The sequence below is a fragment of the Panthera tigris genome, chromosome A3 (assembly GCF_018350195.1).
Source record: "Panthera tigris isolate Pti1 chromosome A3, P.tigris_Pti1_mat1.1, whole genome shotgun sequence".
In the NCBI taxonomy this organism is placed as follows: Eukaryota; Metazoa; Chordata; class Mammalia; order Carnivora; family Felidae; genus Panthera; species Panthera tigris.
The window spans coordinates 51,360,968-51,432,741 of record NC_056662.1 but is presented as its reverse complement, the minus strand read 5'-3'; the positions used below and the strand labels follow the sequence as shown (position 1 = coordinate 51,432,741).

The 71,774-nt window shown below is 46.2% G+C and overlaps 1 protein-coding gene across 2 annotated transcripts; it reads right to left on the bottom strand.

The window, feature by feature from the left end:
- Positions 1-21,275: 21,275 nt before the first annotated feature.
- Positions 21,276-55,264, bottom strand: EDAR (ectodysplasin A receptor). 2 transcript variants are annotated; one of them, XM_042981042.1, is made up of 13 exons: positions 54,877-55,264; positions 51,901-52,068; positions 51,509-51,577; positions 50,661-50,783; positions 49,703-49,884; positions 42,600-42,685; positions 35,064-35,150; positions 33,347-33,475; positions 33,156-33,230; positions 32,799-32,871; positions 30,076-30,232; positions 28,924-28,984; positions 21,276-23,958 (listed from the first exon to the last, which is right to left on the bottom strand). In XM_042981042.1, the coding sequence occupies exons 1-13, from the start codon at positions 54,883-54,885 to the stop codon at positions 23,636-23,638; spliced, it is 1,542 nt and encodes a 513-aa protein (XP_042836976.1). In that variant the 5' UTR covers positions 54,886-55,264; the 3' UTR covers positions 21,276-23,635. The 2 variants fall into 2 exon arrangements, with proteins under 2 accessions (XP_042836976.1, XP_015400063.2); XM_015544577.2 differs by having other exon boundaries at positions 33,347-33,472.
- Positions 55,265-71,774: the final 16,510 nt, after the last annotated feature.

Below are 71,774 nucleotides of genomic sequence, written 5' to 3'. Positions count from 1 at the left end.
CTAACTTTCTTTACCTGTCAGTCAGGGATCGTGATCCCTGGCCTCACTTGCTGTGAATGTTGAAGAAAATAACAGATGGAAAGGCACTTTGGAAAACATAAAAAGGGTGTGCTATCAATGTAATTCTGTGAGGCACAGAATGGGCATTTAATGCATAACCTGATTTGAATTAGAACATCTTTCATGAGAAAAATGGGACTCTGAGATGGTGAGTATGATTCTATTCTGAAGAGCCTAATAAAAGCAAAATAGCAGAAAGAATATTACAGAAGAGAATGAGAGGAAACAAGATCTTTGTTTTATTTTTTGGTTTTTGGTGGTAGTGGTGTTGTATTTAAAAAGCCCCTTTACTTAGGATCCTGTGATAAAACTACACATAATAAAAACATCAGAAAGTCAAGGCTGATTTCATCCAAGGTGATGGTCTTGGCCAAGAAGCAAGGTAAACACACCGCAGCTGTCCTAGCGGGTTCCTCTCAGTGAGTGTGTGCCAGAGGCCATCTCCCTCCCCTGCCCAGCTAGAACTCTCCAGCAGCTGTGGTTGCAATCTTCAAGCTGGGAAGGGCCACTTGGCCTTTTTCTTTCCCTTTCAAATGCCAGGCCGCTGTGAGTCCAGGCATGCCACCTCTGGGTGCAGGCACAGGAATGGAAGGTGTGCCTGCCAAGCCAAACTCCCTCATTTGAAAAAACCTTTCCTCTGTGGCCAGGTGTTTCAGCACCTCCCCACTCTCTGTCAGCAGAGGCTTCTGGAATTTCCCTGTCTGCAGAATGAGAACAGCCACACCAACATTCCTTCCCAGGGAGCTAATCCGAATACTGCCAACAAAAATCTTTGCAGAAGACTGAGGCCGAGAGACGCTGAATTATGATTCAGCGGATATAGTTTACTCATCAGTGTCTCCTTCCCGGGAAATCTGATGGGATAGACCTCTGAGCTTTCTTTCTGTTCACTCTACCAGCGCTTGACTCCTGATGATGAAGTTGTGCTTGGACATTTATTGTTTGGGAACCAAATACATTTTTAAAAATTATCTTTAAAAAATGGCTGTTAGAAAGTGTTACATATGTTTTAAACAAATAGGCTTTGAGTCTCCTAAATATTGTTTAAAAATTAAAGAACAAAACATTATAGCTCCTCAAGCAGTTTTTCTTTATTTAGATGTGTCTTGTCTACCAACTTAATAATGAAAGTGACTTGTATACACATCAACAACTTTGAGAAATTGTCCAACTGCATTTTGTATGGACAACTGTCCTGTTTACTTGAAGAAAATGCTCTGAGTGAGGATGATGACTTTGTGTTTGATGTAGGTTATTTCCCCATCGTGTTTTATAAATTGAAAGGGTAAGTGGAGGAAGATTTCTGATGAATAACCAGCTTGGGGTAGGGGAATTCCAGTGCACATAGCAGATGCTACTGTTAGTCTGCACCCACTCTCCCCTTCTGCCTTCCTAATAAATTTCTGAGTTGACTGAGGGTAATGACTTAGTTAAAAGACTCGGCTTGCCAGATTGCCTTGCAGTACGATGGCTGTGAGACTCACTCTGATGATGAAATGAAGTTACTAACAGGGCTTCCAGAAGAGCTACTGGGACTGTACCCACCCCCAACATCCTGCCTGGGCTGTGGCCCCTACTCTTTGTTCAATGCATAAACACAGTGGGAGCCTAAGTCCCTGCTGGCCGTGCTGTGGGCTGCCCCTCTAGACTTCCTGTTACAGGCAAGAATAAACCCTAGAGTTCTGCCACTGTGCTTGCCTTACTGTTATACAAGTAGCTGGGAATAATCCTAGCACAGAAGGTCATGCCAAGGATGCCAGGCCTTTTTAACCTGGGCCTTAGAGGTAGGTTCAAGTGATCTACCTCTAGCCCTGGAGGAGATGAATAGTTAATGTTTATCAGCATCATGAGTATAACAAGGGGAGAAATTTGCACAAGAAGTCCAATTACCCCCTACCTGCCCTTTGGCAAGCTGTTCAATTTTGGTCACCCTCTCTTTGAACCTTGAGCCTTGCTCCCAACCCACTCTCAGACCTGAAAAGTCTGCCAGGGCAGGGCCCCTGGAGAGCCCTGATAGGAGGTCAGAGAGAGGGGAGAGCAGGGTGGGTTATGGGATTCCCCACATCCTCCCCATGGGACTACATTGTTGGTGGAGTCCTGGCCTCTCAAGATGGCCTTCTATTCACAACTTTCTGCTTTAAGGTTCTGGAAACTGCTCCCTACGCTCTCCAACTCCCTGCCCACCCCCCTTGGGCCCAGGGCTGGGAACAGCTGGTCTGGAACTGCATTTATGGCTGTACCCTGGGCATATGTTGGTAACCAACCTTTCATGAAACCTCCCTTATCTTGTCCTGATTTGGGTGCCGTCTGTGCCTGGGGGCTCTGGCAGGTACACAGACTAAAGCATAGGGAGGTCAGCATGGCATCATCACTGGACAGCCCATTCCCCAGCAGTGCTCTGTCCTGTCACACTTCCCCCTTCACGCAGGATCGTAGAGGGAAGGGACCTTTTTATCAGTGATACTTAATGTATCCAGTTATTCATTCATCAGCAGTTTGCATCTATTTTGTTATGAGACAGATATCACAGTTTGCTCTAAGCTCACTTGGCTTTTTTCTTTCCTACCTTTCCTCTCCCTGATGCGGCCTCCTGCTCCATCCCCTCTAGCCTCCCCTTTTTGGGCCATGTGCCTTTTCTTCCAGGAAACTGCTTTGTGCTGGCAGCTTGCTGGATGCCCTCCCCAAGACATACACACATCCACTTTGCCTGCTCTCTCCCTGATGTGGGACTCAGGTCTCTAGACTCATTTGGATAGGTAACAAAGGCTTCTATTAATATATTTTGCTTATTTAGATTTCAGAATACAGGAGGCCATTTTTATCTCTAGTTTTAGATTCCCTTATGGTATATTTAAAATTTGTCTTATATGACATCTCTCCAAGAATTTGTTACTCCTTTTTCTTTGGTGTTCCCCATATTTGATTTTTAAACTTAATTTTATTTATTTCATTTTGTTGAGATTGCCTTTCTTATTGAGATATAATTGACATAGTATACTGGTTTCAGGTGTACAAAATTATGATTTAATATTTATATCTATTATGGTATGATCACAATATGCCTAGTTAACATCTACTACCACACATAATTAGCTTTTTTTTCTTGTGATGAAAACTTTTGAGAGATCTACTCTCTTAGCAACTTTCAAATATACAATACAGTATTATTAACTATAGTCACCTTGCTATACGTTGCAATCTATGAACTTAATTATTTTATAACTGGAAGTTTGTACCTTTTGACCACTTTCACCCTTTTCACCTACCCCCACAATCCATCTCTGACAACCACCAATCTGTTCTCTGTATATATGAGTTCTTTTTCTTTTCTTTTTTTAAAGATTCCTCGTATATGTACAGTATTTATATTATTTGTCTTTGACTTATTTCACTTAGCGTAAAGCTCTCAAAGTACATATATATTGCTATAAATGACAAGGTCTCATTCTTTTTGTGGTGGAATAATATTCCATTTGTATATATTATAGATATATGAATCTCTTCATTCATCTATCAGTAGACACTTAGACATTTCCGTCTATTGTAAATAATGCTGCTCTGAACATGAGGGTCCAGATATTTTTTGAGTTTGTGTTTTCACATCCTTTGGATAGGTACCCAGAAATGGAATTACTGGATCATATGGTAGATCTATTTTAATTTTTAACGTTTATTTATTTTTGAGACAGAGAGAGACAGAGCATGAACAGGGGAGGGTCAGAGAGAGGGAGACACAGAATCTGAAACAGGCTCCAGGCTCTGAGCTGTCAGCACAGAGCCCAACGCGGGGCTCGAACTCACGGACCGCGAGATCATGACCTGAGCTGAAGTTGGCCGCTCAACCGACTGAGCCACCCAGGCGCCCCTCTATTTTAATTTTTAAAGGAACGTCCATACTGTTTTCCACAGCGGCTACACCAATTTGCATTCCCGCTAACAGTGCACCAGGGTTCCCTTTTTTCCATATCCTCACCAACACTTGTTTTGTCTTGTCTTTTTGACAATAGACATTCTAACAAGTGTGAGGTGATATCTTACTGATGAATAGTGATATTGAGCATCTTTTCATATACCTGTTGGCTTTTGGAAAAATATCTGTTAAGATCCTCTGCCTATTTTTTAAAATTTTTATTTTTTCCTGAAGATGTTGTGCTTTGGGGTTTTATATATTTTTAAAAGTAATCTCTACACCCAGTGTGGGGTTGGAATTTGAATTCATGACCCCATGATCAAGAGTCGCATGCTCTACCAACTGAACTAGCCAGGTGCCTCCACCTCCTATTTTTTTATTGAATTATTTTTTGTGCTATTGAGTTGTAGGATTATCTTTTTAACATATCTAGATTTTGTAAAAATATATCTCACTTGACTTTCTAACTTGGAATTTTGGAACTAGTGATCCTAATACTTTCTAGGTACAATTTTTACCCTATCAATCTAGTAATTTAAATATATTTATAATCATCTACTTTATATAACATCCCATCAGCTCCATTTTATCCTTGAAATATAGTAATGAAATATATTAGACGGAGCCAGTCCTCTAGACTTGGAAATTTAGCCTAAATACAAACTTCAAAGAAGGAATATGTGTTAAAAATGTTTCTGGCAACATATTTTTTAATAGAAAAAAAAATCCCTAGAAACCTGTTACATGTCTAAGTATAATAGAGCATAAAGCTTGATGGTTTACTTGAGGAAGTATTATGCAAACATTCACAGAATAAACTCAACAGCTGTCTACATGCATGGGGAAATTCAAACGAAATAGTATTAAGCAGAAAAACTTAAACTAATATATATATTTACTGTGGATCCAGCTACATATAAATTGTTACTTTAAGAGAGAAGGACATGGGTCTACATTTGTTGGCATAAGTGCCTTCCAATGAAAGCAGCCAGCACCTTGGATAGTATGGGTACTGAGTGGTGTTTCTTGGAGCCTGATCCTTAGAAGATGAGATATCTAGAAGACCCTCCCCAGTGGAGAAGGCTAAGAGCTGAACCACAAACCTAATTATGTACCTGGGAGCTTGGATTTATGAGGAAAGGCCTAGTGAGAAGTAAGTTTAGTTTGGCTCAGTTGCACATCCTCATGTCTCTAAAAACCATTAACTTGAAAGAGAGGGTCAGAGCCTGATTATAGGAAATAATCAGAACAAATATGGAAGGCTTAAATGATCTGATTTAAAAATGACTATTAAGTCACAGTAATCAAGGCAGTATGGCATGAAACATATAGATCAGTGGAATAGAACAGGACTCCAGAAATACACCCACACTTCTATAGCCCTTTGATTTTTGACAAATGTGATAAAGCAATTCAATGGGGAAAGAAGTAAGTGGTGCTAGAACAACGAAAAAAGTGAATCTCAACGCTTACTTTGCTCCATACACAAGTATTAGTTTGAAACAGACTCTAAACATAAAAGTTAAGCATATAAAGCATTTATAAGAAATAATAGAAGAATCTTTATAACTAGTGTAGGCAAAGTCTCCTCAAAACAGTAACCAAAAGGAGGAGGTGGACGGAAGCAGTATGAGAAGGGAAGGAAGAAAGAGGAGGAAGAGAAAACTGAACTAATAAAAATTATACATTTTCTGCTCATCAAGAGACACTTTTAAGAAAATTAAAAGCAAGCTACTCACTCAGAGATAATATTTGCCGTACATGTACTTGACAAAGAACTTGTATCCAAAATCTACAAGAATGCCTTTACATTATTTTAAAAAGTAAACAAGAAAGCTTGCTCCTAGAATGGCCATGTGAGAAGCTACATGGATCTGCTTTCCAGGGAAACAACTGTAACTAGTAAAAGTTATCATTTAAAATCTCTGGAGGTTGGCCTGTGGGTGGGCATACATACAGCAGTTGAAGAAAAAAAAGATAAAAAGCTTCTTCACAGCAAAGGAAACAATCAGAAATGCTAAAAGGCAACCTATGGAATGGGAGAAGATATTTGAAAACCACATACAGATAAAGGGTTAGTATCCAAAGTCTATAAAAAACTTATCAAACTGAACACCCCCAAAACAAATAATCCTGTGAAGAAATGGGCAAAAGACATGAATAGACACTTCTCCAAGGAAGACATCCAGATGGCCAATCAACACATGAAAAAATGCTCAACATCACTCATCATCAGGGAAATACAAATCAAAACCACAATGAGATACTACTTCATGCCAGTCAGAATGGCTTAAATGAACAACTCAGGCAATGACAGGTGTTGGTGAAGATGCAGAGAAAGAGGAACCCTTTTTGCACTGTTGGTATGAATGCAAACTGGTGCAGCCACTCTGGAAAACAGTAGGGAGGTTCCTCAAAAAATTATAAATAGAACTATCCTATGACTCAGCAATTGCACTAGATATTTATCCAAAGTATACGGGAGTGCTGTTTCAAAGGGGTTCCATGCACCCCAGTGTTTATAGCAGCACTATTGACAATAGCTAAAGTATGGAAAGAGCCCAAATGTCCATCAATGGATGAATGGATAAAGAAGAGGTAGTATATACATACAATGGAGTATTACTCAACAATAAAAAAAATAAAGAAATATTTCCATTTGCAACAATGTGGATGGAACTAGAGTATTAATGCTAAGCAAAATAAGTCATTCAGAGAAAGATAAATATCATATGATTTCACTCATAAGTGGAATTTAAGATACAAAACAGATGAATATAAAGGAAGAGAAGCAAAAATGATATAAAAACAAAGAGGGAGACAAATCATAAGAGACTCTTAAATACAGAAAACAAACTGAGGGCTGCTGGCAGAGTGTTGGATGGAGGGATGGGCTAAATGGGCAAGGGGCATTGAGGAGGACACTTGCTGGGATGAGTACTGGTGTTGTAAGTGATGAATTACTAAATTCTATTTCTGAAATCGTTATTGTACCATGTTAACTAAGTTGGATTTAACTTTTTTTTAAGTTTAAAAAAAGACTTTGAAAGAAGTAGTGTGATAGGCCACTGATCATGATGTGCATCTGTTATTATGTAGTGATTTGTGCACTGAAGAGCCAGTAAAAAATTTGTACTTTATGCAGTTACTCACAGTTCATATTTCATGGTAACTGAAATCTGAACTGTGTTGTTGGAGGAGTAGTGTTTTTAACTAAACTATAGCGACTGATAAGCATGCATATTGAATCCATGGAAAGCAAGATCTGCCTGTATATTGGGATTTTTTTTAAGTATTACTATTTACCAGTATGATGATTTGAAATCACAAGGGAATGAATTTAAAATTTTCAAAAACTATTAGAAAGTTTAGCAAGGTGCCAGTTCACAAGATAATTTTTTTTATCTTTTTAAAATTTAATTTAATTTTTTATTTTTTAAAATTTACATCCAAATTAGCATATAGTGCAACAATGATTTCAGGAGTAGATTCCTTAGTGCCCCTTACCCATTTAGCTCATCCCCCTTCCCACAAGACTTCCAGTAACCCTCAGTTTGTTCTCCATATTTATGAATCTCTTCTGTTTTGTCCCCCTCCCTGTTTTTATATTATGTATATATATATATGCGTGTGTGTGTATATATATATATATATATATATATATATATATATATATATATACCACATCTTCTTTATCCATTCATCAGTTATGGGCTCTTTCCACAACTTGGCTGTTGTTGATACTGCTGCTATAAACATTGGGGTACCTGTGCCCATTTGAATCAGCCTTTTTTATTCCTCAGATAAATACCTAGTAGTGTAATTCCTGGGTCATAGGATAGTTCTATTTTTAATTTTTTGAGGAACGTCCATACTGTTTTCCAGAGTGGCTGCACCAGTTTGCATTCCCGCAAGCAGTGCAAAAGGGTTTCCTTTTCTCTGCATCCTCACCAACATCTGTTGATGCCTGAGTTGTACATTTTAGCCATTCTGACTGGTGTGAGGTGGTGACTCATTGTGGTTTTTATTTGTATTTCTCTGATGATGAGTGATGTTGAGCATCTTTTCAGGTATCTGTTAGCCATCTGGATGTCTTCCTTGGAAAAGTGTCTATTCATGTCTTTTGCCCATTTCTTCACTGGATTATTTGTTTTTGGGGTGTTGAGTTTGATAAGTTCTTTATAGATTTTGGGTACTAACCCTTTATATGATCTGTCATTTACAAATATCTTCTCCCATTCCATCAGTTGCCTTTTAATTTTGCTGATTATTTCCTATACTGTGCAGAAGTTTTTATCTTGATAAGGTATCAATAGTTCATTTTTGCTTTTATTTCCCTTGCCTCCAGAGACATGTCAAGTAAGGAGTTGCTGTGGCTAAGGTAAAGAGGCTGTTGCCTGTTTTCTCCAAGATTTTGATGGTTTCTTGTCTTACGTTTAGGTCTTTCATCCATTTTGAATTTATTTTTGTGTATGGTGTAAGAAAGTGGTCCAGTTTCATTCTTCTGCATGTCACTGTCCAGTTTTTCTAACACCATTTGCTGAAGAGAATGTCTTTTTCCATTGGAGATTCTTTCCTGCTTTGTCAAAAATGAGGGTCTATTTCTGGTTCTCTATTCAGTTGTATGGATCTATGTGTGTGTTGTTGTGCCTTTACCGTCTTTGTTTTAATGTCTATGTTGTCTGATAGAAGTATAACTACCTTAGCTTTCTTTTGATTCCATTTGCATGGAATAGCTTTGTTCAACTCTTCACTTTCAATGTGTGTGTGTCCATACATATAAAGCATGTCTCTTATACGCGACATATAGATGGGTTTGTTTTTTAATCAACTCAGATACTCTATGTCTTTTGATTGGAGAATTGGTCTGCTTACATTTAAAGTAGTTATTGATAGGTATGTGCTTATTGCCATTTTGTTTATTGTTTTTCTAGCTTTTTTTGTAATTCCTCTCTGTTCCTTTCTTCTCTTTAAATTTTTTTTAACATTTATTTATTTTTGAGAGGGAGAGAGGAAGAGCGAGCATGACAGGGGGAGGGGCAGAGAGAAAGGGAGACACAGAATCCCAAGCAGGCTCCAGGCTCTGAGCTGTCAGCACAGAGCCCAATGTGGGCTCAAACTCATGAACTATGAGATCACGACCTGAGCTGAAGTCAGACACTTAACCAGCTGAGCCACCCAGGTGCCTCAGTTCCTTTCTTCTCTTGCTCTCTTCCTTTGTGATTTCATGACTTTTTTAGTAGTAAGCTTAGATTCTTTTCTGTGTATCTTTTGTGTTTTTTATTGTTGTTGTTTGTTTGTTTATTTTGTTTATTTTTGTTTTTTATTGCTTTGTGATTACCATTAGGCTTACATGTAACATCTTATATTTATAACAGTCTATTTTAAGTTGGTAACAACTTAAGTTTCATTCCATTTAATGCTCAACATTTTTTGTTTCTCCTCCCTCATATTATGTATTTTATGTGACATCTTATCTTGTGTATCTTTTTTTTTTTTTGAGAGAGAGAGAGAGAGTGTGAGTGAGCATGTTGGAGAGGCAGAAGGAGAGGGAGAGAGCAGATATTAAACAGGCTTCTTCATGCCCAGTGTGGAGCCTAACATGGGAATTAGTTTTACAACCCTAAGCCAAAATCAAGATTCAGACACCCCACCAACTGAGCCATCCAGGCACCCCATCTTGTGTATCTCTTAACTAATTATTCTAATCATAGTTATTTTTACTACTTTTTTCTTTCAATTTTAATCCTAGCTTTATAAGTAATTAAGCCACTACCTCTACTATATATTTACTTTTCAAGTGAGATTTGTTCTTGCTAATAATTAGGACCCTTGCTAATAATGTGTTCCTTGCTAATAATTAGCACCCTTTCTTCTTTCAGCTTGAAGAAGCTCCTGTAACATTTCTTGTAAGGTCAACTTAGTGTTGATAAACTCCTTTAACTTTTGCTTATCTGGAAAACTCTATCTTTCCTTCAATTCTGAATGATAACTTGGCTGGGTAGAGTATTCTGGGTTGGAAGTTTTCTCTTTCAGCACTTTATTTTTATTTATTTATTTATTTATTTATTTATTTATTTATTATTTATTTTTGGGACAGAGAGAGACAGAGCATGAACGGGGGAGGGGCAGAGAGAGAGGGAGACACAGAATCGGAAACAGGCTCCAGGCTCCGAGCCATCAGCCCAGAGCCTGACGCGGGGCTCAAACTCACGGACCACGAGATCGTGACCTGGCTGAAGTTGGACGCTTAACCGACTGCGCCACCCAGGCGCCCCTCTTTCAGCACTTTAAATAAATACATCATGCCACCCCCTCTGGCCTGCACAGTTTCTGCTGAAAAATGTACCTAGTTTTATGGGGTTCTCCTGTATGTTATGAGTTGTTTTATTCTTGCTGCTTTGATATTCTCTCCTTGTCTTTAACTTTGACATTTTAATTATAATGTGTATTGTTGTAGGTCTCTTTGAGTTCTTCTTATTTGTTTTTTTTTTTTTTTTTTTAATATATGAAATTTACTGTCAAATTGGTTTCCATACAACACCCAGTGCTCATCCCAAAAGGTGCCCTCCTCAATACCCATCACCCACCCTGCCCTCCCTCCCACCCTGCCTTCCCTCCCACCCCCCATCAACCCTCAGTTTGTTCTCAGTTTTTAACAGTCTCTAATGCTTTGGCTCTCTCCCACTCTAACCTCTTTTTTTTTTTTTTTTCCTTCCCCTCCCCCATGGGTTTCTGTTATGTTTCTCAGGATCCACATAAGAGTGAAACCATATGGTATCTGTCTTTCTCTGTATGGCTTATTTCACTTAGCATCACACTCTCCAGTTCCATCCATGTTGCTACAAAAGGCCATATTTCATTTTTTCTCATTGCCACGTAGTATTCCATTGTGTATATAAACCACAATTTCTTTATCCATTCATCAGTTGATGGACATTTAGGCTCTTTCCATAATTTGGCTATTGTTGAGAGTGCTGCTATAAACATTGGGGTACAGGTGCCCCTATGCATCAGTACTCCTGTATCCCTTGGATAAATTCCTAGCAGTGCTATTGCTGGGTCATAGGGTAGGTCTATTTTTAATTTTCTGAGGAACCTCCATACTGTTTTCCAGAGCGGCTGCACCAATTTGCATTCCCACCAACAGTGCAAGAGGGTTCCTGTTTCTCCACATCCTCTCCAGCATCTATAGTCTCCTGATTTCTTCATTTTGGCCACTCTGACTGGCGTGAGGTGGTATCTGAGTGTGGTTTTGATTTGTATTTCCCTGATAAGGAGCGACGTTGAACATCTTTTCATGTGCCTGTTGGCCATCCGGATGTCTTCTTTAGAGAAGTGTCTATTCATGTTTTCTGCCCATTTCTTCACTGGGTTATTTGTTTTTCTGGTGTGGAGTTTGATGAGCTCTTTATAGATTTTGGATACTAGCCCTTTGTCCGATGTGTCATTTGCAAATATCTTTTCCCATTCCGTTGGTTGCCTTTTAGTTTTGTTGGTTGTTTCCTTTGCTGTGCAGAAGCTTTTTATCTTCATAAGGTCCCAGTAATTCACTTTTGCTTTTAATTCCCTTGCCTTTGGGGATGTGCCGAGTAAGAGATTGCTACGGCTGAGGTCAGAGAGGTCTTTTCCTGCTTTCTCCTCTAAGGTTTTGATGGTTTCCTGTCTCACATTCAGGTCCTTTATCCATTTTGAGTTTATTTTTGTGAATGGTGTGAGAAAGTGGTCTAGTTTCAACCTTCTGCATGTTGCTGTCCAGTTCTCCCAGCACCATTTGTTAAAGAGACTGTCTTTTTTCCATTGGATGTTCTTTCCTGCTTTGTCAAAGATGAGTTGGCCATACGTTTGTGGGTCTAGTTCTGGGGTTTCTATTCTATTCCATTGGTCTATGTGTCTGTTTTTATGCCAATACCATGCTGTCTTGATGATTACAGCTTTGTAGTAGAGGCTAAAGTCTGGGATTGTGATGCCTCCTGCTTTGGTCTTCTTCTTCAAGATTACTTTGGCTATTCGGGGCCTTTTGTGGTTCCATATGAATTTTAGGATTGCTTGTTCTAGTTTTGAGAAGAATGCTGGTGCAATTTTGATTGGGATTGCATTGAATGTGTAGATAGCTTTGGGTAGTATTGACATTTTGACAATATTTATTCTTCCAATCCATGAGCAGGGAATGTCTTTCCATTTCTTTATATCTTCTTCAATTACCTGCATAAGTTTCTATAGTTTTCAGCATACAGATCTTTTACATCTTTGAGTTAGATTTATTCCTAGGTATTTTATGCTTCTTGGTGCAATTGTGAATGGGATCAGTTTCTTTATTTGTCTTTCTGTTGCTTCATTGTTAGTGTATAAGAATGCAACTGATTTCTGTACATTGATTTTGTATCCTGCAACTTTGCTGAATTCATGTATCAGTTCTAGCAGACTTTTGGTGGAGTCTATCGGATTTTCCATGTACAATATCATGTCATCTGCAAAAAGCGAAAGCTTGACTTCATCTTTGCCAATTTTGATGCCTTTGATTTCCTTTTGTTGTCTGATTGCTGATGCTAGAACTTCCAGCACTATGTTAAACAACAGCGGTGAGTGTGGGCATCCCTGTCGTGTTCCTGATCTCAGGGGGAAAGCTCTCAGTTTTTCCCCGTTGAGGATGATGTTAGCTGTGGGCTTTTCATAAATGGCTTTTATGATGTTTAAGTATGTTCCTTCTATCCCGACTTTCTCAAGGGTTTTTATTAAGAAAGGGTGCTGGATTTTGTCAAAGGCCTTTTCTGCATCGATTGACAGGATCATATGGTTCTTCTCTTTTTTTTTGTTAATGTGATGTATCACGTTGATCGATTTGTGAATGTTGAACCAGCCCTGCATCCCAGGAATGAATCCCACTTGATCATGGTGAATAATTCTTTTTATATGCTGTTGAATTCGATTTGCTAGTATCTTATTGAGAATTTCTGCATCCATATTCATCAGGGATATTGGCCTGTAGTTCTCTTTTTTTTACTGGGTCTCTGTCTGGTTTAGGAATCAAAGTAATACTGGCTTCATAGAATGAGTCTGGAAGTTTTCCTTCCCTTTCTATTTCTTGGAATAGCTTGAGAAGGATAGGTATTATCTCTGCTTTAAACGTCTGGTAGAACTCCCCTGGGAAGCCATCTGGTCCTGGACTCTTATCTGTTGGGAGATTTTTGATAACCGATTCAATTTCTTCGCTGGTTATGGGTCTGTTCAAGCTTTCTATTTCCTCCTGATTGAGTTTTGGAAGAGTGTGGGTGTTTAGGAATTTGTCCATTTCTTCCAGGTTGTCCAATTTGTTGGCATATAATTTTTCATAGTATTCCCTGATAATTGTTTGTATCTCTGAGGGATTGGTTGTAATAATTCCATTTTCATTCATGATTTTATCTATTTGGGTCATCTCCCTTTTCTTTTTGAGAAGCCTGGCTAGAGGTTTGTCAATTTTGTTTATTTTTTCAAAAAACCAACTCTTGGTTTTGTTGATCTGCTCTACAGTTTTTTTAGATTCTATATTGTTTATTTCTGCTCTGATCTTTATGATTTCTCTTCTTCTGCTGGGTTTAGGCTGCCTTTGCTGTTCTGCTTCTATTTCCTTTAGGTGTGCTGTTAAATTTGTATTTGGGATTTTTCTTGTTTCTTGAGATAAGCCTGGATTGCAATGTATTTTCCTCTCAGGACTGCCTTCGCTGCGTCCCAAAGCGTTTGGATTGTTGTATTTTCATTTTCGTTTGTTTCCATGTATTTTTTAATTTCTGCTCTAATTGCCTGGTTGACCCACTCATTCGTTAGTAGGGTGTTGTTTAACCTCCATGCTTTTGGAGGTTTTCCAGACTTTTTCCTGTGGTTGATTTCAAGCTTCATAGCATTGTGGTCTGAAAGCATGCATGGTATAATTTCAATTCTTGTAAACTTATGAAGGGCTGTTTTGTGACCCAGTATATGATCTATCTTGGAGAATGTTCCATGTGCACTCGAGAAGAAAGTATATTCTGTTGCTTTGGGATGCAGAGTTCTAAATATATCTGTCAAGTCCATCTGATCCAATGTATCATTCAGGGCCCTTGTTTCTTTATTGACTGTGTGTCTAGATGATCTATCCATTTCTGTAAGTGGGGTGTTAAAGTCCCCTGCAATGACCACATTCTTATCAATAAGGTTGCTTATGTTTATGAGTAATTGTTTTATATATCTGGGGGCTCCGGTATTTGGCGCATAGACATTTATAACTGTTAGCTCTTCCTGATGGATAGACCCTGTAATTATTATATAATGCCCTTCTTCATCTCTTGTTACAGCCTTTAATTTAAAGTCTAGTTTGTCTGATATAAGTATGGCTACTCCAGCTTTCTTTTGGCTTCCAGTAGCATGATAAATAGTTCTCCATCCCCTCACTCTCAATCTAAAGGTGTCCTCAGATCTAAAATGAGTCTCTTGTAGACAGCAAATAGATGGGTCTTGTTTTTTTATCCATTCTGATACCCTATGTCTTTTGGTTGGCGCATTTAATCCATTTACATTCAGTGTTATTATAGAAAGGTACGGATTTAGAGTCATTGTGATGTCTGTATGTTTTATGCTTGTAGGGATGTCTCTGGTACTTTGTCTCACAGGATCCCCCTTAGGATCTCTTGTAGGGCTGGTTTAGTGGTGACGAATTCCTTCAGTTTTTGTTTGTTTGGGAAGACCTTTATCTCTCCTTCTATTCTAAATGACAGACTTGCTGGATAAAGGATTCTCGGCTGCATATTTTTTCTGTTTAGGAAACTGAAGATATCGTGCCAAGCCTTTCTGGCCTGCCAAGTTTCAAAGGAGAGATCAGTCACGAGTCTTATAGGTCTCCCTTTATATGATAGGGCACGTTTATCCCTTGCTGCTTTCAGAATTTTCTCTTTATCCTTGTATTTTGCCAGTTTCACTACGATATGTCATGCAGAAGATCGATTCAAGTTACGTCTGAAGGGAGTTCTCTGTGCCTCTTGGATTTCAATGCCTTTTTCCTTCCCCAGTTCAGGGAAGTTCTCAGCTATAATTTCTTCAAGTACCCCTTCAGCACCTTTCCCTCTCTCTTCCTCCTCTGGGATACCAATTATGCATATATTATTTCTTTTTAGTGTATCACTTAGTTCTCTAATTTTTCCCTCATACTCCTGGATTTTTTTATCTCTCTTTCTCTCAGCTTCCTCTTTTTCCATAACTTTATCTTCTAGTTCACCTATTCTCTCCTCTGCCTCTTCAATCCGAGCCGTCGTTGTTTCCATTTTGTTTTGCATTTCGTTTAAAGCGCTTTTCAGCTCCTCGTGACTGTTCCTTAGTCCCTTGATCTCTGTGGCAAGAGATTCTCTGCTGTCCTGTATACTGTTTTCAAGCCCAGCGATTAATTTTATGACTATTATTCTAAATTCACTTTCTGTTATATTATTTAAATCCTTTTTGATCAGTTCATTAGCTGTTGTTATTTCCTGGAGATTCTTCTGGGGGGAATTCTTCCGTTTGGTCATTTTGGATAGTCCCTGGAGTGGTGAGGACCTGCAGGGCACTTCCCCTGTTCTGTGGTGTATAACTGGAGTTGGTGGGCGGGGCCGCAGTCAGTCCTGATGTCTGCCCCCAGCCCACCGCTGGGGCCACAGTCAGACTGGTGTGTGCCTTCTCTTCCCCTCTCCTAGGGGTGGGATTCACTGTGGGGTGGCGTGGCCCGTCTGGGCTACTTGCACACTGCCAGGCTTGTGGTGCTGGGGATCTGGCGTATTAGCTGGGGTGGGTAGGCAAGGTGCACGGGGGCAGGAGGGGCAGGCTTAGCTCGCTTCTCCTTAGGTGATCCACTTCAGGAGGGGCCCTGTGGCAGCGGGAGGGAGTCAGATCCGCTGCCGGAGGTTTGGCTCCGCAGAAGCACAGAGTTGGGTGTTTGCGCGGAGCGAGCAAGTTCCCTGGCAGGAACTGGTTCTCTTTGGGATTTTGGCTGGGGGATGGGCGAGGGAGATGGTGCTGGCGAGCGCCTTTGTTCCCCGCCAAGCTGAGCTCTGCCGTCTGGGGGCTCAGCAGCTCTCCCTCCCTTTGTCCTCCAGCCTTCCCGCTTTCTGAGCAGAGCTGTTAACTTATGACCTCCCAGACGCTAAGTCGCGCTTGCTGTCGGAACACAGTCCATCCGGCCACTCCGCTTTTGCCAGCCAGACTCGGGGGCTCCACTTGGCCGGCGAGCCGCCCCTCCACCCCAGCTACCTCCCGCCAGTCCGTGGAGCGCACACCGCCTCGCCGCCCTTCCTACCCTCTTCCGTGGGCTTCTCGTCTGCGCTTGGCTCTGGAGACTCCATTCTGCTAATCCTCTGGCGGTTTTCTGGGTTCTTTAGGCAGGTGTAGGTGGAATCTAAGTGATCAGCAGGACGCGCGGTGAGCCCAGCGTCCTCCTACGCCGCCATCTTCCCTCCAACCCCAGAGATCAGCTTTTAAAAGTATGCAAATATATACAGCCTTGAGGGGCCATGAGCATAAGCGCCCCCTGGCCTCCAGAGTCAGGCATCAAGAGGCATCTTCTAGGTAGCAGCTGCAAAAATCAGGGCAGCAGACACATATAAAGGCTCCTTTCTGGAAGATACTGGTGCTTTGGAGTATGGCAAAGGGAGAACGTGAATATGATGCCTGCCAGTTCTGTGCCCAGAGAGTGTTCCAGCAGCAGTGTGTGTGTTGAATTAGATGTCTGTCCCTCAGGCCAAGGTGATCCTCCACTTTGCTCTGAACACAATTGGGTGCCTCAGCTAGGCCCTGGGGTGGGTGAGTCCAAGTGCATGAGCCCTTTAATAGCTTTTTCTCAGATCACTACCATTTTTTTTAAGTTTATTCATTTATTTTTAGAGAGACAAAGATAGCATGAATGGGGGAGGGGCAGAGAGGGCGGGAGAGAGAGAATTCCAAGCAGGCTCTGTGCTACCAGCTTCAGAGCCCGACGTGGGGTTCTAACACATGAACTGTGAGATCATGACCTGAGCTATAATCAAGAGTCAGACGCTTAACTTACTGAGCCACCCAGGCACCCCACAGATTATTACCTTCTTCTGGGTCTCAGGATGCATGCCCTGTTGGCTTTCATAATAAGATGTTTTGGGAGCTCTCAAGTGCATGTCTTAAAATTTGGGATGACTGATTTGCAGCAATGTGGATGGAACTAGAGTGTATTATGCTAAGTGAAATAAGTCAGTTAGAGAAAGACAAATATCATATGATTTCACTCATATGGAATTTAAGAAACAAAGCAGATGAACATAGGGTAAGGGAAGAACAAATAAGATAAAAACAGAGAGTGGGACATCCGGGTGACTCAGTCGGTTAAGCATCAGACTTTGACTCAGGTCACGATCTCTTGGTTAGTGAGTTCGAGCCTCCTGTCAGGCTCTGTGCTGACAGCTCAGAGCCTGGAGTCTGCTTCTGCTTCTTATTCTCCCTCTCTCTCTCTCTGCCCTTCCCCCACTCATGCTCAGTCTCTGTCTCTGTCTCTGTCTCTCTCAGAATAAATAAACATTAAAAAAAAAAAACAGGAAGGCACACCATAAGAGACTCATAAATACAGAGAACAGGAGCACCTGGTTGGCTCAGTTTGTTAAGTGTCCAACTTCGGCTCTGGTCACGATCTCACAGTTCATGAGATCTAGCCCCATGTGGGACTCTGTGCTGATAGTTCAGAGCCTGGAGCCTGCTTTGGATTCTGTGTCTTCCTCTCTCTCTCTCTGCCCCTCCCCTGCTCACATTCTCTCTCTCTTAAAAACAAATAAGCATTAAAAAATACTTAAATTTTTTTAAATGTTTATTTATTTTTGAGACAGATGGAGACAGAGTGTGAGTGGGGGAAGGGCAGAGAGAGAGAGACACAGAATCCAAAACAGGCTCCAGGCTCTGAGCTGTCAGCACAGAGCCGAACGCGGGGCTCAAACCCATGAACCGTGAGATCATGATCTGAGCCAAAGTCAGACACTTAATCAACTGAGCCACCCAGGTGCCCCTAAGAATATATATTAAATACAGGGAACAAACTGAGAGTTGCTGGAGGAGAGGTGAGGGGGGATGAGCTAAATGGAGGATGGGCATTTAAGGAGGGCACTTGTTGGGATGAGCACTGGCTGTGATGAATCACTGGGTTCTACTACTTCTGAAACCAATACTACATGGTATGTTACGAATTTAAATAAATTTTTTAAAAAGTTGGGGTGACCGATGTGGGGTTTGAACCCTTCATCCTTCAGGGAGAAGCTCTAGGTTTTAGTACACTTCAAGTTATGGGTTGTTCTGCCAGGGTGTGTTTTATGGTGAGATTGTGTCCCAGTCTCTCCTACCTGCTTTGATGTGGTTTTCTTCTCATTTGCCCAATGCATAGTCACCACTCAGCCACATTTGATATTTTGAGAGGAAATTGTTCCATATGTAGCTTTAGATTCAATATGCTGGTGGGAGGAAGTGAGTTCAGGATCTTCTAGTCACCATCTTGAATCTTTCAGATGAACCTAAGAAGTAGTTCTTTGAAAAGATAAAGTGACAAACCTTTAGCTACACTCACCAAGAAAAAAAGAGCACTCAAATAAATATAATCAGAAATGAAAGAGGAGATGTTACAGCTGATACCATAGAAATGCAAAGGCTCATTAGAGACTACTATGAATAATTATAAGCCAGCAAGTTGGACAACCTAGAAGCGGATAAATTCCTAGAAACATATATAGCTTATCAAGACTGAATCATAATAAAATAGAAAATCTGAACCAGAAAGGAGATTGAATCAGTAGTTAAAAACCTCTCATCAAGCAAAAATTTAGGACCAGATCGCTTCACTGGTGAATTTTACAAAGCATTAAAAAATGAATTAATACCAATCCTTCTCAAACTCTTCAACAACAACAACAACAACAACAACAACAACAAATAGAAGACAGGAAACTTCCAAACACATTTTATGAGGCCAGCATTAGGCCAACCCTAATACCAAAACCAGACAAGGATACTACAAACAAAATTATAGGCCACTATGAACATAGATGCAAAAGTCCTCAACAAAATATTAGCAAACTGAATTTCAACAATACATTAAAAGGATCTTACACCATGAGCAAGTGGGATTTATTCCAGTGATGCAAGGATGGTTCAACATCTGCATATCAGTCAGTGTAATACACCACATTGACATAAGGATAAAAATCATGTGATCTTTAAAAGAGTCCCACACTAGTGACTATGAGTGAACAAGAACATTTTCCCTCAGTGGAGGAGTTATCCTGTATAAGTGATGCTGACCAGCATTTTGAAAACAAGAATAGACAGAACATGAATAACCTGTTTCATTGGAATCACTACATAACTTTTAGTCTGAGTGACAAACCAGGCTTAGGGTGACTCTCAGCAAAATGGTTTTAAACCTTGTCTCCATTTTCACCCTCTGGTTATCTCTCCCCTGGGTTTAAAAAAGTGAAATATTTATATTACTTGAACTCCTCACAAGGTCTCTTGACACCAGAATGTTTAGCTAAGCAGGATTCCTCTGACACTCGAAAATGCTTTTTTTAATACAATGTTTGTGCTATTTCCAGATTTTCCTCATTCATAAAGCATTCCAACATAGAGGAAATAGTACCAGGACTATTGCATTTTATTACAAAATGCAAGCTGTCTTTGAAGGGCCCCAAATGCATAGAGTGAAGCCACAAAATACAGGTCTATGTTGGTTTTTACATAAAGCCAACAATTCATTTAAGCCTCCAAAAGCCATCGTTGTTGCCAAAGTAATTCACTAGAAATGTTTGGGGAAGAATAGTGTAAACAAAGCCCTGAATAAAGAGATGTTGTCCAATCCAAACTGGGTGTTCATGAGACTCTGCCACATCCCCCTGGACCACTGAGGCTGAAGGTGGAGGAGAGTGGGGCTCATAGAAGCAGGTGGTTCACTGAAGTCTTTGCTGCTGAGCACCTGCAGCCCAGCTCGTCCATCCCTTCTTCATAGTTCCCAGTGGGAAGGCCACCACTGCTTAGTTTACATTTATTCATATAATAAAATAGCCCCAGCTGGAAAGTATGCTTTGACAGCACACTTCCTCTGATGGTGTTATGTTGTTATATTCCACAGCCACTTACATAGTTATTGTGGTTGGTAGAACAATGAGCTCTCAAAAGCATATACCCTCTAAGCCCTAGAACTTGTGATACATGATGTTACAAAAGGACTTTGCAGAGATGATTAAGGATCTTGAGATGGAGAGATGATCCTGGATTACCCAGGTGGGTCCTGTGTGATCACAAGGGAGAAGAGAGGGAAGCAGGGAAGGAAATGTGACAATGGGAACAGAGGTTGGAGAGATGGGATTGCTGGCCTGGAAGGTGGAAGGGAGGCATGAGCCAAGGAATATGGACAGACTCTAGAAGTTAGAAAAGGCAGGAAAACAGATTTTCTTCTATAGTCTCCACAAGTAATACAACTGTGTTAAAACTTTGGAGTCCTCTAGAACTGTAAGATAATAAATTTGTGTTGCTTGAAACCACTAGGTTTGTGGTAATTTGTTACAGCAGCCATAGGAAATGAACATAACTATAGATGTTTACATTTTCTGCCTTAATATTTTGCCTTTTGTGAGTTACCTTTATTGCTCACAGAGTTAGAGTGGGGCCTGTTTTCCTACTCTTGACTCTGGGTTGGCCATATGATTTGCTCTGGCCAAAAGAATGAGCTAGAAGTGATGGTGTGCCAGTTCTGGGTATAGGCCTGAAGGAACTTTGTGTGTCTGCTCACTATTGCACTTCTGTCATTGCCATGATGAAGGCAGGCATAGGCTAGATGTTGGTTTGAGGACAAGGATGGGGGACATTGGAACACAGCAACCTCAATTAAAGTATCCCAACAGCCATAGGCCCCATCTAAATCATAGCCAACTGAGCACAACTTAGGTCATCTGGGATCCTTAGTGACCTCCGAACTATAATAATAAATTGTCACTTTAAGCTATTGAATTTTGGGATGGTTTGTTACACAGCAGTAGCTAAGTGATACAGTGATGGCAACTTGGAAAGCAAAGCGGTTTTTTTTGTTTTGTTTTGTTTTGTTTTTGTTTTACAATCTCACTGTAATGTTTGCTTCTGTTGAGTGCATGGTCCAGGCCATAAAAATTTAGGAAGTTCATTTAGGCTGGTCACAATCCTACAGTCTCATCTTACACGTGCAATAACCAGGAACAGAGTAATCAGAGGCTTCTCCACTCACCTGCCCCCTCCCTCCCTCCACCCCCAGAAAGAACTCACATTGTAGCAGTCTGTAGATCTCCTTTTTATTAGTTTATTGAAACTGTAAAATATAATAAGTTATATATACAGGATGAGACAAAACTATTAACAATTAAGACTTCACTGGTTAAGGCCCACAGCTCCAGCTTAGGGTGTTTCCTAAAAGTTTTTAAGTATAGCAAAATAATGAATGTCTCCATACAAAATGTCAGGGTGGAAGTCCCTGTTCTGGTCAGTGATAATCATTATGGTCACATTGATTTGAATTCCACAATGTAGGCTAAAGCTCATCAGAATAGACTATTCTTGGATTTATGTCCAAATAAGTAGATGACAAAGGAACGTTTAGCTCTATAAGGACTAACTTTCTAAAAATGGCAGGTTGAGAATCACTGAAACATGGCATGATGCTGGCTAGACATCTGGCCCCAGCATTGTAAGTGTGAAATGAGGCAAAGCTCTGGGTCCAGGAACAGCCGCCTCTGCTTCTTCACTGAAAATATTGTTCTTGGGAAACTGCAAGCTGTCTCCCTGGAACAGCATTCTTATCACATGTGACATTTGCAGCCTGATTCAGGGGGACAATCTCATCATCATCATCACAAAGCAGGAGAAAGGGGTGCCATAGGATTTCAAAGAGGGATTAAAAGGATAATTAAGTTTTGCCATGGAGTATTTAGCTTGTAGGATATAGCAAATAGGTTCTGAAAAACAGCAAAGAGACACAGAAAATGATGATATTAAATATTCAGGACCTAATTATGATCCTATCACAGTATGTCCTACATTCATTGGTGGGCAATTGCTTGTTGGCTCTAAATGTATGACTGATTTCCTCTCCCCAAAGCATTTGCTCAGTCATGTGACTTATAATTTTAAAAACATCGCTTTGTAAGTCAGAGACTGGTTTTAATTTGGTAATAACTATAGTCAGATCTGTCATTAGGAAGCTCAGCAGTGAACTCTAAATTAAACCCCTGGTATGATCACTACCCTGGCTCCCATGTTCTTGGCAACTGCAGGTGTAGTAAGAGATTTTGCCAAGAACAATGCCAGTTTATTACTTTACCTCTAAGTGTATGTCAAACAATTATAGTTACTCCGAGTTTTTCTGCTTCTAGTCTCATCTTGATGACTCATCTATGTTCACTTCAATGTGCACCTTGAAGGCCTGGCATTTCCTGAAGTCCACTTTCCTGTTGCCCACCTAAACCTTACTTTTCCTGATTACAGAATCACAGACTAATCTCTCTTTTGCAAAAGAGAAACTGAAGCCCAAGAGGGAGAAGAGAATGGCCCAAGCTGGCACAACTAGAATCAGGTCCTTGGATTTCAAGCCCAGGCCCTGCCTGTGTTGTGAGGCTCCATTTTCCTTGACTGGCTCAGAAACCCTCATGTCACAAGGCTCATTCACAAGTCTCAGACACTCAGAATCTAAAATTATGCATGGCTGAATTCCTAGGAAGTCACCATTTCTCTTTCCACATATAGCTGACCACTCATTTCTGTTTGAAGCAAAAACAGGCTGACACATAATTTAAATGGACTGTGTCTTTGAACATTGCTGCCCCCAAAGGGTCAAATCTGACTAGGGATGAGAGTGGAAAGCAATTCATGTGTAATACAAAACCACTGGGTCTCAGGCCTGGGAATCAGGCAATAGGTGAAACTGGCCACTGACTGGACACAGGTCTACTTGACTGGACAAACACATGCCTTGTAGATCAGTAACAGAAGGCAGGCCACAGAGTGAACTCTTCCATTAGTGATTGGAAGGGCTGTAGGAATACGAATGACCTTAAGAACAGCCACTTAAGATATTAACAGACTTGTACCAAACCTGACACACTATGTGGAGTGTGACATCTGCCTTTGGTAGCCATTTCACCAGGCATTCGAGCTTCTTTCTTCATGATGCTGCCCTCCTTCATCACCCCAGTGGGGAGCCATCTCCCTCCCTCAGAACTTATTATGTTTTCTTAGTATCCCCTCATCTAGACTGTTTGATGTTTTCTAGCAAGATGGTTTGTAGACACGTCTTCTGTCTCTCCTGAGGTTGTAAACTCCTTAAAAACAGGTACTAGATTCTTCACCTCTGCCATCCCCACATTGTTTGGTTCATCTGAGCACCCAAAAACATCCCTTGAATGAGTTGAATAAATATTCATCCTGCCTGGTGAGGTACAGGTGGGTAGCTGGGACTATCCCAACTTTAATCTTTTATTTTTGGTTAGATTAGAAGACAGGCCTCATTTCCTCTTGTTCCTTGGAATGGCCTAAGGCAAATCCTCGTGACAGCAGAAAAGGCCTGACTCTTGGCAGTCTGTTGCCAGCACTCACAGCTCCAGAGCCCTTGGTAGATCCTTGGTGCCTCCCAGGGAAGGCTGACTATAGGCAGGCTCCTCAGGATGTAGTGGGTGGCTGGGAGGCAGGTGGCACAAGCCCAGCCCACTCCAGTATGTCTGCACACAAGGACTCCACAGCATCCAGCCGTTCAATCTGCACCAGTTTTGTGAGCAGCTCTGGGATGCTGTAGCCTGCTGTGCTGATGCGATCAAAGAGCTGCATGCCATCTGTCATGCCCCCAATCTCATCCCTTTTGAGTCCAAAGCTCTCGGCAAGGTGGCGCCATGTTTTCACAACAGCCTTCTCGGAGTTGTACGTGGAACTGAGCATTCGGCTTGTCTTCTCAAGGCAGTCAAATGGCAGCTCTGTGGGGCTGAGACCTGCGGACAAATAGCCACAGTCAGACATTGCAAATGGCAGTCAATAGAAGCTCAACACCATTAAAAATTATTTTTAAAACTTAAAAAAAGATTGTAAAATAAAACACAGATGCAGAAAACCATATAAAATAAGTGCATAGCTTGAGGTGAACTACACCCAGGACTTTGCCAGCCACATGAGAAGCCTTACCATGGATCCTAACCCCAATAACAGCCCCTTCCTCCTAGGAAAATAGCCACTATATTGACTGTTACAATAATCCCCTCAAGAACACTGTCAGCAGTCACCAAAGCCTTGAATATGGGCTACCCTTAGGTCACCGTGCTTTACATGGAGCTGGGCTGAGGAGGGAGTCAAAAGGACAGACAGTATTATGCCCTTTATGGAGACAGCAGTCACCTTTATGAAAAGTGCTTTCAAAGACAGCCCAAAATTGGTGTTACCTGAGCCAACTTACTGCAACCTGAGTGGTCCAATGGTTCTCAATCTTCCTGCCTGTTAGACTTACCTGGGAGCATTTTTTAAAAATGATGTATTTTTACTTTTGGCAGCTGGAGTAGACATGCTTTTCCTGATTGCTCCTAGTAAGTACAGCTAAAAACCCTAGATGCTCTGTACAAAGCAAACACAAAGAAACTCTGGAAAGTGGTGAGAAAAGACAGACTGGTAGAGAGCTTGGGAATAGAGCAATGACATGGTGCTGAACCTTTTGCATCATTATCCCAGACATGGAGCTGAAGAGTCCGGCAATCCAGAAATATGAACAATAACAAACCAAAATTGTCCAACAGATGCCTGCTCTAACTAAAGCACTAGGAAAAAAGAAGCTTAGCAAGAAGAAAACATTTAGACAGTAACTGCTTTGTTACAGCCAAACACCACAGAGAAAACTGTGGCCCCACCCTCAACAAGGCCAGCAAAGCCTGGATGTCCACTCTCCATAGGCTGTTACATTGCACCAGGTTTCAGGGAAGGCAAGGTCAAGAGCCTGGACTTTATCATCATCAGCTGGTAACAAGCCTCCCAGCCCAGTGGTATCAGTGGAGACCACTTGGAAAAACAGTTTCCCACCCCACCCCTCTGCCATCAACAAAAAGAGATTCCTACTTGGGTGTAAATGAAGGCTGAGTGGGAACCTAGATATTTACCTCCATAGAGGTATCAGAGGAAGCCAGATACAACAGAAGGTTTAAATAAGACACAGAGTCTCATAACATGACCTAAAACTCTCTAGATTTCAATAGAAACCCACTTATCATACCAAGAACTAGGAAGATCTCAAATGTTCTTAATTTTACTTTTGAAAATATTTCCAAAAAGGGATAAGGAGTGTGAGGCAGGGTCAGCCAAATTCTCTGTGGTTTTTGTAGCTAGAAAAATCTCAAATAAAAATAGAAAATATCAGAGATAACAGAGATGCTAGAATTACCTGACAAGGATTTTATAGAAGCCATGATACAAATGCTTCAACAAATAATTACATACATGCTTAAAACAAATGAAACAAATAGGAAGCCTTAGCAAAAGATAGAAAATACAAGAACCAAGTAGAAATGTTAGAACTGCAAAAATACAATCGAGATAAAAAGTTAAGTAGATATGCTCAATGGCAGAATATAGACTGAGGAAAGAATTAGTGAACTGGGTAACAGAATAGAAATCACTTATTTGAACAACAGATAAAAAATAAACTGAAAAACACAGAGCCCCAAGGACCTGTGGGGCTATAACAAAATATCTCACATTTTTGTCATGGAGGCCTAGGAGAGGAGAAAGAGAGTGTGGATGAAAAAAGAAATAACTGAAAATTCCCCAAACTTGGAAAGAGACATAAGCCTACAGATTTAAGAAGCTGAGAAAACTCCAAACAGAATACACCCAAAGAAATTCATATCAAGATACATCATAAATTCATGGAACTAAAGACAAAGGAATCTTGAAAATAGCAAGAAAAATCAACACTTTACCTACAGGGGAAAAGTATTAGAATGAGAAAGTATTTCTCATCAGAAACCTGGAAGCCAAAGGGATGTGGTACAGTATTTTCAACTATGGAAATGAAAGAACTGTCAACACAGTGCCCCATGCCCAGTGAAAATACCTCTCAAGAGTGAGGGGAAAATCAAGGCATTCTCAAAATGAAGGAGAACTAAGAATTTGTCACCAAGAGAACTACCCTAAAAGAATGACAAAGGGAGGTCTCTAAACAGAAAGGAAATGCTAAAAGAAGGAATTTTGGAACATCAGTAAAGAGCACAGTAAGCAAAAATATTGGTAACCACAATAGCTTTCCTTTTCCTTTTAGGTCTTCTGAGTTATGTTTGCTAGTTTGAAGCAACTGATGTGGTTCTAAATATATAGAGAGGAAATATTTAAGACAACTATAAACAGGAAGGACATAAACAGAAGCTGTTGTTTTTTTTTTTTTAAGTAGGCTTCATGCCCAGTGCGGAACCCAGTGGGGAGCTTGAACTCATGACCCTGAGATCAAGACCTGAGCTGTGATCAAGAGTTGGATGCTTAACTGACTGAGCTACCCAGGTGTCCCAGGACGTAAGGTTTTTATACTTCCCTTGAACTAGTGAAAGGATGACCTCAGTGGATTATATATGTATATATAATACAGTACCTAGAGAAACTGCTAAAATAGCTATGGAAAAAGATGCACTCAAAACATATAGTATACATCACTCAAAAAACATCAAAGTGTATTTCTAAATTATGTTCAAGTGACCCAAAGGAAAGCAGGAAAAAGAAAACAGAGAAATGAAAAACAGGGACAAAAAAGAGTAAACAAAAAATAAAATAGCAATCTTAAATGCTAACATATCAATGACTATGTTAAAAATATCCTAATTATATGCTATCTACAAGAAGCTGATGTCCAATATAATGATATAGGCAGGTTGAAAGTACAAGAATAGAAAAAGATATACTATGTAAACACTTAATAAAAGGAAAGCACAAGTGGCTATTACATCAGACAGAGTAGACTTCAGAATAAAGGAAATGACCAGAGATAGAGAGGGACATTAATAAAAGGGTCAATCCACTGTCTGTGAAGACATAGCAATCCTAAATCCATATGCATCAAACAACAGAGCTCCAAAATATATGAAGCAAAAAACTGAAGAACTTAAAGGAGAAATAGACAATTCCACAATTACAGTTGGGGACTTCAACACCTTTCCCTTAGTGATTCATAGAACAATTACTAGGAAATCAGCAAGAATACAAAACTCAACAACAGAAGGAAAATCCAACCATGAAGAAAATCCAATCAACATTATAGAACACTTGACTCAACAATAGCAGAATACAGGCCTTCAATTTCAACAAAAGAATTTAAAAGAATTGAAAGAGTGTATTTACCTACCACAATGGAATCAAACCATAAATCAATAAATAACAAAGATAACAGGACACACTTGGAAAGTAAACAACAACCTCTTTTTTTTTCTATTGTCAGGGATGAAATTTGGTTTATTACATTTATTTCTCCATGGAGTTATTGCATTTAAAGACATGGTTTATTTTTCAAATGAAGAGACTTCTTTTCAGAGATCTTTATTAGGTTCCTGTCAGTTCCCTTGACTTTCCTTTAGAAGAAAATTGCATATGGGGGTGGGGGAAGAAAAGATATATGGATCCTCCTCTTTCTGGGAGGTTTTAGAACCAAAGGCTGTTGGTGTTTCCCATGCAGGGATGAGTCACCAGCAGTCACTTTCTCCTCTGTGTCCTTTCTGCCGTGAAGAGAGCCACTGGCACTGGGAATAACTCCACAGTGCTGCCCTCCACTGGGCAGCTGAGGTCCCTTGGCCTTGCCAGCCTTATCACACAGGCTGACCCTGGGGCATGTGTATTTTTGGAGAAGAGATGCCATATTTCAGCAGGCAGCCAAGTAGAGTTCTTGGCCCCTAGAACTTATTTCTGACCAACAGAGCACCCAGCCAGGGAGCCTGCCCCAGGCAAGGTGTGCTGGGCTCTAACTGTGCGGAGAACTGAGAGCACCAGGCTCCACTCCTGCTGCCTGGGCCAGACCTTGAAGTCCAAGGAGGGATGCCAGTGAGACCAGGACTGAGTGGCCTGATGAAGCCGGGAACATTCCCTAACCTCAGTGATGAGGGGTTTTGTCTCCTGGGTGAATACAAAGGTGATTTAGAGCCTGGATTGAGAAGAAGTGGGCAGTGTGGATTCCTGTTTCAGCTTGAAATGTTTATATTCCTAGTCCTGCTGCCCATACCTGGAGGGTACCTGCTGTGATACAGCCTGACTTTGCTTGCTCCAGAAGCATCTTTGTGGATGGAGACCATTACACAGGGAAAGGGCAAGGCCAGCTAATTATTGGGTAAGTGACTGAAAACACCAATGTGGGGACAGCATCTGGGGACACTGGAGGACACTGTTCTCTAGATCATCATGAATCCACAGTGCCCTAGACAGGCTCTGCCCTGGGGATGGGTGTCATCTTCTTGTCCTGTGAGGGAAAGGGCTGTGGGGAGTGCCAGGCAAAAGTTTAAAAAAAAAATTTTTTTTAACGTTTATTTATTTTTGAGACAGAGACAGAGCATGAACAGGGGAGGGCCAGAGAGAGAGGGAGACACAGAATCGGAAGCAGGCTCCAGGCTCTGAGCCATCAACCCAGAGCCCGACGCAGGGCTCGAACTCACGGACCGCAAGATCAAGACCTGAGCTGAAGTCGGACGCTTAACCAACTGAGCCACCCAGGCGCCCCAAGGCAAAAGTTTTAAATAGCTTCATGCCAAATCCCATGTCCTTCCACACCTGAAGTGGGTTCCCCAGCTACTGGGATAAGGAGCATGACAAGCTAGAGTGGGCGGCCTTTCTCAGCCCTCATGGGGCCTCAGGACTCCTACCAGAGCTGTTTCCTACATATTGATGATTGGGACAAGATCCTTGGGGAAACCTGGCTAAGTGTTCCCCAACAGTGCATCCATGCTTACCTTCAACAACTCCACACACATTGGCATACACATCCAATATCTTTTTCCTTCGACTTTGAATCTATAGGAAAAGTTAAGAGAATGTTAATTTTCACAAGGGAAAGTGGTAGCCATCAAAGATACAAATTCTCCATTGGAGTGTTGGCAGCTGCTCTCCCCTGACTTCTAGTCAGAAATGCTGAATGGCACCCTCACATGAACATCTCATCAGGAAATCACAGGGAGAAAGCCTTTTCTTCAGGTCTCTGCCTGAAGCACATTCAGTATTCACAGAGGTAGAGGCTGCTGCTCCCACTGGACATTCAGGCTCACAAGACTGTGTGGGAGGGTAAGTGGGGAGGACCCCAGCCGGCTGGCGGTGGCCTGAGATACTATGGCCGTGTCTGCAGCTATCCACAGACTCTTCTCCCAGAGCACACAGCTTGGGGTAAGGACACAAGGCCCATGCTGGATGAGTGCAGAAGGGACCCTGGCTGAAAAGTCCCATGCCCCACAGGAGCCAGTACCTCTCAGGAAAACTCCATAGGCCTCCAGGGTCCCTGCAAGTGATGGGTGCCATTACAGACATCCCTGAACTCAGGGCAGCCCAGAGCATGGCATCCCTGTCCAGACCCAGGCCAGATCCAGCTTCCCAATGGAGGGACTTTTTTTTACCCTAAGCTACATTACCTAGCAACATGCTGACCTGGGGTTGGGAGAATAGGTCCCAAGGGGCTGCCAACGACCCAAGTGCTACACACTCAGGCAGCCTGGGCAGAGCTGTGCTTCTTTGCCCATGCACACTGCCATGAGGGTGGGGGCCTGATTTAGGTGACAAGCCCTTTGGACAATTTTACATGAAAAATGCATATTATGTATGTGTGTGTATTCATATGCCCATTCCCACCCCCACCCCACACATATACATACGCTTGTCTGCTTAGATACACACCAGTATGTTTGCAAAGGTTTTTTCCTGTCCTATGGTATCCCAAACAATTTTAACTTTTTTCTTTCTGCTTATTTTCATTTTCTTTTGTAAAGTTCTATAATAGAGAGATAAGTTTCCTATTTTTTTACTATATCGTTTTGAACCTGCCACTCTGTCTAGGTTCCTGGCGGTGGGTCTACTGGGGAACGGTGAGCGTGCGTGCGGCAGCGCCAGGGCCTCACCCCGGCTGACTTCGTGGCTGCTGACTTCTCCCGGGCCAGGTGAACCAGCGACAACAGGCACAGCTCTGGGGAGCCCTGCTTGTCAGTGGCAGGCTCCTCATCACTGTCCATGCTCCGGCTTAGCAGCTGCTCATTCTCCGATGATGCGTCATTCTCGCTGTGGAAACAGAAGGGTGTGTGTTAACTGCAGCCCTGATACGTCCTCCCAGTGGGGAGACAACCGGGTCAGGGACTTGTTCCCCATGCTTTTACTGAGCAGCTTCTGGGCATGAAGCGAGAGAGACGTGCCCCGCTCTTACTCCTCGTCCTCTGCTATTTTCCTAACTAGTGACCTGGATGTTGGGTGGCCTGCAGGTGTCCTGTCAGAGGACTCACAAGGTGTCTCATGAGCCCCGCAGGGCTGGGGTCCAACAGTGAGGGGGACGGCATCTGTTCATCTGTCCACCCCCACCTAGCTCAGTCAAGCTTTCTTAAATACGTCACAGCTTCCTATATTTAATGCAGGAAAGTGCCAGGTTCAGCCTCGTGTCTAAACGCAAACAGTTTATGTGGCCAGCACCGAATCTCTGCAAGCTCTCTGGAATGACCCAAAACAAAGCTGAATGGAGCCTACCTGGGGATCCCCTCTTGACTAGGGGGTGACCTGGCTGAAATGTGTGCATTGTGGTGGGGGGGGGTCACAGAGAGCCTGGTGAGGGGCTCCGGGAAATCCCCCAGGAAGTCATGTGGGCCCACGTTCCACCACTGCTCACTGTCCACAGCCCTAGGCACATGTGGGGTGGAGCTTAAACTCTCAAAATCATTCCAAATATATAAAAAACAGCATTCTTTTTTATAGGCATCCTGCTGGCTTCCTGTGGTCTGGCTGAAGACTTACAAAGAATTATTCTTTTCTAGCAACTGGGTTACAGTAATGAAGCCCACACTCAAACACAACTGTAGAGACCAAATAAAGGTGAGGCCCAGTAGGTTCAAGGGACTCACTTGGAGTTGGCTGGCCTGCTGCTGTCTCCACTTGACAGCAGGCTAGGAACAAAAGCATGGTTGTCCCCAGAGACCACTGACTGTCCCAGGTCCTTTCCCTAAGAACTGAGAGCAGGCAGAGGGGAGAGGAGCTCTGTGCCTTGTCTTCTATAGCACCATCGTTGGGTTTTAAGTTTTACTTGACATTTACATATGAAACAAGTATTATTTTTCCAAATATTTTTCCAAATTCCCCAAATTTCCCTCATTCTTTAGATGAAGCTTAAGTCATGGGACACATCCCTGCCCTTTTTAGTATTCTTTTTTCCTTACTTTTGAGAATGAGAAAAGGCTGGAAGAACAGAAGAGGAGAGGCCGCCACAACACCAGGCTGGATAGACTGGAGGGTGGAGGAGAAACTTGTCCCCAGGGAGGCACTCTGCAGAGCCAGACCCTGCATCATGGCCCCTGCATGCCCTGGGGTTCTGAAATGAGGTCAGTGGGAATGGAGGCACTCACAGGAAATACCTGCCATCTGAGGGCCTGCTGAGGTGGACACACTTTCTTTTCTTCCAGCATGCAAAGATTTCATGATTTAAGTCTGCTTTCTGACCTTGTGTCAGGGGTCTTGAGAGATGCTGGGGTTTTCCAAATGTAACATGTTTAGAAGTGCTTTATTAACACCAAAGCTCTACATGAACATGTGGATTCATGATCATTCCTACAAATGAAAGCCTTTGCAAGAGTTCACCCACCACAGGAAGGTCCCAGGCCGGAGGCCAGGACAGGAGGCATTGCTCCTCTGCTCTTCCTGTAACTAGTTTGGGGGTCTCCCATGGCCTCTGTGCCCCAAATACATGGGCATTTGGGTAGATGGTGTCCTGGAATGGCCAAGTGGGTGGAGGCTGGACAGGGTGCTGATACCATGCGGTGGGTTTTCGGAACCTAAGCAGGACCAAGTTCAAATTACCATCTAAGGGGCTAAGGAAAAGTTCACTTCCCTCTGCCCTAGACATTAGAGCCAGGGCTGATTCTACATCTTAATGTGCACTAAGTATGGTGCAAATTTCATATGCCAAACCTCTTCCTTAAGAGGCCTTACTTCACAAGCATTAGTGGTTGGTCTGGAGCCTGTACAATGTGGGCTCTGGAGTCAGAGCTCCAGGGGCTCTGGCTCTCTGCCCTGCCACTCATGGATGTGTGACCTCAGGCATGTGACAGCTTCCAGACCTTGGCTTCCCACAATCAGGGATATTATTAGCACCTTGCTCATGGGGTGCTTACACTTAGCATGGTGCCTGGCGGCCAGATGTCTGGTAGACATCATCATCACCTGTGCCATTCAGGGTTTAGGGATACTAGTGCTGGCCTTAGCACTAGTGATGTCAGTGTCAGTGCTGGCCACAGTAGGCTGCTGGAGAAGAAAGGGGCACTCGCAGGCTTTGGGTCTGCACGCAGAAGGTGGATGTAGAAGAAGAAAGCCCAGGGCATCTGGCCCTGGAGCAAGGTGTTAACCACCTGCCCCTCATGCTGCCTGGCCCCTGCTGCAGGTCAGTGGTGAGGGTGAAACCTGGTACTCACTTGCCTTGCCGGTCTTGAGGCCCTGCTCCCTCTGGAGCCAGTGGCTAGGCTTCTCCATGTGCTCCCCATCTGGCAACCCAGCTCCCCTTCCTGCTCAGGAACCCAAGAGGATCCCTGACCTCACCTTGGGCTGGGGGATGCTCCACCCCATGGTAAGTGGCTGCCTTGGCTTGGCTTACCTCTTGGCAGTCTTGGCTGGAGCTGCGGTCAGCTTCTCAAATTCGTCCTTCTCGGAGAAAATCACCACGCTGTCTGCAGATAAATGGAAAGGTTGGGGGTGGGAGAAGGGAGCTGGAGTCGGCCTGTGACTCTGAGCTCATCCTTCCCTGCTCACTTCCTCTTTAGCAGGCCTGACTGGTGTCTAAACCACACCACCCTCAAAGCCAAGCACAATGTGGGGGCACTGACACTTTTTCCTGCAGCCCTGTTCTACGTTGCATGGGAGCACCAGTGTTATGAGGCCAGGCTGGTGAGTGGGGCAGACAACCTCCACCCTGGAGATGGACACCCGTGCTGTGGGGGCTGTGTATGCAGACCTTGGGCCTCTTTCTTCTCCTCTTCCTTGCTCACTTGGGCTTCCACACTCTTCACTGGGTGGCTGGTGCAGCATGCTGGTTGGAGAAAGGGAAGGGTGTGAGGAGCCTGGCTCGCTGACAGGGTAAGCTGATGGAGCAGTCTGAGAGTGAGGGTTTGTGGGGTGGGTGTAGGGGCATTGGGGAGCAGTCACCTGGGGCTGAAGGCTTCGTCTTCATGATGTAGAACATGATGATGAGGACAATGGCTATGGCCATGATGAAGATGGTGGACATGGCAATGATCAGGGCTGTGGCCAGGTGCCCTTGGCCTGAGAGCTCTGCTGGAGGCAGGGAGAGAGGGCAACATAGGGCTCAGGACTCCCTACAAGAGCCCATCAGGCCGGCAGGACCCACCCTCTGAGAAGATGGCAGCGCCTGTGGCAGGAGATGCTTCCAGGGGACCCTCGGAATCCAAAACACATGCTTAGCCTGAGACCCAAGCTGTACAGATTTTCTTTGGGAATCATGTCAGGACTGCCCAGGAGCTCTCCTGGCTGGTCTTAACTAAGGCTGATCCAGACTTCTCTGGAACCCCATGGTTTGGGTTCACTCATTTGTTCCTGAGGTGCTTGCTTGTGCTTCTCCTACTTTGGGAGCCCTGGGTCAGGTGGGATATGGAGAGGAAGAGACCCATGAGCAAGTGTCCTGAAGACAGTTCCACCCAAGGTTTTTCTGAGGGCTAGAAATTCTATTTTTGGTTTGGCTCTGTCCTGTGTCTCATGCAATTTCAGTTGCATGTAATAATCGGAGTCTCAGGGCAAAGGTGGTACAGGTGCTGCCACACCTCTTCCTCTGTTCTATCACCTCCACCATGATTCTTCCCCGGGGCGGTTCGCCAGGCGGTTCTCACTCATTTCCCCAGTAATGCCTACTGTTGATACATACAATGCCCTGACGTGTGTTCTAATTCTCTGAAATCACAAGATTCCTGTTGTCATGAGGCAGGATCCAGGTTACCCACCATGGGAAAGGGATAAGATCTAAAGCACTGGGGACCATGTAAGGGAGGTGGAAGCCCTTTAGGAAGAGGCATAGAGCTTGTAGCCCCAGCACTGCTTGTTTCCACAGCTGCCCATCCTCCCCAGTGGGGTGTGTCTGCAGGAAAACTGGCCTCAGCTTGTCATGTGGGGAGTATCATTATTTGGATGCCAGGTATGGATGATATAAATATTGTAATATTCTCTGTGGTGTGCTATTCCTGCCCCTCACTTGGGGTCTGGAGGAAATGAGACTCATATATCCTAGCAAAGTCTTCCTGCTTTGATGCTCTGTGAAAGTACAGGTCAGGTTTGGAGAGCAATGCCAAGGCTGGCACGCTGAGTGCACTGTGGGATTTTGAAGGGCCCCCAAGCCTCACTGAGACCAGGGCCCTAAATATGCTTAAATAACAGCATTAAAACTGCCAGATGGCAGCATGAGGCCTTGATCTGAGAGAAACATGGGTCTTGGGGTCTCCTGCCCTCCTCAAGATTTTCCATCCCTAAGGGAATAGGTAGTGAAACGTAGTTACTGGAAACAAATATTAAAGTGTTGAACTCAGCAGGTTTATCTGAAAGCCAGCAACAGAATGGCTATTGCTGTCAAGCCCAGCCACGGCCAGGAAGCTGGCTCCCCTCTGAGGGACCGCCTGTGCTCTGAGCACCACCCTGCCATCCCCGGGATGTGCTTTTCTTGCCAGCATGTTCTAAGGGGCCCAGAACACCCATGGAGAGATCCATTCCACTCCTTGCAGATATCATGACCACCTTCCTGCTACTGGGGGCACTGAGGAGCCCTACTGCTATTCCTCATAGCTGCTTCCAGCCTCCCTTTTGCTCTTATCCAAGCCCCTCATTTCCAGCTGGCTAGCTGCAGAAGTGCAATCCTTACCTTTGTGGGCGTGCTGGAAAGGAGAGAGGGTGCTGCTGCCAGAGGTGCTGGGGAAGTTGGCAGAGACTCCGGAGCTGGCTCCTGTACCTGCAATGAGAACCCAGTCACCGCGTATTCCTCGGGATGACCTGGACAAGCCCCACCTCCAAGGATGGAACGCAAGGTGTAGTCGCAGAGCCTGGAGATCTAGTATTCTGGATTATGCAGGGACTGCAGCAAGGGGCATGGGACAGGGAAACATTTTAATCTCCTAGAATGTTTCATAATCCCTAAAGAGTGTTCTGACCTCCCAAGGGTTAATCTTCAAGAGAAGACACGTAGGTAAATCTGCTAAGACTAAAAAGTGGTGCCTCACCAACTCAATATTTCTATGAACAGAGGTAAAATATATGCAATCTATAAAGATGAGAAAAGTACATATACATACAAGTATTACTGGAGGAAAGTAATAATTGAGAAATTTCTTCAATTACACAAAACAGAAATGTCTTTTTAATACTTTTTCTAGTTATAAAAGTAATATGTTCCATTATTAAAAATCAGGAAAAAAATGGGAACACAAGAAAGAAGTAAAAGAATTGCTAGCTGAAGTTGAAAATTTGGTGTGTTTTCCTTTAGGATTTTCCTAGGATTCATTTTTTTTAATGTTTATTTATTTTTGAGAGAGTTAGCATGAGCAGCAGAGGGGCAGAGAGAGAGGGAGACACAGAATCTGAAACAGGTTCCAGGCTCCGAGCTGTCAGCACAGAGCCCGACCTGGGGATCAAACTCATGGACTGCGAGATCATGACCTCAGCTGAATTCAGATGCTCAGCCTACTGAGCCAACGAGGTGCCCCTCCTAGGATTCATTTTTAAAAATACTTGTGCTCAAGCAGTTTAAGAACAGAGATGAACTTTGCCTTCTTTCAAAACTGTGACTCCTAAAACTTCCCTTCTCTATTCCTTCTGTCACTTAGCAGGGATGAAATGGAAGCTGGTTTTGTGACCAATTGCATCACTGAGAAATTGGTTAAAACAAAGCAAAAATGTTCTGCCACAGAAAACACAACATCCTGATAGCCAATCTTCCTGTAGGCTGGACTTGAGTTTTGCCATTAACGAAAATGATCATGTTTCAAATATGCTTCCTCTGTCTCATTTTTGTCTCTGCCAGTTCTGGAGTAATTTGTGAAGTGTCCTTGCATGATCCCAAGTAAGGGCAGGTGAGCTGGCCTCTCCAAAAGTCACACACTCGGTCCCCCAGCTGGCCCAGCAAGGAGTGACACCTGCCCTGGGACCCTGGTCAGCCAGCCTCAAGGCTTCCATGAGAGCCATCTGTAACACAGACAGTTTCTTTAAGAGAAGTCATTTAGGAGAAACCACACTCTGTAAGTGGTATTTCCAAAACTATCTGTGCACACAGCTTGGGTCAACTTGGGAGATGGGCACCACAGCCAACTGGGTGAGGAAAGTCCTGTTGAATTATCCACACATCTGTGTCCAGTAAGTAGACAAGGTCACAGGAGAGCAGGGCCAGAACAAAAGAGAAAACTGCAAATACAATGGGGACAGACTGAAGATTGGCTCCCGGGGTCACTGTACTTCTGTTAGGTGCCATGGGTCTCAGGGCTGGCCTGTCACTTGGGTTTGCCAGGAATGTAACTGTTGCTGCTGGATGAGAAATGTCATCTGCAGGTGGAGGAGTCAAGAGGTGGGCTCTTTAAACCACACACCTACTGTAAGGAAGCACTGAGGGGTGTGAGGCACACATAACCCCAGCAGCCCCTGCACAGGGGCCAGCCCAGGAGCCCAAGAAGGCTTGTCAACAAAGTCAGCTTGGGGGCTGCTGGGACCACCCTGCCACCCTTCCAGCCCAGGCCAGAGCAGTCTTGCTAAATCAGACCTCTCAGCACCAGAGGTGTCTCCTGTCTGGGGGTCCATCACTTCTGGAGCCCAGGGGTCTAACTTATCTGGTGCTCCTGGTCTTTGCCCTTTCACCTGGTCTCTGTCACCTGCTGTGCTGCCCCAGACATGGATGTGGCTGTGCCAGGACCACCACACAATGGACGGAGCAGTCCCCTCCCCTGCACAGGGCACTCTGAGTTCTGTGGCTCCGGCTTCTCTCCTCTTTCTCAACTGCTGGTTATGGGGATCACTTCTTAGCTCTGCCATTACAAGAGGGGGGGCATGCTGAGGGGTGCACAGGGCACCAAGGCAGCAGGCCCATCTGTGGTGCCCAGCCCTGCACACCACCATGGGCTACCCTTGTGTTAGTGCAGACTGCAGAGCTGACCCGCTCAGAATGGAGGTGGCCCGCACCTTCCTCCCCCCTACCATCCCCAAAGTTTTTAGCCTTTTCACCTGGCCTCAGAACCAGTGGCCTCTCAGGAAGTGCTGGTGGGAAGGCGCACCCCCTCTCCGTCTCCCTGTGAGGGCTATGTGCACACGGCAAACCCTGGGGCTGGGGGCTCTGCTGTGTGCACCTCACAGGCCATGCGGCTCCCCTTCATCATGGTAAGGGGGCTTCAACTGCATCCAGTCAAGTAGGAAAAGCAACATGGGGCATGGCTTTAAGCAGAACCCAATTTCTTTTTTGAAAGCAAACAGGACACTGAAAATAAAGCTAATCTATCTGGTAAGGGGCTGAAAGGAGTTTAAGCTATTCATCAGGAAAAAAAAATACCCATGGGCTCTGTTTGTGGATTTGTCATCTTTGTCTCTTCTTGTCCCTTTCTGCCAGGGCTTGCTGGCCAAGGCTGGGTGACAGAGTCTGGGGTTAGAGGCACAAATGTGCCCAGGCCTGTGGTCCAGGGAGGAACAATGAGAACAGCCCAGCCACACACAGACTTGTGAGATGCCTTTGCACCCAACTGGCAGGACTGCTCACACAGTGCCATCAGCAAACAAGGTGTCCAGGCTACTGCATGTCTGTAAAACACATCTCACTACACCCAATGGACAGCTCCTGAACTCGGTCAGGTGGCAAGGTGGGCCCTGCCTCCATCCTGGTTCACTAGACATTCCCCCAATTGAGCTCTAGCCAGTGTCAAATGAATGGCCCTGGCCTGCAGGTGCTGGGTGGGGTGTTCTCTGGCTGTTCAATGATCCCTGAGCTTACTAGAAAAATGTTCTGTTCTGAGCACATCCCAGGGAGAGAGGGAGGGTAGGCAGGAAGGCTGCATGATTAGAGGTCTATCTCTGTGGGTAGGTGCCCTGAGTACAGCAGGCCACCAGGCCACCAGGCCACTGCATGGCAATTTCCCTATTCCAGATTCCCCTTTGGTCTAATGAGGGTTAACTCAGTACTAACACAAGTATTTGGTGTCCGGGAGGTTTCCCTCCACTCCAACACGTGGCACGTTTTTGGTCCACTTGGCCTCCTTAGAATGGATTGTTAGGTGAACATATTTCTCAGTAGTTTCTGTCGGGTGACCAACTACTGGTCCATCTTACACAGCATAATGCTCCCACTGGAGCCTAGCTTTGAATAAGCAGAGATAAGTCCTTTACACACAGAGTCAGAGAAGTAGATGAAAACCATAGGCCCAGAAAATAGGCAGACATCTTCACACAAGGTCTATATTAAAATGAAAGCAAGTGGGTCCTGGCTCTGCTTAGCTCACTGGTGTGTTCGGGGCAGACTGACTTGGACAGTAGGTAGGGGAGGTGGGGGTTCTACACGGTGTAGGACCATTTTCCTCAAGAGGATTTTGAGAACTGTAAGCCTGTGGCTCAATGCAGTAATACCTCTATTCAATGTGATGACAGGACTTACGGGGCCTTTGTGGTTTGTTAATCCACACAGTTTATAAATATGCTGTATGTGTTAGAGACTGCTGGTCTTCTCTGCATAGGGCAAACAGGTTGGATTTTCAGGAGTGGTTTGTTTGATTCTTAGAGCTGTCGGCGCAGGTGCCCCCAGGATGCTGTGTTGGCCCAGTGCCCCCCAGTGGCGGAGCCTGGAACAATGGGCAAAGCTGCTGGAAACTTGGCAGGAGGGTGTCTCCAGGATCTCCCTGGAAATGCAGTCTAGGAACCCACCCCAGACCTGCCTTGTCGGGATCTCTTTCTTAGCAGGACTCTGTGATGGGTGTACACATTCCAGTTTGAGAGACACTGTGTTAGAAACAGCTGGCCGCTGGCATTTGGGAATGCCACAGCTCCACATTTAGTGGGCATTGCATGATGGCATCTGAATGAAACTTGCCACAGCTTTCCTAAGCAGAATTCTCCAAAACAGACTCTGGTTGAGTCTATCCTGGACCCGATGCAGGGCTTGTCGTCACGGAGGAGGGATAATAAAAATGAGGACATTGGGACAAGTGAGGACCCAGCCCCGGACCTGACTCATTGGTCCCTCCAGCATTCTGTGAGGGTGAGCTCCTGTTGGTCTGGTCCCACTGGGGCAGGTGGGGGACAGAAAGTCAGTGTGGGCTACCTGGGGTGGGGCCACGCTCACCCATTGGGCTGTGGAACTCTGCCATCTGCTCCCTGAGCACCCTGTGTGGTACTGGGTGGACTCATCATCCACGGTTGATGCACCATCCCTCACCACATCTTATGACACAGATATCCACATTTTAAGGATGAGGAAACTAAGGCATAAAGTTAAGTAACTTTCCCAAGAGGGGAAACTCATAATGAAACCCAAATCTTCCTGGCTATGGCACCAGGCCACCTCTGTGTTATCACACCACAGATTCCTTTATGAGGCAGCCCTCAGGCATGAGTTCTTCAGAATGTGCGGGAAATAAAAACAGACAGTGCTGGTTCACCAAGTGAATAGTGCTCTTTGACTTGGGCTTCTTCTTTTTTTTCCATCTGGCGCTGATTTGCCAGGACCCAGATAGGGATGGGATTGGAAGTGACTGCGGTCATTGCTGCATCTGGAAGGAAGCTGCACACTTTCCTATGGGCAGGTCACAAGCAGGGAGGAGGGGAGGCTCCTCTGGGGGTGCTATGAGCATCCAGGGGTCTCCCTGTTGCACTCTAGTTGGTTTAGAGAGGAGTCTCCTCATTTGCACTTGCTTTGTGCTTTCAATACTGCAAGTATTTTGTGCACGTAGGTCAGCCCTATTGGCATACTGAGAGGATATTAGTTTCTCAATTATACAGGAGAGAAAACAGATGGAGGGTGGTTCCTGGCTTGCAGGGTTTTTCACAGTCCCTGAATACCAGGCTCCACAGTAACGTCCACTAATTTCTGTTCTCATGAGAGAGAACAACTGTCCCAAAGGCAAGATGATCGCAAACAATGGCCCCTTCACCCTACATTTCATAGAGCTGTGTAGGGAAGATGCTTCTGTAAGATGGAAGAGGAACCCCTGTACAGAGAGAGGGGGAGTGCCCTAGAGGGTGGGGGAAGATGTGACAGCTCCTGGCTGGCCTTCTCTGGTATGGTGTCTTCCAGACTCCTGCATGGGTGTCTTTCAGGGGGCTCCTGTCACCACTGGCCAGCTCCAGGTCTGCATTATATGCTTTGCCCAGGGTCCATGCCAGGCTCTCTGACCACAGGTTTGTACACTCTGCTACTCACTGACTCTGGGTAGTTTCATGCAGCAAGTGCCCAGGTAAATCACATCAAAACTAGAGGGAGCGTCTCAGCTTGGAGGCAAAGGAGTTCTTGACCACTGGCTGTAGGCTCAGGAAAGGCAGCACCTGATGGGACTGGGACAGCCAGCCAGTGATGTCAGGATCCTGATGAATGAGGCTTCACTGACTCTCCTGGCTCTCCTGGGGTGGAGCTGTTGAAGGCAGTCCTATGGATTTGAGTCCCAGGGTCTTCATGGAGGCTGTGGTCACAACCAGCTTTTCTGATTCTATTGGCTGCTCCTGAGCAGGAGCCTTGGTTTGAAAGATCTTGGGACTGAAGCTTGGTGCATGGGGGAAGTGCAGACCCCAGAGCTGGAGAGAGAAACTCTCACATGCACACTTGAGACCCTGACCCAGACAGGGCTCCATTCACCATGACACCCCACAACCTAGCTGGTTACCTCTCCCCATTTTCCAGATTGGCAGACAGAGGTCTGGAGGCTTGCCCCTTGACTCTTGGCTTCAGTGTCTTTGCTGGCCTCTTTTAGGGCTGGATGCTATGAACCCACTACAAGGCCTTACTGGAAGCTGGTTTTCAGTTAAGCAATTCAGGGCTGGGGGCTGGGGAGAGGATGCACTTATTTTCAAAGTGTCGAGGGCTCAGGGGCTCTGCTTTCTCTCCCCGTGTCGTGGACCCCATTGTTGGACGGCAAGAGGAGGGAGGCACCCCTCCCCTGCCTCAGAGCTCTTCCAGCCATCTGGCTGGTTATGGAAGGCCTGGGCAAGAACAAACCTCATGTGTGTGAGCTTGTTTTCCAGGTTCTTCAGGCAAAGAGACTTTTCTGCATAGGTGGGGGAGTGCCTCACATCTTCCCAGTGAGAACTCCATCCCGGAACTATCTGGTATTGAATCAGTTGGGATCCTCTAGCAGGAGGCAGTGGCATGGTGAGCAGACTTCACCACGGGACCTGCTGGAAGCCTGGAGCCCTTGGCCCTCCCCCAATTTGTGAATTAATGAGCATGTGGCTGGGTACAAAGCTTAGCTTTAAAGATATGCAAATCCATTACTGCCAGTGCATCTACTGAAGTTATCTAGGAAAGAGGGATGGCCTCCCAGGGGCAACCTGCCACATGCTCACCTGCCCACTTGGGCATCTCCTCCCCCTGAACCATAAGGTGGGGGGGGGGCGCGGTGTGGAGTGGTGCTCCTTGTTTGCTTCTCTCCTTCCCTCCCTCCCACTGCTCTTAAGGGCAGGCCCTTGTTCTACTCCCCTAGGCAGGAATATGGTGAGAACATGGAGTGGGGGAGAGGCAGGGTCCCCGCACAGCCCCTCTTCTGCCCTGTGGTAGGAGTGGGCCTGGGGGAGAGCAAGGAAGGGCTCCTGCAGCCCAGGGACAGCTGTCCACCCACTCTCTTCCATGGCGTCTCTCCAGACCATAGATCCAAGGGGCCACATGCTACATTCTCTGGAGCAGAGGTCCCTGGCCCTTCCTCACAGATACATGCAGTGAGAATCAACCAGAATGAGAAGGGGAAAGAGACAGCTTAAGGTGGGACTCTGAATCTGCGAGCCTCACTGATTACATGGGCTTTGTGGAGTCCAGTTCATTCACTGTGACCACTCCTCATCTTTCCCTTGGTCTCATCTGGTTTGAAATGTATGTACAAGAACTTAAAATTGTCTAGTACTTTGCAGGACTTTGCAAAAATACCTTGGCAACTGTGATCTCATTGGTCTTTCCAATAATTGCATGAGATGGAGGGTTCAGATTTTAAAGCCCCATGTCACAGATGACAAAACTTGTTCAAGGTGTCAGGTGACTGACTCATGGTTCAGCTATAGCAGACTTCCCTTCAGGGACCTGCTGCCTGACTGGCCAGGCCATGGGAGCATTTTTGTTTATGCCTTCACTGTATTCATCTGCCTGGGTGCTGGGACTGGCTTATTTTTACAACACCGCATAACAAGAGATACCAGTGCTGAAGCAGCAGTGTTCCAATGGAAGGACAAGGGCACTCACATTCCTTGGTGTTAGGGGGTGCCAGGAGGCAGGAGTAGCAGACCATGCCGTAGATGTTCCTGGGTCTATTTTCCAACATGTAGTAGCTACAGGGAGGGCGAGACAAGACAAAGCAGACAGGTGAGCCAGGTGTCACCACAAGCAAGTACTGATCACTTGGCATGCCCATGATTCAGGCATGATCCAAGCATGATCAAAGTGTAACCAAAGTCAGGGATGAGACACATGCCATGGGAATCAGGAACCCTCAGAAATAGCAGCCCATTTTGACCACTGAGTTTCCCTGGGAGTTTTCAGCATGTCTTGAAATGGAAAAATAGTTTTTCCAACAATAGGCCACTTTGGGCCTTTAAATCTCCTTTCCTTTTTGATTGTTTTCACTGATGAATTTGTTGTGTGTGTGTGTGTCCTCATCATCTTCATCCACATCATCGACCAAAGTGTCTGTGTGCCTACCACATGTAGACCCTGATTAGCTCTCTGGGAGTTCCAGCCAGCGAGCCAGATCCCCCTGGAGGAGGAGCTTCCCCCCCTCAGCAAAAGCCTGTCTCAGAACCTCTAGCCTGGTGGGATTACTGGCAAATATGTCTATGAGCCCTTACGATACTGGTACCTCACAGACCTTCTGCATGCCTGCTGAGATTGAATGGAGCTGGCTGCACTGTACAGAAAGCAGCAATGTCTAGAGAGGTCAACGCAGAAGGCCTTAGGGTTGGCCTGACATACAACCAGGTCATAACTGAAATTCCTTTGTTTCCACCTCAGGAAGCACCGGACTCAGACCCTGCATGAGCTCAAGTGTTCACACTGGGGTGGCATGTACTGAATGAAACAGAGAAATCATTCACAATAAGACTGTGAAGTCGTTTACCCCCATTGATGCCACGTATTTGGAGCCTCCCAGTGTCAGTGTGCCAGCCCTGATGACCACGCTAGACTGCAGAGCTCTGTACCCTGAGTCAGGACCCCTTGGACCTGGCGATCCTCACCTCCAGTGCTCACAGCTCTGGCTCCTTTCCACATGCAGACTTTGGCACCTCTCTTGGCATGTGCCTGCTTTTCATAAACACACATTCAGCGGTGATCATGAAACCATTTATCACATCATGAGAGGTCGATTAAGTAACGTGAGCTGGTGCCAACATTTTTCCTTATGATTTCAAGAGATGAAAAATCCCTCTTCACTATTGGCTTTTTCCATGGTTGGTTTTTAATCTCTTTCTTATTAGCCGTGCACACCCAGGCCCCCACTGATGGCAGGGTAGGTGGCAGCATGGCAGGGGTGCTGGGGTTGTCTTTGGACTCCAGCCTCCATGAGCTGGACCATTACCAATAACATTATGATCATAATTGCCTGCCCTTCCTCAGGGCCTTTTATCCTCAGATCCCTGTGTATCTCATAAACATTAATTAGTCAATCTTAAAACAGCCCTCAGAGAAGCCACAACAGCCAGTTTTACAGTTAAGCCGTCTGGAAAAAGCCTCTCTCAAACATTCTGCCACTCTCCATAAGGCATCTGTGCCTGGGACACAGGAAGTGACAGTGGGGCCTATGGAGCACCTGCTCCCAAGAGGTGGCACGTGTCTGTGTGTGGCCTCATGAGGGTGACAGGCTTCAGACCAGCTCCCTGATTTCTAACATCCAGACCCACTGTTGGCACTTGGGGCTCTGAGTTAGTCCTCACCTCCCCTTCGGGCACATTCTTCTGCTGGATCAGGACTGTTGGTGTGCCTGGCCTGGGAGTCCCTCAGGGCCAGCCTTGCTCATAGCTATATTCCTACTAACTGTGCAGGGCACTGAGGAGGCATGGTTCTAGGCCAACATTGGTTGGAAAAATCAAATGAACAACACTAAGTTCTCCTCCACAGAAGTTCAAAGTTCACAGCCTGACGAGGGCCCTGAGGGCATTCTGTGCATCTTTCTTCCTCCCTTTTAAAAAAGAAGCAGCACAGCTAAACCTACCCTGTTTGACATCTGAGCTCTGAGCTCTGTCTGAGATGAAGAGCCGCAGCTGCCCAGCGGGTGGAGAATGCCTGGGCTTAGAACATGGCTCCCTGATGGGTCCTTGGGGCCGCCACGCTCTGTGCACACTTGGGGGCGGGTCTGCTGCCCTTCCTCACACACAGTTCCTTCTCGCTTTCATCCCAAGGCGGGGGGGGGGGGTCTGTCTGACTCCCATGGGGGCTCGGGAGAGCTGCAGCAGGGCCTCCTGTCCTGATACTGTGTCTGGACCAAGCTGTGTGACATATTAAATAACGTAGCCAAGAAACAAAATACTGAAAGGTAATACATCGAAAAAAATAAATTGGTTCCAGAGGAACTTCCCAGCCTAAGTCGGCATGTGAACTGCCTCTCGCATTTCCAGGCATGTACCACTGCCCAGAACATTGTCAGGTGTGTTTCCTCTTCAGGGCTAACCTCAGCAACTCGTGCTGCAGCTTACACCCAGACCTCTCAGTCTGGCTACACAGGAGTGGAGAATCATTGCTGGGCTGCTTCTATCTGACAGATTCCCATCAGCTTGAAGCTGGGTGTTCATTCAGGGGTCTGTGGCCCTGCCACAGAGTATTGGGTCCCTCTGTCTTTCTGTAGAGGCCTGATTTCCTACACTTTGATCTATGTTTTGACTTTTCTTAGTTCTTTTTTGTTTTTTGTTTTTTTCCTCAAGGGTTGATTAAGGTAAGGAGAAAGATAAAACGCAGTTTAAATGGGGCCTCTAGAATCTTCTATGAAGGGGTTGACTTATTCCATGTCAACAGATATATAGATTTCACCCAAAGATTTCCTTTCCTCAGGGCTCCTAAGCTTGTAATGGATGTGATGGAGCCATTGGATGTTGTCTTCCCACACAATGAGGCACGTAGAACTGTGTCCTTCACCTGGCCTTCCAACAACCCTAGAATGCCTTATTTGAAGGGAGTGGACGTGGACTGGAAACCGGCCAACAGAAGGTAAGATGGGCCACTGCCAGCCATGGATAAGACGCTGCCCTGGCAGGGGGTGGGGGTGGGCTATGAAATAAAACCTCCATGTCTTCCTCTTCTCCTGATTTGTTCCCTGTCCTCCCACACAGCATTTCTCAACAGGAAAGCCATGTATGCTCATTGTTCTGCCAGCATCTCAGCCGCATACTGACGCACAGCAGAGAGGGCAAAGAATAAGGGGAGCGTGCCTGCCAAACCACAAGGGGGGCAGGGCCAAGGGAGCCTATGGTGTTAGGAAGACAAATCCGTGGCGGCCTGCATTGTGGCCTGGCAGCCACATGGACTCCATGAAAACAGCCTTTCACTGAGTGAACAGCGCCAGCTTACCCAGACTCCTGGTAACCCTCCCCTGTGACACAGAGCATGAGAGCCTCATTTGTTCTCTGGGCCTATGGTGGGTAACAGGAGACGGGAGGTCCTGAGGCTCTGGAGCCTTCTCCTGACAAGCACAGTACTCTATAGAGCCCCTCTGAGGAGGCTGGGGGACCAGAGATAAAGTAGGGGCCTTCTGCTACAGTGGCCTTGGGGTTGGGAGTGACTTATTTGAATGGTCTGTCACACTACAGGGCCAAACTGGAAACCAACTACATCTTCATATCTGTGAAGGATGCAGTGAGATGAAAGTTGAGACGTATCTCCGGCACAGTGGCCTTCATCCACTCAATGAGTGCTCTGGGTGATTCAGTCAAGGTGTGGAAGAAGGAGGTCGCTGTTCCTGTGGAGCAGGGAGCGAGTTACTCAAGACTTCAGAGCTCGGAAGACCCTTTTAAGAGTACAGATGCTGGCTTCCCCATTAATCTACAGATGGTCATTCTTATCTTTTGAAGCCTTCTAGAAGCAGGGCACTCACAACTGTTCCACTGGTAATCTTTCTGATAAATATATTGGGACCAAGGAAATTGTCTTCACTGTCACAGAACACCCTTTCTAGTGACCAAGCTGGCACCTGCTTACAGGACAAGGTTATTTACTGCATTGGTTCCTGGGCTTGTGCTTTCTGGCTAGAAAGTCTTTGTAGCCTAAAGATAAGAATGAAACAGCCTGCTCAATATGCATAATCATTGCCCCTTCTAGATCATCTGTAATTATGCCATGGCTGAATCTCAGAGACCACTGTGGGATGCATGTATGGTCTGAGCCACTGCTGGGACAAAGCCAGCAATGCTGTGAGTGAGGCTCCATTCTTCATCTACCCATGCTCCCCTTCTGTTTCACTGGAACAGCCTGTCTGGACAACACCATTAATGCAGAGATGACTTGCAGATCTGACTTGAACTTCATACCTGTTTATCCATCTCTGTGTCAGATAGCTTGGTCTGGATGTTACAACCACCTCAAGTCACACACACACCTCTTCCACCCTCCCTTCACCTTCCCTCCAAAATTCCTCCTCCTCCAGTATCCCACCTCTTAGCAAGTGGGTCTCACTGTCCACACAGCTGGCCAAGGAAGACATCTGAGATTCCTTTTCAAAATATACTTCCCCCACCCCCCACGCCCTTGGTCTGCAACTCTGGTCAATGCTATCTTCCAGTGAGCGCTCATGTTTCCTCTCCTTCCAATTCCTAAGGCTCCCACTTTGCCCCAGTTCTCACAACGCCCCTGGGCTCCTATGTCTTCCCTACACAGCACATTTTCCTCACTGCTGCTAAAAGGATCATTCCAAGGTACAGTCCAATTGTGTCCTATACCAGCTTAGAAGTCTGCATGGTGGTCTGCTTCCACACTGAGCTAACGACCAGTGTCTTCAACATCGTTCTCCAGAGCCATTTTCCCTCTGGCCCCTGCCCCCCTCTCTGGTTTCTCCACAACCCCTGGGCATGCCTCCTTAGGAGCCACAGGGACCCTCAGCTCCACATCACACCAGGTTGCTTGCCCCTTTGAGCTTTGCCCTGAGCATCTTGGAGAGCTCTGTCCTAATTCTTAGCCTAACTCCCACCTTCCCAATGTCACCCTGAGAAGTCTTCTGAGACCCCTTCCGACCCACCACCCCAACCATGAAGCGAGGGGTCCTTCCCAGACTTCTAGAACACCGTGTACACCTACCATACTATGCTGTGGTTACTGATTTTCTTGTCACCTTCACAGAAAACTGTCTTTCCTCTTTGCCTCACTAGTGCCTACCTAGTAGGCTCTGACTTCACAGGTTTACTAAAACAAATGCAGAAGCGGTTATGCTAGGTCGTGAATGTCAAGTCAGATTCTCACCCTGAGAGACTGTGAGAATAAGTTGAAATTTTGCAAAGAGGGTTATTTACTTTCCAAGGTGAGCATGGCAAGGTGTGCACACTTTTCCTTGGCACACTTATAGTTAATCCGTGAAACTCTGTGTATCTTTCATGAATTATGTATCTGCACCAATAAAAACCAGTGAAGATGAAGTTCCAGGAAGCATATATATTTTCAGAGACTAGTTCTAGTCACCTAATGTGAAGAGCATACTGAATTTGTCTCATTCAAGCATGGCGTCTGTGCAGAGCAGTCCTTCAATGGATGCTTGTACCATTGGGTGGGAATGCATTGATTCTGCTTCTCCTAACATGTTCCTTTTGGTGGAGCCCCCACAACACAACAGCCTCAACAATTAAATTAAAGACTGTCACCTATAGAACTTTTATTTTTATCACATTTTTAAGAGAATAGTCTAATTCCTGTGTATTACCTGATTTTTTGCATATTGAAAAATAAGGTTCTGTAATAAGATTCCATGTTTTCTTTATTAATTTGACCAATATGTTTGAATCATACTCTGTGTCAGGGACACTGACATAGAGTTGTCAAGCAGATATTTGGAAATGAAGGTCTGTAGCTCTGGAGGTAGGTCTGAACTGAAGACAGAAAATGGGAGAGACTAGGGCTGGGGGATGATCCCCAGTAGAAAGATGGTGGTGGAAGCCATGGGAATCAATGCTTCTCAGTCACAAATTTGAACTAAGGTCAATTTCTGTAATTTTAAAAGATCTCCTCATTTTAAACAGTTATTCACTTTCAATCTATTCTGAAGTTGGTGGGTCTTTATGCCTTCCTTATACTTCCTTCTTCTTACAGACTAATGCCTGGTGTTCTTGTTTGGATATATCCTCCTTGTTTTCTTTCTCCTCTTAATCCAAGACAGAGATCTAGAAAGATAATGCGCACAAATGGGTTGCAAAGTATAGTGTGCTATTCAAAATGCCACTATTACCATGACCACCATCATTATCATCACTACTACCATCATTACTACCATAACCTCCATCACCACCACCTCTGTCACCACCACCCTCATCATCACCACCACTTCCTCCATCATCACCACCTCCACCATCGCCACTGTCTCCATCATCCCCACCACCTCTATCATCACTGCCACTGTCTCCATCACCATCACCACCTCCATCATCACTACCACCACACCACCTCTACCACCTGTACCACCTCTACTACCATGCCGCCTTTGTCACTGCTTTCAGTTTTATCTGTAACCCTTCCAAGCATTGTGCTATGTGGCCACTAGAGGGAGACAGCAGCAACAGCTGTGGCTTGGTAGATCTGAGTGTCAAGATTGCACTTTGCTCTCCTAGGCAGAACTTGCTAATGTGTCCTGCCTGTGAGAAGGAAGATTATCTTTCTGTCTTTCCCACTAACTGCATTTTCACTTTGCTTTTATGGGATAACTTTTGATAAATAACAGAATTGTGGTGGAATTATAGGCACCAAATGACTCACATATTCCTTAGTAGGAATATGTACCCTCAGATTTTTCCAGAATACCAAAAACACTAAATTTAATCAGAATTTTAGTTTTCTTTTCTCCAAAGCATTCCACATGTGTTATCTTATAGTAAGTATTCAACAAGTTTGTTTTGGGTCATCAGAAGACATTATTATGATGAACATCCGCTTAAGAGATCTGGAAGCTGAGCCTGGGTGGGCTGCCTATCCTCTGAAAGATGTGGGACTCACCATCCTAGACCCTGTGCTTCCTGACTCCAGACACATGCCCTCCTCCCTGCTGAGCTGCTCCTTATAGAATGGGCAAATGCAGGAGTGATGCTACACTGCAGCCTGAGGTGCTCACATTCAGGGCTTTCTGCACAAAGTGTCCTGGGGTGTTGTCTGGTAGCAGCCATGCTTACCCAGGAAGACACGGCCCGCACTCAGCATCATTCTCCATGTCCCCTGGTGTCAGCACGGTGGCCCGGAAGAAGCCCTCACAGTCTTTGTGACGCCTGCATATCTGGTAGCCTCCTTTGGAAAACTTCTCCGCTGGGCAGGGGACGCAGCCATAGTCCTCATCTTTGGTGCCATAACCACAGGACTGGCCAAGAAACCGGACAGAGGATACAGGTGAGTACAGCAGCCACACCCACCACGACTGGGCCTTCAGTCCTTGGGGCACCAGCACACCAGGCACAGTGGGTGAATTGGGCACACTGCGCACAATGAGCACACTAGCTGTTTCCAGAAGCTTCTCTTGCTAGGCTTTGGCTTCCTGATCTGCCTTAACTGCAACCCCCTTGCATCTCCAACTCTGAGCTTCTTTCCCCAGTGCTTCTAGGCTTTAGACACTGTCCCTCTCCCAAGGGTTTCTGAATAAAGGCAGCCAGCTAAAGGGATAACCTGCCAGTGATGCAGCCTGTGGCATCTGATGTCCTCAGCTCTGTACAAGAACCGTGAATGCTGACACTGTGGGTGTTTTGCTCAGCACTTAACAGAACAACATAATGAGGCTTTCCCAAAGAAGAGGGGCACTGCAGCACTCAGGAATCAGTATGCCATTCCTGGAGGACATCAGTCATCCTCCAATCCAGATGGCTTGAAACCTACTTGATCAAAGAAGAGTAGGAAAGTAATCATCCTTTAAAAAACTAAAAACAGGTCCTTAGAAATCTGTAACAAGTGCTCGGCCATCTCCCTTGCCAGGGAGACACCGTTTCTGTGCTCACTGCTGCTTCAACCCTTTAATTGTGACATCTGAGGACTATAGTGACTAGCCTGATTTAGCTTAGGAACCACAAGTAGAGTGATACAGATGAGGGCAACACTCATGTGATAGAGAGTGCCAGGCCCAGGCACAGCTAGCAGGGGCCTTACCAGGTAGGGCTCCTCTCCTGGGCCACACTGGGGACACTCGTGGCACAGTCCCGTGGTCTGGTTGTAGTACTCATTCTCTCCGCAGTTGGAGTATTCTGCTCTGGCTGAACACAGCAGTGACACCTGCCACAAGAAAGGGGGTCCTTTTGGCCTCTGTGCCTCCTTGGAGACACACTCAGGTGTGAGCACCCCATGCACGTGTTGCAGAGGAAGGAGTCTGGGTGTGGGGGCCTGCTACTACTCATGTGGTACCAAATCCTAGAAACTGCAGCTAATAAACTGGGCAGGCCAACTCGCTTCCCATCAGCTGGTTTCACTCCTGCATCTCCTTTTACCCCTCCATCAAAACTCCATCCCATCTTTGAGGCCTGCTCCAAACTCTCTTCACCCATGAAATCTTGCTTCCAGCCTCTCTAAGGTTATGGAGGAGGCAGCCCTCTTCCTGGAGCCTCTAGAAAGGCAGGTTTCAGTCACATGCAGCCTCTCCTCTTTGGGGAGTCCCATGATGGGGGCCTGGATCTTTCTCAGCTATAGGACCACAGGCATGGTGCTCACCACACAGACACTGGGTTACATAGACTGCAACACAAGGAAGCATTCAAAGACCCCTAGAAAGGAAGCTACCGAGGAGAAGTCTGATTTGGACCGGGTGCTGCTCAGTGCTTTGCACTCTCAAAAGAGCCTGGTGAAGGAGGTGCCGTTAACATTAATCCCACTGCACAGCTGTGGAAACTGAGGTGTAAGAGGCCAAGGGACTGGCCTACAGCAGTGTGGAAGGTGAAGGAGCTCCCACTGAACCTTCTCCCGGGCCATACTGCAGGTGCTCCGCAGGGTAAGGGTGCACTTACCACCAGGACAGGGAGCCAGGGCATCTGCTTGCAGTCTCCTGCGTGGGCCATCTTCTCCTGGGGCCTTGCCTGAAAGACACACTTCATGGCACCCTGGTGCCTGTAGGGCCTGAGCTGCCCCAGCACTGGCTGGCCACAGCCCAGCCCCCACCCTCAGTCTGGCTTCCTCCACCATGTCCCACTGGGTGTGAGGGGCCTCCCTGCAAGTGAGGCAGGAAATGAATGCACCCTAAAAGAAAAGGCAGGTTTTAAGTTGAGCCCCAGGCCACTTGGACTGACTCCATCCATGGTCCTCCCAGTATCACCCCCCCCCCCCACCTCCAGCAAGGACGAAAGGTCCAGAGTGCACTGAGAGCCAATTATGGAAGCCAGGGCAATGGCGGATGGTTCACCTGCTCACAGAGTCTGAGGAAGCCTGGCTTTACACAGTGTGTCAAGGGGTACTCAGGGCTGGTCCTGACCTTCTGGCTCCAGAGCAGTCCTGGAGATGGTGGCAGGATAGCCTCTCCCCCAAGCCCTCTGCCCTCTCTCCCGGCCCCACAGTCAGACTCTTCTTGTCTCTGTTAAGAACAGATTGTTGTCAGAGTGATTAAGGACTCAGTGCATGAGTCCAACCACTTAATTTTATAGCTGAAACAATTGAAGCCCAGAGAGGGTAGTGACATGCCCAGGGCCACACAGCCACTAAACAGACAGAGGGTGGCTACAGCCCAGGTGTTTAGATGCTTTCACCAACTGCTAAATTAATGCACTGCTTTGAAGGAGGAGGTATTGTTTTTCACTTTTCCATTTTCAGACTGGGAGGCCTGTGTTTCTAACTGAAAGCAGTCTTACCTGGGAGCCTGACTATACAAAGACATGGGATGTGATACACAGAAGCAGGTCTGGAGTGATATTCACTAAATTTTCAATAAAGATTTTTTTTTGGCAGGAGTGAAATAGGGTGGGAATGACTATGGACTGTGGTGGGTTATGGGGAACGCTCCCTTTCCACACATTTCCTAGTGTCAGAATGATGTGAACTTTGTGACCAGGAAAAAAGGCAATAAAGACATTTCACTTTGGGAAGAAGCATCTGATTACTCTGAGAACAGGCTGAGAAGGATGTCCCAAGGGTGATTCCAGAGACAGGGGCCCACTGGCTACTACTGTGTCAGTAAGGGGAATGGGGCAGGGCCCTGGGGGGCTTGGCTCTTTCCAGCATCTTGTCCCTGCTTACCTTGAAGTGTCTTCACTTGTGAATAACATTGGTGGGGAGGCTTTGGGGAAGGCTTAGGTTTCCAGAATCTCTTGAAGAGATACAAAAGTTGCCTCTTCTCTCTTTCTACCACGCTTGCTGTCTTGCAATTCAGTGCCCCATTTACTTTTGAGACACACTAAATGAACTGAGGCAAGATTAAAGCACCCAGCCACCCCAGCAGTGAACTTCTGGGTGTTTTCCTTCTAGCAATGGAGCAAGCTGGGACAGGCAGGGAGGGAGGCAGAGGGAGGCCCCACCTGCAGTCCTGCCAGGTGGGGAGGGTAAGGTACAAAGTCCCAACCAGATCTTAGGAACCAACTCCCTGCCTGCCACCCCAGCTTCATGATGGTGGCAGCCCAGCCTTTGCTTCAGGATGGTGGGTAGCAGAGATGGGTTTGCATTGGGTCTACAGACGGGGTAGAGGCTCTTCCCAGAAGAGTTGCAGCCCTGGAGGCCTTCCAAGAACAATACTAAGGGTTTCTAATGTAATTGACTTCCAATTATAGCTGAGCCTGGGAGGGCTTCCCTGTAAATACTGAGAAGGGCTGGGCTGGGTGCACCGGAGTGTCAACCTAGAGCATTTATTGAAAGGCTCGTTAAAGATGTTCCCAGGCCAACCCAAGAAGACAGAAAAGAAAAACAAATACACAAGGCAAAACAAAGCCTGTCGTGTTGGATGCATTTCTGCCACGATTACCAGTTCTCAAAGAAGGTAACAGGGTGGAGGGAGGAAGGCAAGGGCAGCCCTCTGGTTAGGGTTCCATTTCCAAGGTCTGACTTCCCTTGAAGCTCTGCACGTGGGAGCTGGCCTGGCCTGGGAGCTGTTCCCAAGCTGTTCCCAGAAGTGACCTCCTGGTCTTTACTTTGGGGACCCCCAGTGCCCTGAGCAGGGCAGCACCCTTGCCTGCCAGCCATCAGAGGTGACAGTGGAAGGAGCTGAGCCCCTATAGCTCCAACAGTGATGGAGAAATGGAGGTGTCCCCAAAACATCTCTTCCCACAGGTGAATCCAGCCACCACCCAGTCTCATGGCCACGATTTTGTTTCCTAGTGCCTGTGGCCACTTTCATGATAGCACGGAGACCCATGGCCAGGTGAGCCCTTTTCAGGAAAGCTCTGCCCACCCGGCCCTCGTTCACTGCTTCTCCTGCCTTCCACGGAGTCTACTGTTCCTTCCTCAGCACCATATCCTCCTAGAACAACAACACTACAATGGAAACAACAGCTGATGACTGTGGACCTCTGACCCCTCCCCAGGCACTGCTCTGGCTTAACTCTCACCACCCCAGCACAAGCTCTAACTCAAGGGTCAGTGAGAACAGGCTCGAACTGTGGACCCACATGCAGAGACGAGTGCGGCTAGGATTACTGGCCTGTTTGTTTCCTTTCCATTCTGTGACCTCAGCCTGCAGTCCCAGACCTGCTGTTAACCAAATAGGAAAAAAAGGGTAGTGATTAAGAGCAAGGGCTGAATCACATCTTGGCAAGTTATGTAGCCTCTCAGTGCCTCAGTTCCCTTATCCATAAAACAGGCATAAGATGAATGCCTACTTCATATGGGGAGGAAGGGAGGCCTGTGTATTCCCAAACTTGAATTTAGCCTCCCCTGCTGTGACCACGACCTTAGCTCCAGCCTCGGCATTTCTGGCACATGGTTTCCCTATAACATCCTCACTTTATGGCAAGACTTTGGCTAACACCAAGCAGGCTGACCTCTGGAGACCTGGGCTGGAAGGATGCTCTGGGAACAGCGGTTGGGACCCTGCTTCACAGTGCTCCTGGGAGAGCTTGGTGGTTAACACAAAACCAGAAGATTCAGGATGGCTTTCAGAGGTGTGGCCCTTAAGAAGCTAGTGGTTTATTAACCAGGAGGGTTGGATGGAGCTGAGATATATCAACTCTGGGATGTTGTTCAAAACTATGAAGGCTCTCCAGTCCTGGGCTAGAGCTGGAGGGCTCACAGAATGAGGCCCACCTCCTGCTCTCCAGGTGACTGGAGAGTTAAGGGGCCAGAGGGTCACCCACACGTTGGGGGCTAGAGGTCCAAGATGCTCAGGGCATCCTGTGGTGTGCAGGGAAGGTGTCTGATTTGCAGTGTTTGACTATTTTAGTAAAATAAACACTCTCACCATGGCCATTTCAGCTGCTGATTGAAGCCACCCATGAAGACCACTGACTGAGAAGCTTTGGAGGGGCAGGTGGCTTGCACCCTCAGAGGCACCTGATCCATTTTTGAAGAGATCAGGGCAGGCAGAGTCTCACCTAGGTCCTAAAGAGTAGGTAAAAGTTCGCTTGGAAAGAGGTGGGAAAAAGGTCTCCTAGGAAGTGGAAGTAGGGGGCCCAAATGGCTGGAGGCGAAGCCACAGCTGGACCAGAGGGCTGAGCATGAGGTCAGATGACATCATCAGGTTGCCATGGGTCTCACACAAAGGCTGTGCGATGCAATGAGAGAGTGGCGGGACCAACTTGCCATTGCAGTGACAGAAGGGGCCAACTCTGGCAAGAAGTGTATGTCGTAATGCCACCCAACACACACACACACACACACACACACACACACACGCCCCAAAGCACGTGAAACAATATTTATACTTACCGAACACAATGGACTGTGATCTACTCCATCCTACTATTTTTATTCCGACAGAACAATGGCAGTGGTTGTAGCCCAAGACAGCGATCAGGAAAACCATCACTGGGACATGATCAGTAATCTGAAAACCACTGGCTTAGACAGGACAAGGCAGGAGGGAGGAAGCCTGAAAGATGCTGATGGTGCCCTGACCTTAGGGGGTCAGAGGGTGGAGAGGAGGGCCTGGAGGGGCCAGGACTAAGGAAACTGAGAACCAAGTTGACCCAGGTCTCCGTTTGGCTGCTGGGTGCATGGGAGGCATGTGAAGTTCTTCCTGAGTTGGAACGAACACAGGTGGGAGATGTCACAACTGTGAACACATTGTAGAACCTGGAGGGCCTCCAAGAGGAGGCAGCCTCTGGCAGCTGCACACATGAGTTGAGCTTGTGAGAAATATCTGAGCAAAGGAGAGACGTGGCTGTCACAGTGTCAAGGCAGCCTGAGTTCTATTGGTCCATCCCTTGCTGTCATGTGGACAAGGACTTGTTCATGAGAAAAAGCCCTGGTCTAGGCCTCGAGGAGGGGTGGAGACCCCATTCCCAGGTGCCTTCTTTTCTCTGGATAGATAAGTGCCAGGCTGGAGACTGTTGGATCACTTCCTTTGCTCAAGGAGACTTTCTGGAACTCAAGAGAAAGCCAGGGTTCCTGCAGATGGGGAAGCACATCCTTCTTTGCCCACAGGGAAGGAAACCAGGGGCCAACAGACACCACATCTGGCAAAAACAATAATGAACACTTGCAACTTTTCTGTAAGGTGGAAATTATTTCAAGATAGAAAGTAAAGAAGAGACACCACATTCCAGCACACGGCTTCACCTCTAAATGCAGTTAACTTGAGAGGTGAAGAAGAGTGTTGCTTGTTTGGATATAAATTGCTCATGACAGGTGTTCCAGAGAAGCCAGGAAGTGAGGCCCATGCATTTAGCTGTGCATGAAGCAGGACCATGTGCACAGAGAGGTTACGGGGAATGGCAGAGCTGCAGCCTCCCTGGGAGGGACTCACAGGCCCACACAGCCCAAGACCCCGGCACCGGGTCCCCACCTGGGCATAGGGTGCAGGGACTCCACATGCCAGACTGTGCCAACCCACTGCCTCAGTCCTCTCCAGCAGCACAGCCTGTGCTCACTCACTCCCTGAGGCCAGGTGCACCCATCTCCTCAACCTCATTTACTGGTGTCGGCATACAGGATCCACCATCCTCCTTGCCAGCACTTCTAGAGTACTGAGTACCTCCCAGACACTAGGCCGGGCGGGCACCTCAGCCTGTATAACCACCTAATCCTCACCACTGCTGAGCTGGTGGGAACTTCTACAACTCCATTTGCTCACACAGAAGCCAAGGCACAGAGAGGCTGTGTAACTTGCTCAAGGCTGTGCAGCAGTCAGGCAGAGCCAGGATTTGAATCTACACAGTCTGTCCCCACAGCCTGCCCCCACTGCTCACCACTGCCCTGCTGTATGTAAGTAAACATGTTCCAGGGTACCCACAATGTAGGCAATTTTTTTTTATTCTAAGGGAATGACAAGGTTTGCAGGACTGTGGGCTCCCTTGGGGGCCATCCTCAGGAGGTTTTGCTTTCTTGTCCTGCTTGGTATGACCCCCTCAGGGAGCAGCACACATTCTCTATAAAAATGGAGTATTTCAGCCCCCTTTCCAACTGAGTCATTGTTGTGAGGAATCCAGGAGACCCCAAGTGTGACAGTCCTGAGCGGGTTTGGCAGCACCACGAAAGTAAAAAGTGACAGTGTTCTTAAGAAACAGAGGTCACAGTGACCACTGTGTGACAGCATCTCAGGCTGTGGGAGGGGGTTTGACTTCTTAGCTCTGGGTTACTGTGGGGATGGTTGGGAGTTACTGCCATCTGCATGAGTGGCTTAGAAAGAACAATAATGCCATCTTCCTTAATAGCATTTGACAGTCTCAAACGCTGTCTCTTACACTGCTTCCTACAAGCATCATTAGATAGCAGGGCTCCCGTGTTCCAAGAGCAGGGGCTCAGGAAGGTTACACGACTTGTTAGCGCTCAGGGCCTGGTGGCTCCAGGTGGGGACCCTGCTGGTGGAACCCAGTCTGCTGCTCGTCTGACAGTAGTAGCAGTCTCCTCAGGAGATGACACCCCACCTCGTACTCTCAGAAGCTCTCTGTGGTATTCCCACCCATTGATAAGGCCGCATGCATAGCAGAAGGATTCTGCATGTTTGTGTGTCAGGGTCATGGGTACTAGCCTTGCCTTGGGGATTGGACAACTGGCAGTCCATGTGAGGTGTGAAAGCCCTCAGCATCAGAGGGGGAAGAGGTTGTCCATGGTCCTCAGGCCACTGCTAGCTCATCCTTTTGCCTGTAACTGCCGAGCTTCAGACACCAGTGAGTGGGAGCAGTTTCCCTTCACACAGCCACGTGTGGACTGGGCCCGCCTCCAAGTCTGAGGTTTGCCTGGATATTCAGGTAAGGTGGAAATAAAGTAAAATCAGCAGGCAGGAAGCCACTAAGAGCAGTGTCCATCCAACTTTGATGCCCAGGTGGGATCTCTGGGGCAGCTGCAGCACCACCCGGCTGCAGTGTTGAATCTCAGACCCCTTGCAGCCCTGCAGCATCAGAATCTGCTTTTCAGCTAGCTCCCTGGGTGCTCTGTGCACACATGAAAACGTGAGAAGTGTGGGTCCTGTGACCTCCCAGTGACTTTGTACTCAGGCCGTGTTTGAGTCCCCTTGGCAGACCCAGGAAAGGGCTTCTTCTGGGTCTCTCCCTCCTTAAATTCTGACCCTCTCCCAAGTAATGAATGCTGTCTTTAGCCTCACCCTGCCCAGGACTGTATGCTAGACACTGGGATTCCTTTGCTTTCATTCATTCATTCATTCATTCATTCATGGTTTATTCAACAGTGACCACAAGCTGCTACTGTGTATAGAGACCCTGGGGATGGTGAGAGACAGAAAGGTCCCTGCCCCATTGCATCTTCATCTGCCTGGGACACAGATACAACACACACAATGACACAAAACTTCAGCCCACTTCTTGCATTTCTAAGGGCATTTATAAACTCGGGTCTAGCTTCATGCTGGCTATAATGGGGTTCAGGGCAGGCCACCACTAAAAATGCCACTTTCGCATATGGCATATTTTAAGTTACTCAAGAAACAGCTGGTGCAAGAAGGACACTCTGACCCTCCTCTGTCCCCCTCAAAGCAGGACATAAATCTCCCATGTGAAAGGTGCCCTTGCACCTGGAGGTAGATACATCCTCATTGCCAGAGTTGGGAATTCAGGGCTGAGAAAGCTGTGTATACAAACCCTGTACTGCTTCACTCCTTTACCACCCCAAGCCCAGGCTTCCTTGTCTTGTCAATTCCTCACTAATTTACCATTTCTCTGTCTAAAAGGTACAAAGCTGCTTGCTTTGGTCACTCGAGTCCCATGTTTTTATAAACTCTTATAGGTACAAAACTAAATGGTTTCCCCCCGATTAATCTGTCTTCCATCAATTTACTTATCAGACCAGCCAAAGAACTGAGAAAGGAAGAAGGTAAAAGTTTTCCTTCCCTACAGCAGTTTGTCTTTGGGATGACCTTTGCCCTCAGGGGGCTAGCTCTGCTTCAGTGGACACCTGTCATCACAGTGGCCTCCAGGGGTCCGGCAAGCACTATGGCAGGAAGGAGGCTGTACTCCATTTTAGTCATCACCTTTGGAATACAGAGAGTCACTACCAGATACAGCAGACAGTTGAGTCTCGGTGGTTTTACTTTCTTGATCCAGTTGCCATCCCCCTCCCCCCAGCTCCATCTGATTGCCCTGGACCTATGAAGATGCTGCCTTTCCCTTAAAGGCTGCTTCTCTCTGGGAAGGTGGTATAAGCCCCAGAGCCACACCTCAGGCACTGTCTGCCCTGAATCTGTGGGAAGGGGTGGAGGCAGTTGGGCTGGGGAAGACTTTGTAGGAATGAGGGCTTCTGAGTTACCTTTCAAAGCATGTAGAGCATGGGTCCCTCTTGTTCCTGGCCCCTTCCACCTCTACACCATGCTCACTTGCCAGAGAATTCTCAGAAGGCGGTGCTGGCTGACTGTTTGCCCTCATCCTCATCTGGTTGCAGTGACTGGGGACAGAGGTCCCACGGGCCCCCCAGGCACAGTGCTGTCCTTGTGACCCACACCGCAGGATGGGGGACAGGAGACAGAGATGGTGAGGTCTGTGGCCAGCCCACCCTGGTCCTCAGCACAAGCGCTTTGTGGAGAGGCAAGGCACTGGCAGCTGCCTGTGTTCTGGGGAGGTGGCTCCCCACTCCCTGCCCACCCAACACTACCCTCTTCTCCCCGGCCTCCCACACTCTCCCCTCCCACAGAAGAATGCCCGGGGGAAGGCTGCTGGTGGCCTCCTCCCCACTCATCCACAGGATTCCTTTGCTCCCCAGACTCCCCCGGAAAGGCCTCCACTTGCCACCAACAGAGACAGATTCACTCACCCTCCAGGAGCCTGTGGAGGTCATCATAAGAGCAGCTGAAAACATTTCCATTTGACGTGACTTATGGCTCTCAGGAAGCAACCCCCCCCATCCCCCATCCCAGTTGGATCATGCTAATTAATGCTACATTGTGAAGAGGTGAACTCATTGTCTTTCATTTCTGTTTGAGTCAAGTCAGTCTCACTGGAAGGCCTACAAGACATCCTGGGACCGTCCATCCCATTGCAGCAGGGAATGGGGACCTTGCTGTCACACCAGCCCATAGGAAGGGCCCTGAGCTTGCCATCTTGAAGTTCTTAGTGATTTTTAAAGGAGACTGCCCCCCCCACCCCACCCCATTTCCATTTTGCACGGGCCTGCAAATTAAATGGCCTGTCCTGTTCTTAGCCACTCTGGCTGGGCAGGCAACGCTGCCACACAGGGCCTGACTACTGGGCTGCCCTGCCCAAGAAAGTGCAGCCAGGGGTCAGGGACAGCACAAGAAAAGGGGCAGAGGTGCTAATGTCTTGCCAAGACTGACAGGTGCCTCCCTGCCTCCCAAAGCTCAAAAGCAGAATCCCAGAGGGACAGAGAAGGAAGGTTGAGAGAAGTCCCTGCAATGCAGTACAGCGGGGTGTCTTAGAGCTTTAAATCACAGCGCATGAGGGTTTTAAAGGGCCAGTCTCTGTTCTTGACCACTGCCCTGAGAAATCTGCACTTAGAGCTCCGAGGTGAAGGTTTCAGGGCCATGACAGGGAAATTGACTTCACCAGCATCACCAATGTCCATATATTCTCTCAACAGTGTGATTTTGATTGAAAACATATACACGTCATATATTGTATATATATGTATACATACATACGTATGCATGCATGTGTGGGTATACAAAACAATTTTTTCTAAGGTCAAAGATCTTTCCTTGTCTGTTGGAGGCACTGTGCTCAGGGGCCACCAGGCTCCATCCACTAGAATTCACCCCTGGGACAAGTCTAGGGCTCCACCTTTTGCCTCTCAGGTCAGCCTGCGGTGGCCTAGCCTGGGTGAGAGGCCACTGGGGGCTTTGGTCAGAAAATGTTCATCTGATAGCTATACTGTAAAAGGGTTAACAGAATACAGGGTTGATGGGTTCTCAAGGGGGAGCAGGAGGAGCTACCTCCGTGTTCCCAGAATTTTGGGGCAGGTGCAGGGAGGCAATGGAGAGGGACAGCTGGGTACAAAGGCCCAAGGAAGTCTACCTGCTCTGCTGGCAAAGCCACACACAGCCCACCAACCCCCTGCCCTGCACAGGAGATCCGTCTGCAGCTGAACCCTCAGGGGGCTCTGCTGATAAAGGCTCTGCTGATTTGAGTTGAAGGTTGAAAATGAGAGTCCCCAAGGTTTAAGTTTTAACTGAAATAATACTCAGGAAACAGACATTCTTGCACAAATAAAAACAGCACATGACATTTATTTTTGATAATTCTAGCTTTTTCTTTGAAGCATCACTACTAATACAAATAAGTGCATCAAACTATTCCAGATTCTGTGGGGAGCCTTCACTCTTCAGCAGCAGAATCGGGAAAAGCAGCACAGAGCAAGGAAAATCAGCATTTTGGACATTTCTGTTCACCAGATCTGTTCATCAGATCTTTCTATTTGACTTACCCTTTCCTGTCAGTTTTCATTTTCCTACGTAGAAACCAGTGCTGATGGTAATTGTTTATGAAGTGTTGTAGACAGCCATGGCCTAAGAACACTCCCTAAACACCAAAATTATTATTATTGTTTGTCAGACTAGGCCCGGGCTTCTTAGAATACTAATTACCTTATTAAGCAGGTGCTTCTGCATTTGTGCAGCGAGAGCTGGGGCTAGAGCCCAAAAGAGGAGGGAAGCTCTCCCCTGCATTTGGAACAGAACATGGCACTTGCATGCTACTGCAGTCTTGATGGCTGCCTCATGAAAATAACATGGCCAGAAAATACACATCTGGAAAGTTCAGAGGGAGAGCAATTATCCTTATCCGGAGCTCCTGCTGTAAAGATATGTGCTCACAGTTTCATTTCTATTTCATTTAATACCTCAAAGCTGAAAGGATCTTGTAGAAGTGATAAAGCCAGGTGAAGCTTTAAAAAGAGTCCCTATTTTTTATTGCCTTCCCAAAATCGACAGAAGGCATTTTTAGGGTGAAATCAGGAAGATAACTGTAACTCGAATGTGTTGCCTTAAATTACATAATGAAGTTTTTCTAGGGCTTTTATATAAACATATAAACATGAAATTTTGTTGAGACATAGTACCAGCCACTCTCCAGCCCTTCAATATGCATGCCATCCATCCTTCTATTTGTCTAATCTGTCCTTCCATTGATCCATCCACCCATCTGTCCAGCTATCCTTTCCAGCCATCCATCCATGCATACAATATTAATTAGATACCTACTCTGGACCAGGCTGAACAAACAAATTGTCACAGTCCCTGCCCTGGTACTGTCTCACAATATGGTGGATGCGGGGAGTTGGAAAGCCTGCCCAGACCCACGCAAGGAAGAATGGCCAGTGGTTAGCCAGGAATACATGGAAAGGGAGAGGAAGGAGGATGGGCATGGACTGAGGCTTGAGGAGGTATGTGCCCCACTGGGGCCACTGAACATTGCAGGGCATTCCCTCCAGGTCACTGCTCTGTCCTCTTCTCCAAGCAACAGACAAATGAGCTACTTCCTGAACTACATTCTGACAAAATCAAGATCTCTTTCTTATTTTCTGCCAAGGGGCTACTGTGCCAGGTTTCTCGCAGCTCATGGTCCTTGTTTCTTTGCTTTCACCAGCTCAGAGATATTTGGAAAGCAACGCTTTCAGCCCACCCCATCACCCCCAAATCTGGCCATTCTTCGTGTGTCAAGATCCACTAGAGAGCAGAGCATTGGCACCTTAAAACTGTTCACTGTGTTATGGAGGTGAGGCTTGATTCACAGATGTATCTGAAACATGAAATTTTACCTAACAGCACAACCAAAATGAGAACATAATAAACAATTACTGGGAGACACACTACGAGAATCCCAAGCCCTGTCGGCCAAGTAAAAGACATTAATTTGACGCTGAAGATATCCTTTAAGTAAAGGAAGTTGAAGGAGATAAACCACTTATTGGCACTGGGATCAATAGATCTTAAATTAGCTACAAAGCCGTGGCAAGCAATGAGGCAAGAAGGATCTAAAAATTGTTGCTATTATTATTTGCCCCCGAGGGGCCCTCAGACAGCCTGCTGCTCTCTGAGGATGGTTATTGTGGGTAATTGAGACGGCTCCCACTTGGGTGGCGGAGGCGGGGCAGGGGGGCCTCCCAGACGGGTGTCTGAAAGGAAAGGTGAGCTGAGGGTGTGCAGAAGGCAGGCCAAGGGCATGCGGCTCCTCCGTGTCTCCACCCCCATAGCACCCCCATCCGCTCTACCCTCCACGCCTCTCTTTGAAGTCTGAGCCCAGAGAGATAAGAGGGCCTTTCGCTAAGGAGGTGGCCATATGTCGTGGCCTTTGCACTCCGGGCTCTCTGGTGGCCCTGAGCCTCAGACAGATGCTGGAGATGAAGGCAATTAGGCCTTCTGTTCTATTCATCTTCTGCAGCAAAACCTAACAGTGCCATCATACAACATCCATGTGCAGTTAGGCACAGAGCAAGAGAGAAGCCGCTTCTGAGGCAGTGCGCTCCATCATCGCACACGTGTGATGTGCTGCACACGTTATGGCCCACATGTGGACAGGCACATCCAATGGGGAAGAGTTCAAAATGATTAAAGCTGTGTTCTCAGAGTCTGCATGTCTCCTAAGAACTGATGGCTTACTGTTCTGGTTAATGGCACATATTTTTATGTCCTTATTGTTCTTACTTTTAAAAAAATAATCAGCTTTCTTCAGGTATAATTCACTCACAGTAAAATCCTCATGCTTCCAGGGCACAGGTGGTGATTTCAATACAGTATATACCATGTAACCAGCACCCAATTGTGATACTTCCCAAAGGTCTTCACGCAGCCCTTTGCCATTAGCCTGCCCCTGCTGGGCCACTGTTGATCACTCCAGATGAGTTCTGCTTGTTTCAGCTCTCACGAGTGCAGTCATGCCACATGGGCTCTTTGTATCTGGCTTTTCTTTCACTGAGTGTAATTACTGTGGTTTCTCCAGGCTGTGAGAGCTAGTTCCTCTGTAATGCTGAATAATACCCCATGTATTGAAACACCATGATGTTCATTCATTCGATTTCTTTTTGTAAGATTACATTTTTTTAAAAGTTTATTTATTTATTTTGAGAGAGAGAGAGAGCATATAAACAGGGGAGGGGCAGAGAGAGAGGGAGACAGAATCTGAAGCAGGTTCCAAGCTCTGAGCTATTATCATGGAGCCCAACGCAGGGATCAAACTCATGAACTAGGGGATCATGACCTGAGCTGAAACCAAGAGTCAGACGCTTAACTCAGTGAGCCCCAAAGATTATGTTTTAAAAGTGGTTTTTGGTTGTTTCCTGGACCTGGGCAGTCCTGACCACACATCTGTTGTAGGTGACTAAAACATCAGACAGGTTCCAAATGGGGCTGCTCCTGGTCTTGGTCTAAGTCTGCTCTAGACACATCCAGAGGAGGACTTATGGTTGCAGCCACTTTCACTTGTCACCAGAGGGGCCTGGAAGGCACCATCTGGCAGCTTCCACACTGCTTCCATTGAGCTGCTCCCTTTGAGGGGCTCCACATGACCCCTCCATCCTGGCCAGCCCCCCAACTCTGTTGGGGCCTGCCACAGAGATGCTATACACCAGTTGTGAGGGTCCACAGATAAAACCCACTGCCCCTTCCACACCAGCCTGAGCACATGGCCAAAAGGGAAGAGTCGAAGCACAAGAAAAATGACAGCATTTTCCCAGAGCTGAATCAATGGTGCTTTCCAGTCACTTCAGAAAGATTGCTGGTATATTTGCCATGACAAATAACCATCCTCGACAAAATTCTTCTGTCCTAAGATGTTACACAGAACTGGCTCAGAGAAAAAGCAATCACAGTGCATGTGTGTGGCCCTCACTTCTGAGGACACTGTGGTCCTGGGGACCTGAAAGGCTGGGACCTCTTCCCAGACTAGGAATGAATGTGTGCATCCAGGGGAGTGGGAGACAGGGCTAGATGGTGGGTGTGGGGTTATCAGCAGGTGCAAGGCAAGGTTCCCCCACTCAAAGGTTCTCTTCTAGTTAGAGAAAGCAGTGGCCTTTCCTGTGCCCCTTATCTGATGAAAACTCAGCCAGGGCTTAAGAGAAAGGTTTCTTCAGGCATTATGTTTAGGGAATAGAGCCCCCAGATGTGTTTGCTGCAGGAAGATGTCCTCTTAGGACAATACTCCTGAGAGTATTTATGGAGGGCATACCCAGCACCAGGTCTGTTCGTACACACACTCTTTTTCAATCCTCTGAACATTGCAAGATAGGCACTCGCTATTCCTCATTTAATTTGTGAGCCAATGGAGGCTCAGAGAGGTTGAGTGATTTGCCTGAGGTCACACAGACAGAGGTGGGAGAGCTTAGGCATAAACCCAGACTTGCTTCACTTCCTACCATTCTGCTCAGCCTAGGAACAGGGGTCCCAGGAGCCACAGAGGAAGCCACAGAGAGAGTGGGGAGTGGACAGGGTGAGAGAGGCAAGTCAGTAAAGGAGCCTGGGGTCGGTGCAAGGTGGACTGGGCTTCATCTAACTGTTGCAGGCCTGTGAGAGCTGGATGGTTCTTTGGGAGGCCAGCAGTCTGTGTCCCCCACTGGCAGCCCCACTGAGTAGGCCTGTTGTGATGAGTGAGACTCCGTTCCCCTTCCACAGGGGGGCCCTTGAAGACGCCTGGAGCTGTGTGGTTCCGGCGAGTTCCTGTTATCTCCTCTCCCCTTTCAACATCGCGCCAGCTCCATGGATGCTTAACTCCTGGGTACTCCTGCAGGAGTTTGGACTCCCTTGAAGAGTTCATGCCCTGAGAACCTGGATAGGCGGGCACTGAGAAAACCTACCAGCAGCAACACAGACATCCTCATGTGCCCAGTCTTTGAAGTCTGAGTTTGTTTGTTCCTGAGCATATGGATCGTTTCCCTGCCCTTGATCCTGGGATCAGCCACTCCTCCCACCTTAGTCCTTAGTCTCCTGACATGGAAATGGCCTAGCACAGGTGGTGTTTCTGTGGGCTGGTGACCCGGACAGTACAGTGCCAAGAATGCATGCCCGGTAACCCCTGGGAGGCCCCTTACCCTGAAGTAGAGTCCCACCATTAAGCAAGCAACTTGTACATTTGGATCCTTCCTGTTAAACTCGGGGTCTTGTTCTACCGGTTTGAAAGAGGACTCTTTTTTTCTGTTCTTTCTTCAAGCACAGTAACAGGTGAGCCTTGGGGAGGATGAACTACCAAAGGCCCCTTATAGGTTCATCAAGGGTTCCCCAGTCGAAGCTGGTCTGACAAGCCTTGGGGGAGAGTGAGGGGTTTGTGTCCCTCAGCGCCCGGGGGTCACTGGTGTAGAGACTGAAACCTCTTCTTGATGGCTTCATTCATTCCTCATGTGGTTAAGTTACACATGAATATGACATAGATGGCTGTCATCATGCTATATTCATGCTCCTACCCTGTGCCTTTCTTCAAAAAGCAGGAGCTGGAGTCACTGCGGAAGTGTTGAGTATCCTTTTTTAAAGGCAACTGAAAGTAGTACATTGCCCCAGCTGAGACAGGTAGCAACTAGTCTAGGTGATCCAGAATCAAGGTGAGGAGAGCCACCACAGGCTTGGGAGTGCCTGCTCTCTGAACAAGATTTTCCGAGCCAAGACTAAGGCGTATTTTCCTGGGCTGGTATGTGGAAGAACAGCCCTGGGTGCTGGTGTCTGCTCTCTAGGCCATGGAGATGGGCCAGGGGCTTCTCAGGGTCTCCCTTCTGAGAGGATGTACAGTGTGTGCCATGCAGGGCATCACAGGCCTGCAGGACAGGGCTGGCTGCCATCCAGCCAGTGCTGCCCCAGGCCTGGGCTGAGTGCCAGTAGCCCAGCTGGGTCTGCCACAGGGGGCATTATCCTCTGCCAGTGATGGTCCTGAGACAGAGACTGGTGGCCTTCTCCAAGATCTTGGTGCCTCAGTCATCTTATGCCTAAAATGGGGACACAGGGCTCCCTGCCTGCCCACCTCTTTGATATTAGGATAAGATGCTTTTATGTAGAAGCATTTTTTTTAAAGTTTATTTTGGGAGAGGCAGAGACAGCATGACTAGGAGAGGGTCAGAGAGAGAGGGAGAAAGAGAATCCCAAGCAGCAGGCTCTTCAATGTCAGCATGGAGCCTGACAGGGACGGGTGGGGCGGGGGGGGGGGGTGGCTCAAACTCACAAAACTGCAAGATCATGATCTGAGTCAAAAACCAAGAGTAGAATGCTTAACTGACTGACCCCTCCCCCCCACACACCCCGCTAGCACCGCTGTGCAGAAACGTTTTGAATGGGAAGGCTTGATGCAGAGGGTGCTTACTAAGGAGTGTGCATACACAAGTACCATCCAGCCATACAGCAGCAAACACTCTTTTGCTCAATGGGAATGGTATTTTCTTTGAGAAAATGTAAAATAGACTGGCCAAGCCTGCAAGATGTTGGACATGGAGCCCATACTGTTGGCTTAACCTAAAACAGCTGTTGCTCTCATAGTGTACGAAGCAGGGCCTCCTGGATTGACAATGGGCTGTGGCTACACTGGAAAGGATTTGGACATTCATGCACTCAACAGACCTCAAGAAAGATGTACCATGCTCAGTGCTGGGCAGGATGGGCACTGTCAGGAGTAGGCACCAGTCTGTTTGCCACATCAGCCCACAAGGCAGTCCTGCCACAGTCCCCACTGTGTAGATGAGGCAACTGTGGCACCCTGCAGGGATCTGACCTTCCTGAGGTCACAGGGCTGGGCAAAGTGGCCAAGCCAGACACCTGACTGCAGAGGCCATACCCACAGGCCAGAGATGTGGTCTGCACCCTTGAAGAGCTGACATCTGGGGAAGCCTACAAGCTCTGTGACATGAGCACAGTGCCCATGGTGTCTCTGCTTATTGGCAGTTCCAACATTTCCCCTGGTACAAGGAGGGGAGGGTTTTTAGGATCCCCATGTTATACCAATTTGGTGATTGCAGGTGACTACCGTGCCTTCTCAACCAGAAAGTGCATGGGTACAGTGGTAGCTTTCTGACCCTGGAATATTGTAGGGAACTGTGACAATATCCTGTTGTGACAATGCCTGTTATGAAGTAGCCTCACTCTCTGTGCCCAGGGAACAGGGGTCCTCATGTGGGACGAACGGCTGTGTGGCCATCAGCCAAACCAAGGCTGTATGTGTGGGTGAGCCCCTCCTGAGCCCACTCCCTCAAGTTCTTGTTCTAGTGGAACACTGTTTATTCCAGGGGCCAAAAAGGAATGCTATGCCAATGCATCCAAGTACACAACATTTAAAGACACATTTTATTAGGTGTTTCATTACATATTTCACTACTCTGGCACTCTTAATGCCATTTATTCCCATGCCAAGAGCCCTAAGATGATGCCAAAGTATTTGGAACTAGAGTGTGCTGGTAAAATTTAAAAAATACATTTAAATCCTGGAAACCTGGTAATTAGAAAGAAATATTAAAGTCTTAAACAAAGAAAAAGTCTCTAAGTTTTTAGGGGAGCTGATCAGAGGTCAGGATAGAAAGAATAAATCTTAGTTTATTTGGACCACCAGAGTTTTAAATGTCAACCACCAAGAATACCAGGAAAAAGAATTAGAAATGATTTAAAAATAAAAATCCAGCTAATAAAAATACTGACCTATATTTATCTTCAAATGCCATGGATCCCAAATGGAGAAACAAAATATGGTATACGCCTGCAACAGAATACTATTTAGCATTAGAAAGGAAATTCAGACGCGTGCCACAACCCAGGTGAACTTGAAGACTTCATGCTGAGTGAAATCAGCGAGTCATCCAAGAACAAACGCTGTATGACTTCACTTATGTGAGGTCCCTCGAATGGTCTGATGCACAGAGACAGAAAATAGGATGGTGGGCACCAGGGGCTGGGGGAGCAGGTATGGTGAGCTGGTGTGTAACAGGGACAGGGTTTCAGTTGGGGAAAATGAGAGAGTTCTGCTGGGCTGTGTTGATCGCTGCACAGCAGTCTTTGTGAAGCCTCTGCCATCCTTGGGAGTTTCGCAGAACAGAGTCTAGAGATGCTGGCTTGGTCAGGTGTGTGGGCCTAGCAATTGTGCAGGTCTGCCAGGGCGGCTGCTCTCCTGCTTGGCCACCTGTGGCCCCTCAGGGGCAGCAGGCCATGCCCATGTAGGTTTAGTGAAAAAGAGCAGGGACTTGCCATGTGTCAGTACAGCCGTGTGGCTAAGTCTCCTAGGAAGGGTAAACGCACAGAAAGGGGAGAGGAGTGCCTCCAGAAGGCCTTGCCTGACTAGCTTCACAGGGCAGATGTGACGTGTGAAGCTTTGAAGTGGAGAGGGGTGGGAATTGTGAGTAAAAGCTTAAAAGGCCAGGACAAGGAAGACTTTGCAGGAGGGGCAGAGAGCGCGGGTTTGAATATAAGTCAAACACATTATTAGTTCTTATCAAACAGATTCGGTGCTTACTAAGCCTCAGCCTCAGGTCAGAGAGAAGAAGCAAGGATCCCGGAGCCCTATGGGAGCTGAGTTGCATCCTAGTGGGGGCCATGGGAGGGGAAGGTCAGACTGCAAGGGCTGAAGCTTAACAGAGCTTTCTCATGATGGGGATGATCCCACCCTATCCTCCCATAATGACTCTTCCTCTATCTAAAACACAATCAACTAGACTGATGCCTCCCAGCCACTGTGTGCATTTCCTCACTCCATTTCTTTGCATCATTACTGGAAGCATCTATCCTTCAGGCATGAATGAGTCAGCCACTTGGGACAACCTCCAAATGCTTGTGTCTTTGAGGACACGTCAGCCTCCTCCTCCGGGCAGTCCTCCACAGGGCCTGTGGACTACAACTCCCATATGATCCAGCAATTCCACTACTGGGTATTTACCCAAAGAATACAGAAACACTAACTCAAATGGAGACTGATGAGGGAGAATGGGGCAAGCTGAAGGCAAAATATAGGCTAACAGCACTTCCCCAGGTGGGATATGTGTGATATTCCTCAGACAATCCTGGCTACCCAAGAACAGAGGAAAGAGGTTCAAGTGCTTGCCATGGCAATGTGGGAAACTAAGGCAAATGAAAAATTAAATTCCCTTACTGCCTATAGTGAGTGCCATTGACAAGTCCTTGAGACCGTTAGAGTGACTTCCCTCTAGGAGCTCAGCTGCCTTCGTGATGCAGCTAGGGGAAAAAGGGAATCTTAGCTTAACATTATCCCAACCTCGAAGACCCTGTAAGTTTACTTCCTTTATTTCAACTCCCCCAAGATATATGCTGGCAATCATACTCCAAGCTATGGCCTCCCAATATACATCTGAAGGGCCTCATGACTGAGGTTTTACTAAATGGTAATAAATGGCGTTTCCCTAGCAACAGCTAGCCCCTCAAGGTCCTGGAAGCTTTGCTTCTAAAATTCCTTAGAAACTTTACCCCTAACCCCCTTCCAACCTGAGGATATATAATCAGTTACCTCTCATGATGCCAGTGCAGCTCTTCTTGCCCATGGGTACTGTCCCCATGCTTTAATAAAATCACCTTTTTGCACTGAAGACATCTTCAAGAATTAATTCTTGGCTTTTGGTTCCGGGCCACCCCATCATCACCCCAAAACTTCATTAGATCAGGCACCCCTTTGTTTACTGCAGCATTATTTACAATAGGCAAGAAATGGAAATAACCATGTCCATCAATAGATGAATGGATAAGGAAAATGTGATACACACACATACACACACACACACACAATTGAAATACTGTTCAGCCACAAAAAAAGAATGAAATCTTGCCATTTGTGAGGACATGGATGGACCTCAAGGGCATTAGGTTAAGTGAATTAAGTCAGAGAAGACAGAGAAAGACAGATACCATAGGATCTCACTTCTATGTGGAATCAAAACAAACAAAACCCTACCTCAAATTCATAGATACAGAGAACAGAATGGTAGTTGCAAGAGATGGGGGGTGGGGTGGGGGGCAGGGAAAACAGTGACAGAAGTGGGTGAAGGGGGTCATAAGATACAAACTGCCAGTTATAAAATGAGTGAGTCCTGGGGATGTAATTACCTCATGGTGACTGCAGTTAACAATACTGTTGTATATTTGAAAGTTTCTAAGAGAGTAGATCTTAAAAGTTCTCATTATGAGAAAAAAATTAAACTGTAATGATGAAAGTTAACTAGATGTTTTGTGGAGATCAGTTTGCAATAAATACATATATGTATCGAATCATTGTGTTGTATACTTAAAACTAATATAATGATAAATATCAATTATATCTCAATTAAAAAACTTAAAGTAAAATGGTCTTTGAGTGAATTGTTCTCAAAAGAGACTATTTTATTTTATTATTTTTTATTAAAGTAGGTTCCATGGCTAGCATGGAGATCATGACCCTGAGATCAAGACTTGAGCTGAGATCAAGAGTTGGAAGCTCAACCAACTGAGCCACCCCTAAATAGACTATTTTTTGTTGTTTTAGAGAGAGAGAGAGAGACAGAGAGAGAGAGAGAGAGAGAGAGAGAGAATCTTAAGCAGGATCCATGCTGAGTGTGGTATGGGAGCTTGATCCCATAAGCCTGGGATCATGATCTGAGCTGAAATCAAGAGTTGGATGCTCAACCAATTGAGCCACCCAGGGGCTCCAGAGATTTCTTTTATTTACTTATGTATTATTTATTTATTAAAACAATTTTTAAATGTTTTTATTTATTTTTGAGAGAGCACAAGTTGGGGAGAGGCAGAGAGAGAGGGAGACACAAAATTTGAATCAGGCTCTAGGCTCTGAGCTGTCAGCACAG

Bases quoted from the DNA above. Each gene is read 5' to 3' on its own strand.
- EDAR (XM_042981042.1), bottom strand. The intron at 42,686-49,702 runs GTAAGCATGGCT...CCCTCCCTGTAG, and splicing joins TGCGGGCCGTGTCTTCCTGG to CTACTACATGTTGGAAAATA. The intron at 28,985-30,075 runs GTGAGGCCCTGG...CTTTTCCTATAG, and splicing joins CAGCCACGAAGTCAGCCGGG to ATTCAAAGTCGAAGGAAAAA.